Source organism: Saccopteryx bilineata, chromosome 8, assembly GCF_036850765.1.
Source record: "Saccopteryx bilineata isolate mSacBil1 chromosome 8, mSacBil1_pri_phased_curated, whole genome shotgun sequence".
Lineage (NCBI taxonomy): Eukaryota > Metazoa > Chordata > Mammalia > Chiroptera > Emballonuridae > Saccopteryx > Saccopteryx bilineata.
This window is the reverse complement of record NC_089497.1, coordinates 63,350,593-63,422,681: the sequence shown is the minus strand read 5'-3', so window position 1 is coordinate 63,422,681 and position 72,089 is coordinate 63,350,593. Positions and strand designations below refer to the sequence as shown.

At 36.2% G+C, this 72,089-nt stretch overlaps 1 protein-coding gene across 1 annotated transcript; it reads left to right on the top strand.

Moving 5' to 3' along the window:
• Positions 1 to 43,891: 43,891 nt before the first annotated feature.
• CLDN16 (claudin 16) lies at positions 43,892 to 67,792 on the top strand. Its single transcript, XM_066241661.1, is given in 7 exon segments — positions 43,892 to 44,165; positions 44,168 to 44,215; positions 44,217 to 44,351; positions 57,211 to 57,313; positions 60,872 to 61,036; positions 63,524 to 63,715; positions 64,632 to 67,792. Coding segments are annotated over 7 exon segments (924 nt in total). The 5' UTR covers positions 43,892 to 44,018; the 3' UTR covers positions 64,766 to 67,792.
• Positions 67,793 to 72,089: the final 4,297 nt, after the last annotated feature.

Here is a 72,089-nt window from a genome sequence, read left to right as displayed (position 1 = left end):
GTAGCCATACTAATGGGTAAGAGGTGGTATATTATAGTTTTGATTTGCATTTCCCTGATGATTAGTGACATTGATCATATTTTCATAAGCTTATTGGCTATTCTATTCAACATTTTGTCCATTTTTGAATTGTATTGTTTGTCCTGTTTTGTAGTTGTTGAGTTTTAGGAGTTATGTCTATATTATGGATATTTAAACCCTTATCAGCAATGTGACTTGCAAACATTTTCTCCTATTCTTTGGGTTGCCCTTTTGCTCTATTGATACTGGTTTTGATGCAGAAATTTTAAAGAATTTATGTGGTCCAATTTTTCTATTTTTTCTTTTGTTATCTGTGTTTTGATGTTATATCCAAGATATCATAGCCAAATCTAGTGTCATGAGATGTTTGTCTTATGTTTTTTTTCCAGAGGTTTATTGTTTTCAGCTTTACATTTAAGACTTCCATTTATTCTAACTTAACTTTTACCTCCGGTGTTAAGTAAGGGTCCAACTTCCTTCTTTTGCATGTGGATAATCAGTTTTCTTAGCACTATTTCTTGAAAAGACTGTCTTTTCCTCATTAACTGATCTTGGCACCCTTGTCGAAAATCAATGGACTGTATATATAAATTAAAATTTATTTCTGGCCTCTCTAATTTATTCCATTGATCCATATATTCCTGTCTTCAGGACCATACCACAGTTTGATCACTGCAGCTTAGTAATAAGTTTTGAAATCAGAAGTGTGAGTATTCCAGTTTTTATTTTTTAAAAATTATTTTGGCCACTTAAGTTTTCTTGAGATTCCATATGAATTTTAGAGTAGGTTTTTCAATTTTTGTAAAAAGTGTCATTGAGCTTTTAATAGGGATTGTATTGAATCTATAGATTGCTTTAGACCAGGGGTAGTCAACCTTTTTATACCTACCACCCACTTTTGTATCTCTGTTAGAAGTAAAATTTTCTAACCACCCACCGGTTCCACATTAATGGTGATTTATAAAGTAGGGAAGTAACTTTACTTTATAAAATTTATAAAGCAGAGTTACAGCAAGTTAAAGCATATAATAATAATTACTTACCAAGTACTTTATGTTGGAATTTTGCTAAGTTTGGCAGAATAAATCTTTATAAAACAACTTACTATAGTTAAATCTTTTTATTTATACATTGGTTGCTTCACTACTACCCACCATGAAAGCTGAAATGCCCACTAATGGGTGGTAGGGACCAGGTTGACTACCACTGCTTTAGAGAGTATTGATATTTTAATAATATTAATTATTCCTATCTTTCAACATGGAATGTGTTTTCATTTATTTATGTGATCTTAATTTCTTTTAGTAATGTTTTGTAGTTTTAATTATACAAGTCTCTCACCTCCTTAATTTAATTTCTAAGCATTTTATTATTTTTGATGACATTGTAAATGGAATTATTTTTGTTGTTTCTTTTCAGATTATTCATTGTTGTTATATAGAATTGAAGTTGTGTGTGTGTGTGTGTGTGTGTGTGTGTGTGTGTGTTGGCTTTGTGCTTAGCCACTTTCCTTTGATCATTCATTAGTTCTAACAGTTGTGTGTGAGTGTTTGTGTGTGTATGTATGTATGTGTAATTTTTAGATTTTCTTCTTTATTAGATCATATCATCTGCAAAAAGAGATGAGTTTTTTTTTCTTTCTTTCTAATTCAGTTGCCTTTTATTTCTTCTTCTTTCCTAATTTCTTTGGCTAGAATGTCCAGTACTATGCAAGTGGTTTTTACCTTTGCCTGAACTAAAACAAGCCCTATTTTTCATCTCATTCCAGTTATTCTTCCGCACTTTACTCTCTTCTGTTAGGATCTTCTTAAACTCTAACTGTGATCTTTAAGAGTCTGTGATTTCCTGAAGACTATATAAAGTCTAATTTTTTAGCACAACACTAAATAATTCTTTACAGATACAATCTGAATTCACTTTTTGTTACACTGCACTCTCTGTATGTGGACAACATTTACATTTTTTACTGTGACGCTTTACATATATTTTGCACCTTGCCATTCATAAATTTTTCCCTTTCTTTAAAATCTGAGTCTCCCTGTCACTTAACGTTTCCTTCTTCATGATTCTACAACACTTCATACTAGTCTCATGGCCCTTATTACACTTTTATTCATATTAGCAATAGTTTATCTCTCTACCACAGTTTTTAAATTCCTTCAGGAGAGGGATCATTTATTTCACTTTTACATTGGCATGTTCTCCTGGTCACAGGGAACACAGAATTCTCTAAGTGTAAATGTTCAATACATAGCTGTTTATTGATTGGGATTCTAGACATAGAACTTAAACATATTGAGGAATAAGAGGTATTTTAAAGTAGTATAATTCTGAGATTCTGGACTCGCTTTCTAAGATTCTCTCCCCTTTACATTTCTTTCACAAATGAGATTAAACATAATTTTCTTTGTAATATGAGAAAAATTACTTTTTTCTTGCCTGAAATTCCTGTTTTGCAAGTCCAGAGTGTGGCTCTGTGAATTTTGTATTACAATAAGGGTCACTGAGAAGTGCTATAAGATAAATCAGAAAAAAAGCGTACTTTCTTTTACAATCTAAGAAAAATATCTAACCATTAATCCACTTACTTCCGCAATTCAGCAAATTTCAAAGTAGAAATGCCACATAGGACCAAAAAGGTAAAATCAATAAAATTCCAGTGAGTCCCTCCTGAGTACAAACAAATGGGTCAGTCACACAGAAAAATTGTGTAAATTCTCCCCTCAAAGGGTGGGCTGGATAGTAAGAACATCTCAGGAACAGCAGTATTTGTAAGATAACTACAAATAGTATGGCGTTTTGAGATGAAAGCTAGCTTCTTATACTTGGGATGTTATAATTAGCCTCTATAGGGAGTTTTTTGCAGAAATGTCAAATATGAGTTCATTTCTTGAGATTTCAACAAGCCAAAATTGTACTACAAAACAGATGGTCTGCCCATTGTATCGATCTCCCTAAATTAAAATTCAATAGACACAGTCTTTTAATTAAATCCAATTCTGTTGATGATCAAGTTTCTTTCTGCCAGTTGCCATTCTTAGAAAGACTTCACTAGTTATTGAAATTTATATTTCAATTTAGTAGCTAAATTTTCTTAATTAAAGACCTTATGATCCTTCTTTTGGAAATTATTTATGATCTAAAACATACTGAAACCTAATTCATTATTATTTTTAAAAAATAATATAATTTATAAAACTGTAGATGGTCTCATTTTAGGCTCTCTTTCTAATATTTTGTTGTTTTGGTGAATATATTTACTCCAATTAACTAATAAACTTGTTGAACTTTTGGAACTTTTTTATAGCATAGTAAATATGACTTGTAATCAGGGTATTAATTTTTCTGTCTATAATTGAGTACTTAAAGTGCTAGAATTCAGTCACTTAAATGTTTTAAGCACTTTCTGCAATTTTGTTTGTTTAAAATTTGCCTTATATCTGCAAAAAAAATTGCTGAATAAAGATTATTATTGATTTTGTTCCTTAAATAAATAACCCTAACATATGAACTCAGACTTCACACACCTTGCATTAAGTCTTCTAAATATGACTTTCTTTCTATCCTCACAGTATTTTAATTAACCTTGAGTGCCTTCTATATACTCTTAAGCTCTAACTCTACGTAAATTCTTAGTAAATTCCACTTGAATTAAATGAGTGAATTCAATCCAACTTTATTGCAATTCTACAATTGTTCCTAACCACTAATGGGTATAGCTCTTCATTCTTTTTTTTTTTTTAATATATAGTTTTCTTGTTCTAGATTGTAGCAAACTATATATTCAGTGAACTATCACTCAGTGAAAATCTTTTTAAATCTCAGCATTAGTACTGAAAGCAAATAGGATACTATAACCAAATTGTATTCCTTACAGTTTAATGGCAGAAGCAAGTGAATGCTACTTCTAATTTAAAGTGCTCTATGTTGGTTTAAAGTAGCATTAGGGCATTGAGGAAGAGAAGGTTAACTAACTCTGCTGTGGAAATGTTTCTCACTGTGTATATAAGATTTGAGACAGGTCTTAGAGGATGAGTAAGAAATTCCAAAGCAGAGAAAAAAACACAGAGAAAGGTATGTCCAGGGAATTTTTGAAATTTTGGTATAGCTATAAACTGTGGCTTAAGAAAGAGATGTGTGGCCTGACCAGGCGGTGGCGCAGTGGATAGAGCGTTGGACTGGGATGTGGAAGGACCCAGGTTCAAGAACCCAAGGTCTCCAGCTTGAGCGTGGGCTCATCTGGCTTGAGCAAAAAGCTCACCAGCTTGGACCCAGGGTCGCTGGCTCCAGCAAGGGGTTACTCAGTCTGCTGAAGGCCCGCAGTCAAGGCACATATGAGAAAGCAATCAATGAACAACTAAGAAGTCGCAACGCGCAATGAAAAACTAATCATTGATGCTTCTCATCTGTCTCCATTCCTGTCTGTCTGTCCCTGTCTATCCCTCTGACTCCCTCTCTGTCTCTGTAAAAAATAAATAAAAAAAAGAAAAAAGAAAGAGATGTGTGTCCTGATGGGAAGGAAAGTTACCAATACTGTAATTTATAAGAAATATATATATTTGGTCACTCAGATGACCAAAATATATTTCTCATATATATTTGGTCTTCACCCATAGTTCCTGGATTACAGGTCTCCATATCCTTGGAGTTTTTTGAGCAATGGAACTATCTTGTTATAATATTTGGTCTTTTGTCCTCAGTTTCTGAAAACAGTTAGAGCCATAAAGGTAAAAGGGTGTCTTGTTCATAAAAAGGCCTTTTCCAAAATTACTAGTATTATATCAATGAAAGTGATGTTAAAGCACCTAAGGATGAAGGCTGGTTGCTAGGGGAACCAAGGATGAATGGAAGTTTAGAACTTGCAACTTCATCCACTGACTTCTTTTTTTTTTTTTTGTATTTTTTTTTTTTTTTTGTATTTTTCTGAAGCTGGAAACGGGGAGAGACAGACAGACTCCCGCATGCGCCCGACCGGGATCCACCCAGCACGCCCACCAGGGGCGATGCTCTGCCCACCAGGGGGCGATGTTCTGCCCCTCCAGGGCGTCACTCTGCCGTGACCAGAGCCACTCTAGCGCCTGAGGCAGAGGCCAAGGAGCCATCCCCAGCGCCCAGGCCATCTTTGCTCCAATGGAGCCTTGGCTCTGGGAGGGGAAGAGAGAGACAGAGAGGAAGGAGGGGGGGTGGAGAAGCAAATGGGCGCTTCTCCTATGTGCCTGGCTGGGAATCGAACCCGGGTCCCCCGCACGCCAGGCCGATGCTCTACCGCTGAGCCAACCGGTCAGGGCCCATCCACTGACTTCTGAGGAGGGGAGAGGGAATAAAGGCTGACTCAACCACAAATGGCCAATTGATTAATTAATTATGACTATATAACAAAACCTCCATAAAACAAAGTTCTCAAAAGGAGGGAGTTCAAAGATCTATGCCGGGTAACCAAAATGCTTTTTCATGCCACCGTGCTGGGCCCCAGGCTCCACAGGACAGGAGCCCCTTTGTTTGGCACTTTGCTTTATCTTTCTTTTTATCTGGCTATTGATTTATATTCTTTAATATCCCTTGTAATAAATCAGTAATCTAGGGAGCAAACTGGCCTCCTAAGTTCTGTGAGCCTTTCTAGCATATTAATCAAACCCAACAGGGATCCTGGAAAACCTATGACTTATAGCCAGTCAGTCAGTACAGATAACCATCTGGGCTCGCAGTCTGTGCCTGACGTGGAGGATGGTCTTGAGGGACTAAGCTTTTTTCCTGTGAGAACTGATGCTATCTCTGAGTAGATAGTGTTAGAGTTGAGTTGAATTCTTGGACACCTCACTGGTGTCCTAGAATTACGTGTTAGTGTGAGGAAGCCTTCAAACACACACTGGGGTTGAATCCAGGAACCAAAAGAAAACTCTATGCTTGAGATTTAACACTGTAAAGTATTTTAACAGTCCTGCTGGCCAAGCTGGTGATACTCTGACAAAAACTGATATTATTCACCGGACTGCACTGGCCTATATTGAGATGGGATGAGCTGTGATTGAGGTGTGGCTCGTCCTGGCCTGTACATTGTGAAACAAATAAGAAACTGATTACAATATTTAGGATAGAGTAGACACAAGTAGATTTACTAAGAAGTTCTCCTTGGAACACATTTGTAAGAGGGAGAGGGGCCAAGCCTGGACAGAGAGAGAAGTTGAAGTACAATACAATCGCAACAAGGAATTGTCCAATCCCAAAGGGAGCTCTTGATTTGGAATAACCCTTCAGAATTGTCCCAAATTAGGGAAAGGGGGCATGAATTTGTTCCCCCACATACTGAGATATGGGCTGCTTCTAAGGAGGGAGTATATGCTTGAATGAGAAGTTCCCTATAATTTAGAGCAATACCTGTAAGAGGTCTCAGCTATGATCCACGAGCATCCAACACTTCCAGAAAGCTTGGGAGACTGAGTACCTTATATCTTAAGGGGGTTTAGGCAATGTATCATAGTTTATGATGTGAGCTAAGGCCTCAAAAAATAAGAATGTCTGAGATTGCAACAGTCTTATAATTGCTCCAGGGCAGGATGTGGGATTGTTCAAAGAACAAGATCAACATAATTATTCAACATTGTTTGAACCCAAAATTTGAAACCATGGGTTATTTAAAAATTCTTGTTATTGTCAGTGGAGGCTATATTTCACATCTTGCTATGAACAAAGTCCAACCAAAGTCAGTGGAGTGAAAAAGGAGAGACTTTATTCAGAATAACAGTTTGTAAACCAGGAAGAAACAGTCTTAGTTGGAAACCAAAAGTAGCTCTGCTAAGACAAAGGGGATGCTGTTTTTTGAAGAACACTTTCCACCCATAGTTCCCATATCAGTTAGTTTCGTGTAAATGATATTGTTCAAATTGAAAAATTTTGATGGTTGGTATAAATGCTAATACCGGTACATTGTGGTCGGAGTGGATCACAAGCTATTGGTTAGGTGATTGCATGGCAATGAGGGAACCAGGTACTTCACTGCCTCAGCTGACTTAGACGATGGAAACAGGCAGGCCATAGTATGAGAACCCAAGGGTTCAGGCTGTGGTTCTCCCTAGCGTGCAGAGTATGTAAGAGGCCCTTGTCAGTGACCTGTTGCTAGACTCTGATTTGAATTTAGTCCCAGTGAATCATAAGGAGCCTGAGTCCATCTCAATAGGTAAATTGCTTCTCAGAGTTCACATTAGATAATTTTTTTAGCTGGTCTCCCAGGAAATTTATTTGTCATTCCGAAAGGAAGTGTTTCTTACTTCTTATTGTATGATAGGCCAATCCTGTCCTCAAAACTGCAAAGATTTGTATTTAACAATGGATATAAAATTGCTCAGGGAAACTGTAGTGTATGATATTATAGAAAGCAAGATAATATATATCATTAGCACTTTCAGGAAACAATCTTTCTTTTCTGTGACCTTTTGGGAAAATTCACAGTGCTTAACACTTGAAATTATTGGCATAACTTATCTTCCATCAGGAATTTATTTACTCACCAGAGGAAACCTATAAAATAGTAAAATTTACTTTATGGGTGAGAAATTCAAAACTATTGCTCTAATGTGAATTTCTTCAATAGGGACATTAAATGTGTGCTTATTGACTAAGCAAGGAATATGTAATATATTAATATTAGAAGAGGATCATGGTGAAAATTTTCTCCAAATGTTCAATTATTTGCCAAAGAGTATTTCATAGAAAAAAAGAGCTACAAAAGCTTTGTTTTGAAAAGGATTTACTTTCTAAAAATAAATGTTAGTTTTGTTTTGATGACTGAATTTTTCTGGCCATAGAGCCTAATTTATTGTGGAACTCTTTACAGTTTATGATATTTTTACTGTTCCATGAGAACACTGTGTGATTTAATTCATGTTGAATTCCCATGCGGTATTAGGCAAGCTGATTCTGCTCCTGGCTTCAGAGAGGTATACATGGCTGTGCTAATCAGCTTCTAAAATAGTCCCCCAAAATCTCTTCTTTCCTGACACTCATACCCTGTGTAGTGCCCGTCCACATTTTACTGGTGTTGGTCTTTGTGATTAATAGAATTTGGCAGAATTGATGGCATGTTACTTCTGAGATTGTCTCTCCATTACTACTCAGATGACAGGAAGCCAGCACCATGTCATGAGGACACTCAGCCAGTGGAGAGGCCCACATAATGAGGATTTAAAATCATCAGCCAATAACCAGTGAAGAATGGGGGCCTTCGAACAACAAAGGAACAGCAGCATATCTTCTCCGCATCGTGCCTTCAGATGAGACTGCAGCACAAGCCAACAGTTTGATCTCACTAGAGAGCCTGAATCAGAAGCAACCAAAGAAGTCTCAGCCTGTGTTCCTGACTCATAGAAACAAATGTGTATTATTGCAAGCTGCTAAGTATTGGATAATCTGTCCCACTGCAGTAGATCCTAATGCAATAATTTAAATTCAGCCAAACGGTGCAGTTTATTTCTCTTACCACAGTGATAGGAATGAAGTGGCCACCTGACCTAACCTTGTCCATTCAGAGTGACTGCAGGGATTTTTAGTATTCTAGTACATGGACAGTCTCTACCTTCCTCAATAGTAAAATGTGTATAGGATGGTGAATGTTGGAGACAGTTGGAGGAGACAGCTGCCATTCTAAAGAGGAGAGAATCTCGAGAATTGTGGAGACAGAGCCAGAACCCTGATTTTAAAAATGCTTAAAATTTTATCTTTCCTTTACAACTTCTCACTTTGCAAGACAACCAAGGCCTTTTATTGTTCAAACTAGTTTGAATTGGGTTTTCTGTCACTTGTGACCAAAAAATATCTTAGTGTACACACAAGTAGAAACCATGCTTTTAAAGCTTAAAAAGCTTCTTAACTTCTATTGTATTATCAGAGCACATAGGGTTGACTTGTAAAACATCCTGATTCCCTAGATCACTGATACCAGGCCATTTATATCAAATACTTGCCCAGGGAGCAAATAAAAGCCTAGAAAACAGCTGCTTTTGTTAGTTTGTGAGATTCTGACAGTTTACTGTATATAGAAGATAAAGAATGAATCAATATAAAAGGCACTTCAAAGTTAGAAACAATATTATTTGAATATATAAATTTATCTTTTTAAATAAAATATTAGGTGATACTAGTTAATAAAATTGTTTCAAGTATACAATTTTAAGATATATATTATCTGAATACTGCATTGAATGCCTATCACTCAAAGTCGAATCTTCTTCCATCACCATATATTTGACCCCTTTTATTTATTTATTTAAAAAAAAAAACAGAGACAGAGAGAGAATCAGAGAGAGGGATAGACAGGGACAGACAGGAATGGAGAGAGATGAGAAGCATCAATCATTAGTTTTTCATTGCAATACTTTTGTTCATTGATTGCTTTCTCATATGTGCCTTGACCATGGGGCTACAGCAAACCAAGTAACCCTTTGCTTGAGACAGCGACCTTGGGTCCAAGCTGGTGAGCTTCTGCTCAAACCAGATGAGCCCGCACTCAAGCTGGCGACCTTGGGGTCTCGAAACTGGGTCCTCCGCATCCCAGTCCGACGCTCTATCCACTGCACCACTGCCTGGTCAGGCCTCCCCCTTTTTTAAATTTTTTTATTTATTTATTCATTTTAGAGAGGAGAGGGAGAGACAGAGACAGAGAGAGAGGAGAGACAGAGAGAGAGAGAAGGGGGAGGAGCTAGAAGCACCAACTCCCATATGTGCCTTGACCAGGTAAGCACAGGGTTTCGAACTGGCGACCTCAGCATTTCCAGGTCGATGCTTTATTCACTGCGCCACCGCAGGTCAGGCAATTTTTGTTTTTTTGTTTTTTGCAGAGACAGAGAGAAAGAGTCAGAGAGAGGACAGACAGACAGGAACGGAGAGAGATGAGAAGCATCAATCATCAGTTTTTGTTGCGACACCTTAGTTCATTGATTACTTTCTCATATGTGCCTTGACTGGGGGCTACAGCAGACCAAGTAACCCCTTGCTCGAGCCAGCAACCTTGGGTCCAAGCTGGTGAACTTTTGCTCAAACCAGATGAGCCCGCACTCAAGCTGGCAACCTCGGAGTCTCGAACCTGGGTACTCCGCATCTCAGTCCGAGGCTCTATCCACTGCACCACTGCCTGGTCAGGTCCCCTTTTATTTTTAATGCCCTCCTATCCCCCTCCTCTCTGATAACCATAATACTGTTGTATGTGTCTATGATTTTTTGTTTGTTTTTCTTGTTTGTTCATTTGTTGCTTTCAGTTCAGTCTTATATTCCACATATGAGTCAAATCATATGATTCTTGACTTTTCCTGTTTAACTTATTTTGCTTAGCATGATATTCTCAAGATCATCCCTGTTGTCACAAGTGGCAGTATTTCATCTTTTTTATGGCTGAGTAGTATTTCATTGTGCATATGTACCACATCTTCTTTATCCAATCATTTATCAGAGGATACTTTGATTGTTTTCATGTCTTGGCCGCTATGAATACTGCAATAAACATTGGAGTGCATATATCTTTGTGAATAAATGTTTTCAAATTTTATGGGTAGATACTCAGAAGAAGGGTTATTGGATCATATGATAACTCTATTCTTAATTTTTTGAGGAAACTCCATACTGTTTTTCATAGTGGCTATACCACTATGAAACTTACCTCTTTAAAACTCATTATTATTTGTCTTGTTAATAATAGCCATTTTAAGAGATGTGAGATAGTATCTCATTGTAGTTTTGATTTGCATTTCCCTTACAGATAGCATCTTTGCATGTATCTGCTGGCCATTTTATGTCTTCTGGGAGAAGTTTCTGTTCAGGTCCTATGCTCAATTCTTAATTAGATTGTTTGTCTGGGTTGAGTTGTATAAATACTTTATATATTTGGGATATAAATCCTTGTCAAAGCTTTTGTTTGCAGATATATTCTCTCATTTGGTTATTTTTCTTTATATTTTGTTGGGGGTTTCTTTTGCTGTGCAGAAGCTTTTTGGTTTGATATAGTTCCATTTATTTATTTATTTTTATTTTTTATTTTATTTATTCATTTTAGAGAGGAGAGAGAGAGGGGGAAGGAGAGAGAGAGAGAGAGAGAGAGAGACAGGAGAGACAGACAGGAGAGAGAGAGACAGGGGGAAGAGCTGGAAGCATCAACTCCCATATGTGCCTTGACCATGCAAGTCCAGGGTTTCGAACCAGCGACCTCAGCATTTCCAGGTCGATGCTTTATCCACTGCGCCACCACAGGTCAGGCCTCCATTCATTTATTTCTGTCTTTTCTTCCCTTGCCTTTGGGGTCAAGTTCATAAAATCATTTCTAAGACCAAGGTTCATGGTTTAGAACCATGTTTTCTTTTATGTAATTTATTTTTTCAGATTTTCTATTTAGCTCTTTGATCCATTTTGAATTAAATTTGTACATGGGAACAAACAGAAGTTTAGTTTCATACTTTTGCATTTGACTTTTAGGATTTTTCCGGAATCATTTATAAAAAAGGTTTTCTTTCTTCTATTGTACGTTTTTGACTCTTTTGTCAAAAATTATTCACACATATACATGTGGGTTTATTTCAGGGCTTTCAATTCTGTTCCAATGGTCTGTGTGTCTGGTTTCCTGCTAATACAATGACATATTGCTTATCATCACTTTGTAGTACAACTCCAAGTCAGAGAGTAGGATACAGCTTTGGTCATTTTTCTCAAGATTGCTTTGGCTATTTGGGATATTTGTGGTTCCATACAAATCTGATAACATTTTTGTTCTATTTCTTTTTTAAAATGCCATTGAAATTATGATGGGAATTTTATTAAATTTGTACATTGCTTTGGGTAATATGAAAATTTTAACTATGGTGATTCTTTCTATTCATGACATAGAATATTTTTCTACTTCTTTGTGTCTTTTTCAATATCTTTTAATAATGCTTTGTAATTTTCAGTGTATAAGTCCTACACATTCTTTAAGTTTATTCCAAGACATTTAATTCTTTTTGTTGCAATTTTAAAATAATTTTTTTCCAAAAGAAATTTTATTGTTAGTATATAGAAATACAATGGATTTTTGTACATTGATTTTGTATCCTGCAATTTTACCATTTTTTAAAATTGTTTCTAGTAATTTTTTTGGTAAAGTCTTTAGGATTTTCTATATAAAGAACATATTGACCCTATATAGCCACAACAATATTGAGAAAGAAGAACAAAGTTGGAGTAATTATGCTACTTACTATCAGACTATATGACAAGGTTATTGTAATTAAAACAACATGGTACTGGCATAAAAACAGACATATAAATCACTGGAACAGAATAGAAAGTCCAGAAATAAACCAAAACTTTTATGGTCAATTAATATTTGACAAAGGAGGCAAGAACATACAATAAGATAAAAAGACAGTCTATTTAATAATTGATGTTGAAAACATTAGTGCAAAATAAAGATGAAACCAGACCACCTTCTTCAGCATACACAAGAGTAGACTTAAAATGGATTAAATATTCAATATTAGACTCAAAACCATAAAAAGTCCTAGAAGAAATATGCAGTAAAATCTCAGACATTTCTTGCAGCAATATTTTTTCTGATATAGCTCCTTAGGCAACAGAAACAAAAAATAAATAAACAAATGGGACTACATCAAACTAAAATGTTTTTGCACAGCAAAGGAAACTATCAAGTTAATGTAAAAACAACCCATTGAATTTGAGAACATATTCACTAATGATACATCTGATAAAGAAGTTAATATACAAAATTTGTAAAGAACTTATAAAACTCAACAACAAAATCAACAACAATCCAATTAAAAAACAGTCAAAGGGCCCTGGCCGGTTGGCTCAGAGGTAGAGCGTCGGCCTAGCGTGTGGAGGACCCGGGTTCGATTCCCGGCCAGGGCACACAGGAGAAGCGCCCATTTGCTTCTCCACCCCTCCGCCGCGCTTTCCTCTCTGTCTCTCTCTTCCCCTCCCACAGCCAAGGCTCCATTGGAGCAAAGATGGCCCGGGCGCTGGGGATGGCTCTGTGGCCTCTGCCCCAGGCGCTAGAGTGGCTCTGGTCGCAACATGGCGACGCCCAGGATGGGCAGAGCATCGCCCCCCTGGTGGGCAGAGCGTCGCCCCTGGTGGGCATGCCGGGTGGATCCCGGTCGGGCGCATGCGGGAGTCTGTCTGACTGTCTCTCCCTGTTTCCAGCTTCAGAAAAATGAAAAAAACAAAACAACAAAAAAAAACTCTTGAGAAAAAAAAAAAATAGTCAAAGGACCTGAATAGACATTCTCCAAAGAGAACATACAGATGGTCGAGAGACATAAAAAGATGCTCAAAGTTACTAATCACCAGAGAAATGTAAATTAAAACTTTAATGAGATACTACCTCACATCTGTAAGAATGGCTTTTTTAGTTACAACAAACAACTAGTGTTAGCACGTATATTGAAAAAAGGGAATCACATAAACCTTGGGTGACAAGGCAAATTGGTGCAGCCACTGTGGAAAACAGTATGGAGTTTCTTCAGAAAATTAAAAATAAAATTGTCTCATGACTCAGTGATTTCACTTCTAAGAATTTATCTGAAGAAACTCAAAACGCTAATTTAAAAGAGTATATACGGCCTGACCTGTGGTAGCGCAGTGGATAAAGAGTCGACCTGGGACACTGAGGTTACCAGTTCAAAACCCTGTACTTGTCTGGAGGAGGCACATATGGAAGTTAATGCTTCCTGCTCCTCCCCCCTTCTCTCTCTCTCTTTCACTCTCTGTCCTCTCTAAAGTGAATAAATTTTAAAAAAAAGTTTAAAATTGCTAAAAAAAAAAGAATATATGCACCCCTCTGTTCATTGCCATGCTATTTACAATAACCAAGATTTGGAAGCAATCCAAGTGCCCATCAGTAGATGAATGGATAAAAAAGCAGGGTTACATTTACACAATGTAATACCGTTCAGCCATAACAAGAAAGGAAATCTTACCTTTGGAGAGTGGATTTGGAGAGTGTTTTGCTAGATGAAATAAGCCAGTCAGAGAAAGACAAATACTATATGATATCACATATAGTTTAAATCTAATGAACAAAATAAACAAACAAAGTTCAGAGGGAAGGAGGGCTTGTAAACTTGTTAGAAAAAGGGAAGGGTTGGCCTGACCTGTGGTGGCGCAGTGGGATAAAGCGTCAACCTGGAACACTGAGGTCGCCGGTTCGAAACCCTGGGCTTGCCTGGTCAAGGCACATATGGGAGTTGATGCTTCCTGCTCCTCCCCCTTCTCTCTCTCTCTGTCTCTCTCACTCACTCCTCTCTCTCTAAAAAAAATCAATAAATAAAATATTAAAAAAAAAAATCTCCAGCCCTAGCCATTTGGCTCAGTGGTAGAGCGTCGGCCTGGCGTGCAGAAGTCCTGGGTTCGATTCCCAGCCAGGGCACACAGGAGAAGCGCCCATCTGCTTCTCCACCCCTCCCCCTCTCCTTCCTCTCTGTCTCTCTCTTCCCCTCCTGCAGCCGAGGCTCCATTGGAGCAAAGATGGCCCAGGCGCTGGGGATGGCTCCTTGGCCTCTGCCCCAGGCGCTAGAGTGGTTCTGGTCGCAACAGAGCAACGCCCGGGAGAGGCAGAGCATCGCCCCCTGGTGGGCGTGCCGGGTGGATCCCGGTCGGGTGCATGCGGGAGTCTGACTGTCTCTCCCCGTTTCCAGCTTCAGAAAAATACAAAAAAAGAAAAAAAAAGGGAAGGGTTCAAGCAAAACAAAACAAAATAAATCCTCATAGGCACAGTATGGTAATTACCAAAGGGGAAGGAGAATAAAAGAGAGTAAAGGTGGAATAAATGATGCTGAAAAAATACTTGACTTTTGGAGATGAACACAAAATATAATATACAGATGACATATGATAGAATTGTACACATCATTTGAAACCCATATAAATTTTATTAACCAATGTCACCCCAACAAATCCAATAAATTCTTTTAAAAGAATTATACCATCTAGTGCCAGTTTTACTTCTTTATTCCCAACTTATATGTCTTTTATTTCTTTTTCTTGTCCTATTACTCTTGCTAGGACTTCCAGAACCATGTTGAATAAGAGTGGTGAGGATGGACTTCCTTATTTTATTTTTGATCTTAGATAAAAAACTTTCAGTTTTTCACCATTGAGTATGATATTAACTTAGGGTTTGTCATGTATGAACCTTTATTATATTGAGGTACTTTCCTTTTAAACACATTTTATTGAGTGTTTTAATCATAAATAAATATTATACCTTGTTAAATGCCTTTTTTGCATCTATTGATACGTGCATATAATTTTATCCTTTATTCTGTTAATGTGGTATATTACATTGATAGATTTAGGTATGTTGAACCATCCTTGTGCCACTGTAATAAAGCCCACTTGATTGTGCTGTATTTTTTTTTTAATGTATTGTTGTATTTGACTTGCTAGTATTTTGTTTAGGATTTTGCATCTATGTTTATCAGAGATTTTGTCTATATATTTTTTGTGCTTGTTATTCTTACCTGGTTTTGGTATCAGTGTTATGTTGGCCTCATGAAATGTGTTTAGAAGTATTGCCTCTCTACAATTTTTTGGAAGAGTTTGAAAGAATAAGTATTAAATCTTCTTTGAGTGTTTGGTAGAATTCACTAGTGAAGCCATGTGGCCCTGGAGTTTTACTTTTTGGGAGGTTTTTGATGGCTGTTTCAATTTTCTTTCTGTTGATTGGTCTGTTTAGATTTTTCAGTTCTTTGAAATTCAATCTAGGAAAGTTATATATTTGTAGAATCTTATCTATTTCTCCTAGGTTATTGAATTTGGTGGCATATAGTCTTTTATAGAATTCTTATAGTGACCCTTTGTATTTTGTGATGTCTGTGGTAGCTTGTCTTTCATTTCTAATTTTGTTTGAGTATTTTCTATTTTTCTTTAGTGAATATAGCCAGGGTTTGTCAATGGTATAATTTTTTCAAGGAACCAGCTCTTTGTTGCATAAATTTTTATAGTCTTTTTGTTCTCTACTTCATTTTATTCTGTTCTAATTTTTATTACATCTTTTCATCTGTTAATTTTAAACTGCTTTTGTTTATTTTTTCCTAGTTCTTTAAGGTATAATTTTAGATTGTTTAGGAAAGGGTTTTTTGTTTGTTTGTTTATTTCTAAAGATAGGCCTGTAATGAAATGAACTTCCCTCCTATTACTGCTTTCACTGCATTCTAAATGTTTTAATAAATCATATTTTCATTCTCATATGTCTTTATATAACATTTAAAAATTTTTAAATTTATTGATTGATTTTAGAGAAAGAGAAGAATGGAGAGAGGAAATGAGAGAGAGATAAAAATAAACAACAACATTGATTTGTTGTTCCATCCTTTTATGCATTCATTGCTTGATTCTTATTTATGCCCAGACCAGGAACTAAACTTGTAACTTTGGTGTAGCAAGACAACGCTCTAACTAACTAAGCTACCCAGCCAGGAGTGTGTCTATATGGCTTTGATCTCATCTTTTATTTTTATGTCTTCTTTAACTCACTTGTTTTTTGGTAGTATGTTGTTTAATCTCTGTGTGTGTGTGTGTGTGTGTGTGTGTGTGTTTGTGCTTCTTTTTGCTGTTTATCTCTAATCTCAAAGCACTGTGGTCAGAAAATATGCTTGGTATGATCTCAATCTTCTTAAATTTGTTAAAGCTAGTTTTTTGTCCTAACATATGGTCTATCCTTGGGTATGTTTAATGTTCCTTAGAGAATAATGTATAATCTGGTATTTTCATATAAAAGACTGTGTGTTGGGCAAACCAATGTGTTTCAAGTGTGAAACAAGTGAATTAGGTTAGATCGCTTGTATTTTTCATTGGTGCGGGTCAGCACCATGTGTGTATGTAGTCTGTGGAAGGCTGAGGTGCTTGCCTTTGGGGCGGGAGGGGGGCAGATTGCAAATTGCATATTGCCTTCTTGCTTAGGAGGAGCCATTGTTTGCTATTGTTTGCTGGAGAAGGGGTTTATTCCCCCAGCCAGTTTTGCTTGGGAGTCCAGAGAGAGAGTGCACTGAGGGGCTTGGGAGCTCTGAGATTTTGGCCTGGCCTGTTTGGCTGGGGAGTGCTGTCTTGTTTGTGGGGGCCTGTGAGTTTGAGTGAGTCTAGAGAGAGAAGGGGTAGTGGTCTTCCCTGCTTGTTTGCTCATCCCCCATTATGAGGCTTTAATAAACAGAATGGCCCACCATTTTCTGGCTCCACTGTTCTTTTAGCTTCTGCCCAAATCCAATGAGAACCTGCATGGCCACAGGAGTGGTCCCTGGCCTTACACAGTGAAAATGTCAATTATTTCCATTTGGTCTAATGTGTCATTTAAGGCCTTTAATTTTTATTGATTTTCTCTTTAAGTGGTCCATCCATAGTTGTCAATGGAGTATTCAGATATCCTACTATGATCGTGTTTTTGTCAGTTTCTGCCTTAGTTCTGTTAGTAGTTGCTTTATATATATTGGTGCATCTTGATTGGGTACATATATGTTGAAAGTGTTTTATCTTTTTAATGTAGTGTTCCTTCTATCATTATTAAATGTCCATCTTTGTCTCTTGTTATCTTGAAATCTTTTTTGCCAGATATATGTATGGTTACACCTGCTTTTCTGTGGATGCCATATTCTTGGAGAATCATTTTCCACCTTTTTCCTTTGAGTCTATATGTGTCTTTGCAACTGTATGTGTCTCCTGAAGTCAGCATATGGTTGGATTTTGTTTTTTTGATCCAATATGCTATGCTGTGTCTTCTTATTGGCAAATCCAGTCCATTTACATTTAGGGTAATTATTAATGTATGAGGATTTCCTATATTCATTTTATCTTTTGTTTTCTGGTGGCTCTATGCCTCCATTGGTTCTTTTCCTTTGTGTTTCTGTTTGTTGTTTTTGTTTGGTGGTATCTTTAATTTTTTCCTGTGCCATCTTTTTTTAAATTATGTGTCAGAGTTTTGCTTTTCTCTGTGTGTGTGGTTACATTTAACTTTATGCAAATTAAATTTTCATATATACAGTAGTCTTTTTTTCTTAATGCATCTAATTTCAACCCCCTTTGTAAACTCAGACCTTTACCTCTACTCCTTTTATGTTTTTCTTGTCACAAATTATCCCTATTTATGCTATGAGTTTATTTCTGAATTGCAGTAGCTATTGTCTTCTTTCTTTTTTTAATGTTATTTTCTTTAACCTTTATGTGATATTTACTTGTATAGTACCCTGTTCTTAAAAAAAAAAAAAAAGGTATCCTGCTTCTTTCTGCTTTTGGTGATCTCACTTATCTTTTGTAACCATTTGTTCTTTGTTTCAAGTAGAATAGTCCTCTTGAGTATTTCCAGCAATACAGATTTTCTGAAGGTAAATTCCTTCAGTTTCTGTATGTCTTAAAAAGTCTTTATTTCTCACTCATATCTAGAAGATAACTTTGCTGGATATATTATTCTTGGCTGGCATTTTTTTCTCTTTCAGTAGTTTGAATTTTGGATTCCACTCTCTTCTGGCTTGTAAGGTTTCTGCTGAGAAATCCAATTATAACCCACTGGGATTTCCTTTATAGGTTACTGCCTTTTCCCCCCTTGCTGCCTAAATAATTCTTTCATTTTTGTTAATTTTTTGACAGTTTTAATACAATGTGCCTTGAGATAAGTAGGTAGTTTGTTTGCTCTTTGACCTTGAGGATCTACTTCTTTTCATAGGTTTGGGAAATTCTCTTCAACTATTTGTTTGGATAGGCTCTGTTCCCTTCTCCTTCTCTTCTTCTCATTTACCTATTGTTTTTAAGTTGCTCTTTCTGATGGAGTCAGATAGTTCTCATATTGCTCTATCATTTTTTTAACTCTTAAGTCTCTTTCTTGTTTCCTCGCATCATTTGTAGATTTCTATCTTTGATATTAGTAATTCATTTCTCCATTTGGCCATCTCTATTTCCTAAGCTTGGTAGTTCATTCTTTATCTCTTTCACTGAGTTCTTTTTCTCCATAATTTCTATTTGGTTCTTTTTTAAGTTTTAATCTTTTTGATAAATGTTGGGCAGATTAAATGTATTATGCTCACATTGTTAAAGATGGCACTGCCCACGTGGAAGCCCGTCGCCCAGGTGATAATATTAATTGCCCTTCTTGCTTGGGATGGGCGTGATTATACTAACGTGTGTTGGAGGAGGGCTTTCACGCCAAAAGGTTTTAAAAGGAAGAGAGACCACGTTGTTCCAGGAGAAGGGTGATTACATTCTAGGAGGAGCCCATGCTGTAGGAGAGCAGAAGGAAGCCATGTGGAGGAGAGGAGAAGCAGCCAAGATGGCGGAGTGCTGAAGGTGAAGCCAGTTTGTACAGAGTTTATACAGAGAGAAGGAGATGGAGAACAGAGGTGAATAAGTCTGGTGAGCTAGAAACCTTAGATTCTAGGAAACTCGGATAAGTCAGTAGCTTTGTGAGTGCTGAATGAGCGGGTTTTGGAGCCCAGTGTGTATTTTTACTTGCCCGCCGGGTGCAAGATAGGATTAAAGATATTGGCCCACCAGTTCTTGGCTCCGTTGTTTCATTACCATCTGTCCGAATCAAATGCAAACCTTCATGGACCAGGCGGCTGCGATGGTGGCCATGGGTACTGGCTTTATAATAAAGTACTCATTTGTTTATTTATTTTAATTCTGAGTTCCTAAAACTGCCTATCATTGTTTTCTTCAATTCAAGATTGACTCAGAACTGCAATCTTGAATTCTCTGGATTGTAAATCACATAATTTCACGTTTTTAAGTTTATTTTCTGGGGATTGTAAATTTTCTTTCTTTCTTAGCTACCTCATTATCTTGGTTATGTTACATAAGAAATTTCCAAACCTGTATTTTTTATTGGTTTATTTGAGCCAAACTGTCAACAATTTCTGGGAAGCAAAGTCTCAATGGATTGTAAAAATGTTCTGGAAAATGGTGATTTTACCTCTTATTTTATACATTAGAAACAAAGATAAAGATGTAAGTGGGTTACATGAAATTAGTTGGTAATAGATTAAGAAGGCGGGACAAGGCAAAGTAGGGAAATCTCTGGGATTGGATAAAAAGTAAAATTATACATACTGAAACTTGTTTTACATAGGCAGGAATAAGATAATTAACAGTTAACAATTAATATGATAACAATAACAAGGAAGGGGTTTGTTAGTCCCCCCCCCTCTAGTGGGATGCATGCCCTGAGGGTGCAAGAAAAGAAGATAATCCTTACATTTCAAAGACATGTTATCAGCTATGTTATTGTAGATGCAAATGACAACAGACAGGCTGCTTAGTAAACAAAGGTAAGCATTGACCTTTGTTTAGAGAAAAATACCACCCTAGTGCATGACTATCCACCATGAAGGCTTTCCCCGAGCTTGTCAGATTCAGCAAGTGGCTCCTTTTTCCTCCACAGTTATTCATAGTATTTGATTGATTCCTTCTCTTTCTAGGCATCTATGTATAAGTGTCACTTCTCTAGTAAATTGACAAGCAGTTTTTCTATTGTTTTCTGGTAGGTGGTACTGAAGCACAAGTTATTTTATTTCTCTTGCACTGCTCTGGCTTTTCAGGTCTCCATGGGGAGGTGGAAGATGTCTTGTGTTTCTCAGGAAGGTGAGCATCTTCTTTTTATTAAGGTCATCTTGATCTTAGGGAATTAACCCTTCAGGGAAATGTGGTGGGTGATGCAGTTCCAAACCGGTAAATCCCAGTGCTTTTCTCTGAAACCAGATGCTGTTGGCAGTACAGTCATTATGGATGGGGGTGGGGTGAGCTGGGCAGGCTGGCTGCTGCCTTTGTTGCTTTGCTCTTTCAGTAATGATAACTGGCAGACCTCAGTAGCTTCCACTTCTATATCTTCACCCAACCCTGACATTAGTTGCAGAGTGTTCCTGTCACCCAGGGAAAAAATGTTTCTCTAGAACCAGTTCTCAAATTTGCAGATAATGTGCCCTGTGATTCAATACTCACTGTTTCTTCTGGGGCCTTCTGTTAGCTCTGGGAGGGTCAAGGGAGGTGGCCAGGCTCTGTGGCTTTAATTTTCTGTCTGAAATTGCCAGACAGCCATGACCCATCTCTATGTTTTGTCTCCGCTCAGGTCACTGGGTTTAGCCACAGTGTGTACTGATCAACTGCTACATAAATGCTCACTAATCTCTCTGCTCTTCTTGGCTAAGGGGAGAGGGTGCCAGTGGCAACCTGATTCTTCCTCTCTCCAGGTTGAGGCCCACAATGAGTTCCAGGTTGCAAGTTCTAGGAAGTGTTTCTAGCATCATCTCAGCTCTTCTCCCTTCTCACCTCCCTTGTTTGCTCCCACTTATCCACCTTTGGATGTTTCAGTATATGTGTGTGTGCGTGTGTGTGTGTGTGTGTGTGTGTGTTGAGTAGAGAATCCTTTATTGAATTATAACTATTTAATTGAAACTTGAAAGGGAGAGACCAAGGGAACCTATTATGCAACCATTCCTTTTATGTCCTGTAAAGCCAGTGGCCAGGGCCACCATCACAGCAGCCTGGCCCATGCAGGTTCGCATTGGATTTGGACAGTCGGTAAAGAAACAACGGAGCCAAAAACTGATGGGCCATGGTCTTTAATCCTAGCTTGCACCTGGCGGGCAAGTAAAAACACACACTGGGCTCCAAAACCCACTCACATTCAGTGCTCACAATGCTACTGACTTATCCGAGTTTCCTAGAATCACAGGTTTCTAGCTCACCAGATTTATTCACCTCTGTTCCCCATCTCCTTCCTTCTCCCTGCACAAACTCTGCACAAACTGCACAAACTGGCTTCTCACTCAACACTCTGCCATCTTGGCTGCTTCTCCTGGCCTCTTCCACATGGCCTTTCTCTGCTCTCTTCTCTCTAATGGTAATCTCAGGAACCAAGAAAGCAAGCTCCCGTTCTGCCCCTATTTTATAGTGGAGAAATCCAAACCTTTAATCCAATATACAAAATAGGGAAGTCTCTAATACAAAGTCACTTATCTGGGACATGATGGGATTGCACCACCCCACATCAAAAAGGGTGGGAAAGGCTTAATCCCAAAACCAAGCCACCTGGGCAACGGCCTCCACGTGGGCAGCGCCATCTTTAACAAAGTGAGCATAATACATTTTATCTGCCCAACATGTCCCTAGCCGTTTTTATAACAAAAGCTATTTACCTACTTTATAAAAATGATCTCACTATTAATTAGATTTTAATTTTTATTTATTTATTTAATTTATTTATTTTTGCAGAGACAGAGAGTCAGAGAGAGGGATAGATAGGAACAGACAGACAGGAATGGAGAGAGATGAGAAGCATCAATCATTAGTTTTTTGTTGCGACACTTTAGTTGTTCATTGATTGCTTTCTCATATGTGCCTTGACCGCGGGCCTTCAGCAGACCAAATAACCCCTTGCTCAAGCCAGTGGCCTTGGGTCCAAGCTTGTGAGCTTTGCTCAAACCAGATAAGCCCGCACTCAAGCTGGTGACCTTGGGGGTCTCAAATTTGGGTCCTCCGCATCCCAGTCCAATGCTCTATCCACTGTGCCACCACCTGATCAGGCAGATTTTTATTTTTAAAGTGTATTATGAACATGTTTCTGTGTTGACAGATATAAATATGTTAATTTGTTTATTGAACTTGACATCAGAATAATTATTTTACTATTTATTTTTCCCTATCTTAAGGAAAAACCATGTCTCAGGCTCATTATGATAAACACAACTTTACAAAAGAATGGCTGGAAACATGACTAAGGCGGCTTTGGCTTTGTTGAGACTTGTTTGAGGAAACAACTAAATGTTATTTTCTCTTGCTCAGATAACAAGTAGTTGTGGCTAGATGAAACTTGGGATGATTCTGAGAGCTGAGTCAGAATTAGCACAAAGTTTTAAGGCAAATTTTATATCTTGAGAAAAGTGTGAGGCATACAGAGAACATTTTGTTTCAACCTAAAAACCTGACCTTCTTCTTTATGATGGGCATGACAGTGTGGTAGCAGTGGGAAACTCTAAATAGGCCCTCAAGACACCTGAGTTCTGAATCTAGGACTGTCACTGCTTGTAAATATTTTAACAAAGAGGGTCTCTTTCCCTTAGAAATTTATTAGAAGTATTTTAACTTTGCTATCTTATTAGTCCTGAAGATTAGATTGAAAGATGTACATTTTTTTTTTTTTTTACCGAGACAGAGTCAAAGAGAGGGATAGACAGACAGGAAGGGAGTGAAATGAGAAGCATCAATTCTTTATTGCAGCTCTTTAGTTGTTCAATGATTGCTTTTTCATATGTGCCTTGACTCAGGTGGGTGGGTCTACAGCAGATTGAGTGACCCCTTACTCAAGCCAGCAACCTTTGGGCTCAAGCCAGCGACCATGGGGTCATGTCTATGATCCCATGCTCAAGCCAGCGAGTGACCCTTCGCTCAAGCTGGTGAACCTGTGCTCAAGCCAGATGAGCCCATGCTCAAGCCAGCAACCTCAGGATTTCAAACCTGGGTCCTCTGCATCCCAGTCTGACACTATCCACTGCGCCACTGCCTGGTCAGGCCAAGAAGTACTTTTTAAAAACACATGGCTAGTCATATCTTCCTTCTCAGATATTTTTATTTAATTTGAAATTTCCCCTTTTAACTAAAAACAAAACAAACAAAAAACCCTGGAGAAATATGAAATTTTCTTATTATTGTTCTATCTATAGCTGTCTACTTTGGAATATATTAGTTCATTTAAATGGTTTTATTTAACAGTATTTTGCAAACTAATTTTAGTGAATGATTTAAGTGTCAAACATCTTGATTAACATCTTTCAAGTTAATATCAATCATTACAGCTCTTGGTAAAAAGTTTAGAGCTGTTGTTTCCATGAATATTAAATGATTGCTAAACTTCTCTTACAAGCAATTTGGTAGATAAGAGTAAGTTATATATGTGAGGGTTATATTTATCCATCATAATTTCCATTCGATATATCCTCTAATATCAATAGTAATTTGTCCTACCGTCCAAAGTGGACACATTATAGGTTCAGTGCCACTCTAGGCTTTGAGACTAAGAATGTCCTTATTAAGAAGAAACTTTATAAACTATAGCCTAATAGTTTAGGCAGAGAGAATTTAGTCAAATTCTCTGATGTTGTCAATTTGCCATTAATATCTGCTTTTGAAATTCTGTTCTTGCCTTATTTCTTGGTGCCTGAAATACGTGTTGATTTCTTTCTTCTACAGAAAGTAAATTCTGTGGAGGTAGACACTTTTGTCTGCCTGTTCACAGATATGACCCCAGGCTAGAACAAAACCTTGAATTCAGTATATGCAAAATAAATCATTGTTGATTTGTTAATTAATAGCATCATGCTGTTCTGTCCCATGCAGCTAGGGTTTTTCCTACTCCTGAATGCTAGTTCCAAGTCAGGCACCCAGACATCTGCCTTAAAATCTCTCTCATTATTCTTGGTTCCATATGCTACCAGCTCCTGGACTATTTGACACTAGAACCCAAATACCTGCTGCTCCAGGTGGTTGAACATCTGCCTGTTTGGGCTGCTGCCTGTGCCTGGTCACCATAGTCTTTTATTTCTTTGTTCTATTGCCTGAGCTGTTTACCCTCATATCTCAGAGGGCTTAATCTGGCTCTACTCACCTGTTCCTCTGCAAAATGAATCTAATCTCTAGGTCCCAATCCTTACTTGTCTGCCTTCCTCAGTTCCCACTTGGCTCACATCCTTACAGGACTTACTGTACTTGAAACCTAGTTAATGACAGATCTTTCATTTGAACAGCATCCAACGAATTTTTTCATCCTCTCCAAATTGAAAAGCTTTGCAAAAAGAGTCAGGGCTCACTGTCATCCAAAGGGCTCATCACCAGATGCTTTCAATCCCTTTATGTCCCCTGTACCTTGGGCAAGTTACTAACATTCTCTGAACCTCTGTTTCTTCAAAAGCACAGTGGAATTAAAGAGCTAGCATTTTTGGAAGTACATAGCATGGCCCTTGGCATCTAACAGTTATATGTAAATTAGGTTTCCTTTATTCTTTTCCTTAAAGGGAAATAAAGGCTCGGATTTGGCCAACACCTGCCTTAGATATCGAGGTCTTCCTAGTGCAGGTGTCTTGCGTCTGATCTGCTTGCCCGGCCCTGTCTGTTCAGCTTCATCCTGCCAGCTCCTCCTTCCTGATTATTGGCATGACTCTGATGGCTCACTTCTGGCGTTTCTGCCTGCACCTCAGTTCTGCTGTACATGCTGATATCTGCCTGAATCTCAGAATACAGCCCCTTTGTTTGTTCTGCCTTTAAATCCCTGACATAATCAGCCTAACTCTTGTTGTCTTTCAGTGTCTTTTGTTTGATGCATGTAGGATTTAGGAACTCCAATTTAAGATAAGGCTGTTAAGAAGCTGAGAACTCTGTTCCCTTTTCCCCAATGCTTTGAAAATAAGTCTCAATGCAGTGGAATATTTTTCCTAAAGTAATGAGTATATGTCTGAGTTGGGCTGAAACTCAGGTCTTTCAGAGGTTTTGTCCATTGATTCATTCATCCTGCCCTTTGTCTCTCATCCATAATCTACTCCCATCAGTGGGAGGTCACTGAAACTATTAGCTAGCAAATTCTTACTTCACTCCTATGGCAATAGAAATATCTTATGCATCATTTCATGAAGGATACAGGCTAAGAACATGTTATATTTTTAGGAATGACTCACTTCTGAGAAAAAAATATGTTCCCTGGTTCCTAATCTACTTGACATTAAGCTTAAGTAGAGAAATTTTTACTTAGTTCTGTTTTTTTATTTCTTTAACATGAAAGTTCTAAGAATGACACTCCTTTTCTGAACTTCTGTAGTGTAAGGAGTGGATATACTTAAAATATAATTGCAATACATAATATTTAACTAATTTGCCTTGTCCTAAATAATGCTATTATGCTCACAAAAGATTGTGAGCTCCTAGAGAAAAGGCTTAGTCATCTTTGATGATTTGGTATTTAGTACAATGCTCAGGCAACATTTTTCTTTATGAATACATTCTTCAGAACTAGCTTATGGCATGGAAAATATACGGCTGTTTCTTTAGAACCACTCGATGACAAAGAGAATATAGGACAGTTTAAAACCCACCCATACTTTGAAAACCATGAGACAGGCTTAGTATTGCTTTGGTTATCTGATAAGGGATCTGAGACATCCTTATACGTTTCCCCTGCAATTAAGAAAAACTCTCTATACTCATGAGGAAACTTCTCACTCTAACCTTTTCTGTATTTTGTAAGAACAAATTCCTCGGAGCCTGTCTCAGCTTCTTCCCTTCGGGGCGAGGAAGGCAGAGGACGGGTTTTCAGCAGCAGAATTTGAGCTTGTTAAGTTATATCTCGTACAATCATGGAATTCAGACATACAAATTTTCCAGAGAGATGAAAAAGCAGGTAAAACACTTCAGATACAAAGATTCCAGACTGTTCTACCTTGTAAACAGGTGGGGGGTTTTCTCTTTTTCCTCCTAAACAGAAATTAGCTTTTTTTTTCTTCCCCCCAGTGGTTTCCTGTGAAGCAGAGTCAGAGATTCTCATGCACAGGGCTAAAATGTAAGTAACCAACCAGTTCAGTGAATGCTTTAAACCCAGAAAAATTTCCTGGCTTATGAAGAATGCCAGCTAAAGGAGTGGCAGGCCCACGGTTTACTTCCTTCTGCTCCTGCCCTTCCTACCACCCTGAAATGCTCACTCCCTTCTTTACCACTTTGCAGGACTGAACTTGCTAGTGGACATCTGGTTGGAAAGCAATCCTCTTGTGGCTGAACCCAGTACATACAGCATGTGCAGTTCAGCATGTAAGATACATGAGTTCTTGCCCACAACCAAATACCAACTTACCTAGCTAGATCCAGGCACATCATTTATTAGACTTAATTTTTTAGTTGAGGCTCATATATTTAAGAAACAGCAATAGCAGTTATTAAGATAAATAGCAAAGAGTCTTTTTTTGTTGTTGTTAACTGAAGATTACAATTTCTAAAAACTTTTTAAATTTTATATATTCTGTAAGCTGAGTTTTAAGCAGAGTAATTGACATCTTCCAATTCAAGGTAGCAGACTAGGGAACAGTGAAATAAGTTTAAATAGCATTAGATTTACAGATCTTTGGATTTTATCTATATTATATTTCTCTGTAAAAAGGGGTATATTCTTACAAAAATTTTAAAGATATCTACATGTTATTGTGAAGTACTGTCATTCTATTTCTCTCCTTTCTACACCCTTTGTTGTTTTATTTATTCAGAAGGAGGTTTGAACTCAGAGAGGTGAGATGCACTTAAGGATAAATGATAAGCAGCCCTAACTTTTCTTTCCTATATAATTTATGAAGGTCAAATAAATAGTGTTTGCTTAATAGCTTTCTGACAGGATTTTTGCAAATATTAACTGACCAAGGGGATTTAGGCTTTTTTATTTTGTTTTGCAGACCTGGCATTTCATTTTGCTTCACCCCCTGGGCTCTTTGGAATGTGTGGGTTATGAGTGAGCCTCATTATAGAGTTGAGCTGGGTTTCACCAGAGGAAACCACTGGCCATTGCAGGAAATCAGGTAAAAGGAGACCGACGTGATGAAAGTAAGAGGAAATGCTTCAAACATGAACATGGCTCATGAAGGAGAAAACCAGTTTATTTGGTGGTAGAGCCAGTTACAGTGGAGGGATTTAGACATTTTGCCCAAAGAGAATAGCAAAGAGTTTAAAGAACAGAGTATGATAGTAGTACTTTTAATTATAGATATAAATTGCAACAGATATTCTTTCATTTTATTCGATTTAATTCTTTTATTATTTATCTATTAATTCAGCATTTAGACTTGATTCCAGTTTATTCCCTTCAAGAGTCTTCTGTCTACCCAACAAAGTATTTATGTGTGAATCTAAAAGGGATGCTCTATAGGATTTTCTTTTTCAGAAGATTCAGTTTCTCCAATTGAATTGTTAACCTTTCTCTGATCACCTTCTTTCTTCCATCCTTGTCTATTACATTACTTATTTTTTTTTGTATTTTTCTGAAATGAGAAGTGGGGAGGCAGGGACAGATTCCCGCATGCACCTGACCAGGATCCACCCGACAAGCCCACTAGGGGGCAAAGCTCTGCCCACCTGGGGCATTGCTTCATTCCAATCTGAGCCATTCTAGTGCCTGAGGCTGACATGGAGCCATCCTCAGTGCCTGGGTCAACTTTGCTCCAATGGAGCCTTGGCTGCGGGAGGGGAAGAGAGAGATAGAGAGGAAGGAGAGGGGGAGGGGTGGAGAAGCAGATGGGTGCTTCTCCTGTGTGCCCTGACCAGGAATCGAATCTGGGACTTCACAAGCCGGGCCGATGCTCTACCACTGAGCCAACCAGCCAGAGCATACCCTTGTTTTGCAATTTTTTTTTGTTTTTAATATTTTCTTAAATCCCTGATTAGTCACTGAGCTACAAATTTATGTGTTTGTTGTCCCAGTATTTGGATTTCATATCTTCACATTGAGAACAATAATTCCAGTAACCAACACCTTCATTTTGCCAAGTGTCACATCATGTTCTGCTTTTATTGATAAATGTAATGGAGATAGCTTTAAACTGAAGAAATGATATGGTTGGATGGTCAAGGCACAATTTGCAAACTAATCCACGTCACTGCTTTTCAAATATTTTGCTAGAACCATCGATTAAAGTTTTATTTTGAAATCTCATCTCTCATCCTGTTAGAGAATTTTTTGCTTGGGAATCAAAAGTCTTTACATATGAGACAAACTCAAGATTATTGGATGTGTTATTGGATGTATTCTGTGCTGGGGTGTCATAAGGATGTCATTCCAGGAACCTCAGTGATAAAATATTAGAAAATTACTGAAATACAAAATTTGTCCTTAATTCAACAAGTATGAAAGGGTATGTTGCTGATTTTTAAAAGAATCACAAAATTGAAAAAAAAAAAACACCTCAGTCTCTGAATTCAGAAACTTAGAACTCAGTGTAAGAAGATGAACAAATACATCAATATGAGTCAGGCTATAAAGTGTTACAAGAGAAAAATAAACAAAAGTATATGCCCTAGTAATGTACAACTAGGAGGGATTAACTTTCACCGAGATGATCTGTAAAGGTTATCAGAAAATAAAGAAGTATATATATATGCTCATGCTAGAGGCAGAGGAAATAAATTGAGCAAAGAAGCTGATAATTTGCCAACTTCATTTATTCATTTATGCATCCAACTTTCATTACTAATCTGATGCTGGCTGGCATTAGAGAAATGGAAGGTGCCTATCTCTGCCAATCAGGACCATCCAACCCGGTAGGTAGGAGAAGCACAGACAATTACAAGTTGGTAACTGAAGTAACAGGGAAGGTTAAGCATATGGATGTATCTAAGCCAGTGAGTTCCCAGAATCTCCCAGAGACATTTTAAGAAATCGTGATGCCTGGACATCACAACCTCTGGAGGTATCTGCCTTTCATAGCAACTCCCCAGGTGATTCTAATGATCAAAGTGTTTGATTTTAGAAGCAATCAGCTGTGAGATAATGAAACTGGAGTTTCGAATGCAGCAAAGGAGTTACTGAAGAGGCGAGAGGGGACAGGCAGAGGGAAGAGTTTTTTTCAGATGCTGGAGAGAGTATTTATTGGTATAAAGAAACTATGAGCATGGTAGGAGTCATAACACATGAATCTAGAAATTCAGAGGAAGGTCAAATTGTGAAAGATCTGTATGCCATGCTAAATACTTTGTATTTTATCCTGATAATGGCAGGAATAATTAAAAGGGTAACAGAAAGCAAAGTGGCCAAGGAGGTACCAAGGAATTGCTGCTAATGCATTTGATTCTCAAGGAATTTTTTCTCATTGATGTTTATGTTTTGTGATTTGAACATTTCACTAAAATGGAGGGGGGGTCATATGATTACTTGTAGAAAACGGTTGTGTTAGGCTTGCTCGTGTGAGTGTGTAGCTTATATAAGGCTACAGGTACTTCCCTGGACGTGGATTGCTTGCTTGCCTCCAGGAAGGGTGGTTTTGGTAGATCACTTGCCTGCCTCTGCGAGGGGTGGTTTTTCTGTTTGCCACCACTAGAAGCGGTTTTCCCCTGCCTGTTCGCTCGCCTGCCATTGCAAGAATCTAGTAAACAGAATCGATCAACGCTTTCTGGCTCTGCAGTTCCTTTGCCATCTGCCCAAATTCAATGTGAACCTGCCTGGCCTCGACCACTGGCATTATATTGCTCTTCTGTCATAAACATTTTCACTCTTAGACTTCATTTTGGACTTGATCGCTTTGGACTATAGTTTAGTCTCTGTATATCAGTTTAACTTAGTGGACTTTAGTTGGTTCCTGGTTAAAAAAAAAACCACAAAAATAATCTTTTAATCATCTTTTTAAAGTGTCCTTAGACAGGCAATTAAATTATAGTTAGAACTTTGTATTCTATGTATGTCATTAAGAATCATGATAGTCTTTGATATCTGTGTTCTAATTAGCACTCTCTAATCACAAAATAAAATCCAATAACATTTATTCCTTAAGCACTTGCTATAAACAAGATGTGTGTGCAATGCTATGGGTGGTAAGAGGATGAGAATGTGCCCTCCATACCCTTAGGAGTCTTACAGGCATCATGGAAAGTGGCAGGTGAGGGAGGCTTGGAGCATAAAATCTGGGCTGGTATTCTATATACTTGGTTTCACTTCAAGATACACTTCAGGTTTTCTTATCACGTATTATTTGATAATAGAACAGCTTTAAGAATTGCGCAGTACATTTGATCTTGGTAGATAGCATCCAAAAGAAGTTATGAAAGCCAGTGTAGATGAGTCAGGGAAATGAGGTTCTCCTGAGAAGAGGAGCCCCTCAAACCTGGCAAGTGCTCAGGGTCAGGTCTCTGCTCACCTGTTATCTCTTCAAAACCCTGACTTCTGAGAATCCTAACACAGGATTCAGTAAGAGTGTAACCTTGGGTAAGGTATTTTCCCAAAGCTTCAGTTTCTTCATCTCTAAAATGAGACAGCAGAACAAGATTATCTCCAAGACACCTTCCAGTGCTAGCCATGGGTTTCTAGAAAAAGGTGTGATGCTAAAGCCAGGAGAGGTCTGTATCACCTAGTAGTATTAGGACCACATTTTTGAAGCCTGTCAGACCTGGGATCCTGGCTGCATTTTGATTAGTTATGAAATCTAGGAAAAATTAAAACATCACCCTAACCATTTGTTTCCTAATCCAGAAAAATGTGCGCTTATAATAGTAATTACCTTTTGTCCTTTTTTTTTTCCAGAGCCAGAGAGAGATAGATAGGGACAAAACGACAGGAACGAAGAGAGATGAGAAGCATCAATCGTCAGTTTTTCATTGGGACACCTTAGTTGTTCATTGATTGCTTTCTCATATGTGCCTTGACTGTGGGGCTGTAGCAGACCGAGTAACCCTTTGCTCAAGCCAGCAACCTTGGGTCCAAGCTGGTGAGCTTTGCTTAAACCAGATGAGCCTGCGCTCAAGCTGGCGACCTCGGGGTCTCAAACCTGAGTCCTCAACATCCCAGTCCCATGCTCTATCCACTGCACCACTGCCTGGTCAGACAGTAATTACCTTTTGTGATTGTGGGGAGAATGAAAAGAGATAATATTTGGAAAATAATTAGTTCAGTCAGTAGCATGTAACAAGCCCTCAAAAATGTTCATAGTAATAATAGCAGAGAGTTAATATTCATTCAAAGGGAGGATTAGATACCAATGGGGGCTTCACTCTGCACTCATGAGAAGATAGCATCTAAAAACTTCCTTAAAGATGGAAGAGGATCTCAGCAGTATCTTGGAACACAAGAGAAAGAAGACACAAGAATGGGACCAAAGTCCATCTGAAGAAGGGTAGAACTGCACAATGTTTCCTCACATGTATAAAATAGGATATAGAGTACAATACAGTCTTCCACCTTTCATAAGAGATGTCACTCAGTTTCACTGCCTCCCTGAGGGCAGATTGGTTGAAACTATCTCACTGATAAATTCAGACAAGTGCAGTGACTGGCTTCATAGTTTCAACAGAGAGTTTTCCTAGTATCGGGTTGATAATCCAAGTATCTTTAGTGCCAGGCCCTGAGTCCATTCTTTTCAATGGTGGTAAGGATCTTACCTCTGAATCCTGTGTTAGGATTCTCAGAAGTCAGGGTTTTGAAGAGATAACAGGTGAGCAGAGGCCTGACCCTGAGCACTTGCCAGGTTTGAGAGACTCCTCTCTTCAGGAGAACCCTCATTTTCCTGACTCATCTACACTGGCTTTCATAACTTCCTTTGGATGCTATCTACAAAGTTCAAATTTATTGGGCAATTCTTAAAGCTGTATTGTTATCAAGTAATACATGATAAGAAAATATGAAGTGTACCTTGTAGTGAAACCAAGTATACAGAATGCCAGCCCAGTATTATCTACTATTAAAATGCCTACCTCTTGAATATTAAATATATTCCAAATAAACTATAGTATTACAGGGCCAACTTAAAAGAATCTTTTTTGAGCCCTGGCCGGTTGGCTCAGTGGTAGAGCGTCGGCCTGGCGTGCAGAAGTCCTGGGTTCGATTCCCGGCCAGGGCACACAGGAGAAGCACCCATCTGCTTCTCCACCCCTCCCCCTCTCCTTCCTCTCTGTCTCTCTCTTCCCCTCCCACAGTGAGGCTCCATTGGAGCAAAGATGGCCCTGGCGATGGGGATGGCTCCTTGGCCTCTGCCCCAGGCGCTAGAGTGGCTCTGGTCGCAACGCCCCCTGGTGAGCAGAGCATCGCCCCCTGGTGGGCATGCCAGGTGGATCCCGGTTGGGCGCATGCGGGAGTCTGTCTAACTGTCCGTCCCCATTTCCAGCTTCAGAAAAATACAAAAAAAAAAAAAAAGAATCTTTTTTGGAGGGTTATAGTATATATATCTTTATCTGACAGAGACAACAAATATCTTTTAAGAGCCTAAAATTATTGAATATTCTTCCCCCACTAGGATATTTAATTTGTAATGAATTTCTATTGCTTAGCACAATGGCTGGCACATAGAATTTATTCATTTATTTATTAATTAACATACATTATGGAGACTCAGCAGTCAATAAAGCTAGCTACATAGTCCCTAGTTCTATGGAGCTTAAGGTTTTTTTGGTTGTTGTTGTTTTGTTTTGTTTTTTAGTGAGAGAGAGAGAGAGAGACTGAGAGTGACAGAGGGACAGACAGACCAAAAGGGAGGGAAATGAAAAGTATCAATTCATAGTTGTATCACTTTAGTTGTTCATTGATTGTCTTGACTAGGAAGCTCCAGCCAAGCCAGTGACCTCTTGCTCAAGTCAATGACCTTGGCCTCAAACCAGCAACCTCTGGGCTCAAGCCAGCAACCATGGGGTCATATCTATGATCCCGCACTCAAGCCGGCGACCTTACGGTTTCTTACTTGGGTCCTCAGCATCCCAGGCCAACACTCTATCCACTGCGCCATTGCCTGGTCAGGCTGGGCTTCAGTTTTTAAACAAATCTACAAACAACCACAGCATGTGAGCTTCTACAATGATACAGTCACTGTGCTTCATGTTGTTGATCATTTAAAGCACACGCAGAAAAAAAAAAGATTTCTGATCCCAAGTTTTTTCTAGAATGCTTATCACAAACTTATTCCCCAATAATGTGATGTACATTCACCCCTCTTCACTTTGGCACCAGATGTTTCCCTTGTCAAGAATATTCTGTTCCATTCTTTTGTGATTACCAAATTCTTATCATTTAAGATCTAAATCAGCCATCATTTTTTCCAGTAAGCTTTTTGTAATAATTTTCTAGAGATATTAATTACTCTATCATTTATGCTTTTAAAACATTGTTTAGAAATGTATATTGTTCAAAAACATATATTCAATATAAGTTATTTCTTTTTATCTATCATCTATCTATCTATCTATTATCTATTCATCTATCCATCCTCTCTTTTGACTGAAAACTTTTTGTTTTTTGAATGGTGTTTTATTTATATGCAGATATTAATTGCATAACCCTGTGCTTGACACATACTTTCTACCTGGTAAATTCTTTTTATTATTTTGTTTTATTAAACATCATCTGGAGACATCAAACTAACGTATAGAAAACCTGAAATGTGACATGCTAAAACTATTTGATTACAAGTCCAACAGACAGGAGAGTAAGCTAAAGATATCAAGTCAGGCTTTATGAAGTTAATATTCTTCCCTTGGTTGATTAAGATTATAATAAAATGGCAATAAAAATAATAAGCACTAAATCCAGAAAGAACAGAGTGAACATATGTTCATAAAGAGAAATAACCAGAGGTTAAGAAAGTAATTAGCCTGACTAAGCAGTGGCGCAGTGGATAGAGCATCGGACTGGGATGCGGAGGACCCAGGTTCGAGACCCTGAGGTCGCCAGCTTGAGCGAGGGCTCATCTAGTTGAGTCCAACATCGCTGGCTCAAGCAAGGGGTTACTTGGTCTGCTGAAGGCCCGCGGTCAAGGCACATAAAAAAAAGAAAAAAAAAGAAAGTAATTGAATAATGACTAGAGTTAGCACTCCATTGAGGATTGAAGGGCAAAGAGAGGGTGTTATATAAATATATAATAGAGGTGGGCAGGTAAAGGCCCAAGATTTGTAGAGTGAGTGTGCAAGCTGGAGACTCGGGAGAACGAGGTCCAAAATGCAAAGGTCTGAGATCCACAAAAGTCAATACTATAGTTTCCATCTAAAGACTGGCAGTCTCTAGACCAAGAAAGAAGAGCAAATGTATCAGTTCAAATCTGGAAGGAAGGAAAAAGCTAATGTCCCATTTTGAAGACAGTGGGAAGAATTCTTTCTTACTTAGGGAGGTTCAGACTTGTTGTTCTATCAAACTTTCAATGGATTGAATCAGACCCACTCACATTAGGGAGGGCAATCTGCTTTACTTAGTCTACCAATTTAAATATTAATCTTACTCAAAAATATCCTTACAGAAACACCCAGAGTAATGTTTGACCAAATATCTTGGCATCCTGTGGTCCACTCAAGTTGATACATAAAGTTAATTACCCATTATCAGATATACAGAGAAAATATTAGGGAAGAAAAATTTCATCCAGTCATATTAATAAGAGGCTTTCTGAAAAAAGGCATCCTGAAGGATATATAGATTTGGGATAAGTAGAGATGCAGTTCTAGTGGGGGTCATTCCTGAGGACAAAGCAGCATGAGCAAAGGTATAAATTGGAAAACCATGAAATATTTGTGGTTCCAACACTGGTCACCCACAGGGAGCACATCATGGGGTATTGAGGAAATGTGGGAAAATGTCCCTACCATAACTCCTTTCTCAACAATCAAGTCCTCTGAATGTCTACTCTTTTCTCACATCCTCCTGATTTTCCAGCTCAAAGTTGACTATGAAAATACTGCTGGATATATAAGGTGTGCATAAATTATGAATATTAAAAAAAAATCAAGCTGCTGGATTTGTTTCTATGTTAGAATTTTAGGTCACATGCCAAAGAAGCAGAGAGACAATCAAGGCATGGAGTTGTTTCTTCTTGCTGTTCAGAAGGAAACAAATCTTGCAAATTAACTGATACAAGGTAGAGCCCCAGGAACCAGTGCTAAGTACATTGGTAAGTGGTTGCTCAGACTTCAGGATGCTGAGTACAAGCTGTGCCCTAGGGAGCCCCCAAGGTAAAATGTAGAAAACCCAGTCAGGTTTCAAGTCCAAGGGGTCAGTACTGGGGTTTAAATGACAGATAAACTCCCACAACTCTAAATCCAGGAAGCCATTAAAAGACAGTGGAATGAGGCAATATGGGTCAAAGAGCAAGGGAAGAGAGTGAAGGGATAGAACTCAGGGCCATTTCCTAAAATATAATTGACTAGGTATTGTTTATATTTGACCTCCTGCACCTGTGTGGTAGGAGATCATTCTGATTTAAAGGATAAGGATTGGGACAGATAGGTATTAGATTTATAAGTAGCAGTAAAAAGTGATTCCACTCTTGCTCAATTGTCTAAAACCTCAACAAATAGCAAGTTAACCCATGCTTCTCAATCTGGAATGGAAGATCTTTCATAATATGACCATAAATTTTCAATCCAGCTTTATTTTGTTATTGTTCTAAACATCCCAAACCATGGATATAGCAGAGCACCCACTACTTCATCTTTTACTTTGTCCTCCTTCCCCGAGGCTTTTGATACTATTACTTTATCACTGATGTCATTAAACACTGGCATATTGAATGAAACAGAAAGCTAGCTAGTTATAATCCTTTTTCCTGTTTCTCTTTCTTTTTCAATCTCTTTCCCATCTTTTTCATTCTCTCTTGCATTAAAATGATTTTTTTATTATAATCACTGAAATTTGGATTTTACTATAAATAAATCTATTTGATGATAATAAAATAAGGGACTTTTTTGGGACACTTGCCATTCTAAATGTGCTGAGTTAAGAATAAATCAATTGCCTGACCAGGTGGTGGCGCAGTGGATATAGCGTCGGACTGGGATGTAGAGGACTCAGGTTTAAGACCCCAAGGTTGCCAGCTTGAGCGTGGGCTTATCTGGTTTGAGCAAAGCTCACCAGCTTGTGCCCAAGATTGCTGGTTCGAGCAAGGGGTTACTCTATCTTCTGTAGACCCACGGTCAAGGCACATATGAGAAAGCAATCAATGAACAACTAAGGTGTTCATTCATCCCAACGAAAAACTGATGATTGATGCTTCTCATCTCTCTCCATTTCTGTCTGTCTGTCCCTGTCTATCTCTCTCTCTGACTCTCTCTCTCTGAAAAAAAAAAAGAATAAATCAATTAAGCTAACTGAATTGGTGGACACAAGAGCATTGCTAAGGACACAATGTGACAGCTTATAAAAGCATCTCCTACAACTTTCTGACAGTTCAGTGTTTCATTGCCCAACATGACTTAAGTAAGTATACACTGAAGATTCCCCATTCACATAGCCTTCATGATTTAAAAAGAAGAGCTGAAACTAACTTCATAGTGAATACTTTGATGCTGGGAGAGAAAACAAGAAGGAAATGCAAAATGAAAAGAAATTAGTAATGGTTAATTGAATGTGCTTGAGTAAACTGGAAAAAAAAACATTTAACTTGTAAGAAAAAGGCTGATTCTTATGGACTATTACATTGTGGTAATGAGGATAAAAATACATGTGAATGTTTGCAGGCCATTCAGGAGAAACTTTTATATTAGGATGGCCTCATAGGTTATGTGTTAACTCAAAGGGAGTAAAATGCTTTTGAAGGCAGGCTTATTCCATCATGGTTCACACAAAGCACATTTGATGGTTTGAATACATTTTATCATGATGAACATCTTGTTTTTCACAGTGAAATAAATTACAGAAAGAATAATGATATATTCATTGCTCCTAAATCTGAAGTATCATTTTTGATGATTCACCAAGTCATCTCTGAAGTTTGAGTTAAGTAATACTCAAATTCTATGCAAGGGATAAGATAAAGTAAGACATAATGGAGAGACATAATGAACTGCTGTATGTCTCAGCCAAAAAAGTCTAAAGGGCAGAGAGAATGGTAGGTACATTGCTCTGAGGCCTGCACGACCTCATACAATGGTCTTGGCCTACATACAGAGTACAGATTTTATACTACTGGAATAAGGCTGCTTTTTTTGTAACTTGAAATGACTGGAAGAATTTTTATTATCTCATAATGACAGAAATGTCATGAGACTGACCCTAGATTTTATTCAAGAGGGAAGGGAAGAATTGGCTCAAACCAAGTGGATTTGAAAAGACCATAAGAGACAAAAATAAAATTGCTTCATAATTATACCTTTTGTTTATTCTGTGTTCAGTTTACTAAATTATTTTATATCATACACATCCACATATATACATATATGTGTTTGTATATACTGTATATACATACATATATACTTATACACACATATCCATACATATATGCTACATATGTTAAAGAGCAAGGTAGTAACATAAAACTCTTCATAACTACAATCTATTGATTACACTGAGGAACAATTTTTTTTATTTCCTGTTGCATGAGGTTTTAGAACGTTTCTATATATTATATTTCTACATCGCTGATTCCAAATCTGAAATCTGTTTTTCGGTGCATGCTCTAGTTTTTATGCAATTTTAATTTCTTTTTGTTACAGTTAATAGCATGCATTGGTTTTTAAATTGGAGTTAAACAGCAATGACTCTTGGATTGAAAATAACCACAAGGCAATTAATGTTTCACAAACATCACTTTTACATAATATAGTTGTTTTTAAATGTAAAAAAAAAAAATTATCTGATAAAAACACCCTCTTATTTTGTTTTAAGATTGAATCATGGCTTCTTTGAGTAGATATAAATGTAAGAACAGTCCTGACATCTTCTGTTATATATGTTGCTGTTACACACTTCAATGTCAAAGGCGCAATATTTCATCATTTGTGACATGTTCATATATTGCCAATTTTCAAGTTCTCCTTGGAGATCAAGATAAGAATTGGGCTTCTCATACTGTTTGTAATGATTGTGAGGCAATGCTTCATGACTGGACATAAGGAAAATGCAAAGGAATGCCTTTTGGAATTCCCATAGTTTGGCTTGAACCTAAGGACCACAGCAGTGACTGTTTTTTCTGTCTGATCCCTACAAAGGGCATTGGCAAAAAAAAAATGGCATATGATCACATATCCTAATATTTTTCAGCAATACGACCTATCCCACACTCTGAGACACTCCAGGTTCAAGTTTTCAATGGTTTTATTTCTTCTAAGGACAAAGAAAGTGAACATGGTGATCAAGTGTATTTTGATAAGATGCATGAGGAAATGGTTGGAGAATCTGAAGGGTCTTCTGATTCCAAGCAGTCATTAACCTCTCAGTAGTTTAGCCAACCCAAAGTGAATGAATTAGTAAGAGATTTGGGTCTATCAAAGAAAGCAGTTTAGTTGTTAGCCTCCAGGCTTCAAGAAAAGAATGTACTTCACCGGTCAGCTCAAGTATCCCATTTCAGGAAGTGTGAACAAATTTTTGTGGACTTTTTTCCCAAAGACAAACACTTTGTTTACTGTCATGATATCAGTAGTCTTCTCAGCCAGCTAGGTGTTACCACTTATAGTCCAACAGAATGGTGGCTCTTTCTTGACAGCTCTAAATGGAGTCTGAAATGTGTTCTACTACACAACAGTAATATTTATGCAGTGGTTCCAATTGGTTATTCAACTCATCTGCGAGAAGATTATAAAGACATAAAAAATGTCTTTGACTTTCTGAAGTATGAGGAGCATAACTGATCATTTGTGTGAATCTTAAAATGGTAAATTTCCTGCTAGGACAACAGAGAGGTTTCACGAAGTATCCTTGCTTTCTGTGTTTATGGGACAGCCGAGCTCGGGAGAAACACTGGACACAGAAGGAGTGGCCAAAACGTGAAGCTCTGGAGTAGGGATGCAAAATATTGTGAATGAACCCGTAGTTAATTGAGACAGGATCATTTTTCCCCCACTTCACATCAAACTTGGCTTAATGAAGCAGTTTGTTCAGGCTTTGACTAGAGAAAGTGAATGCTTTCAACATATTTTCTCTGCTTTTCTGCCTTGTTTTTCCAGAAGATAAAAGCAGGTGTATTCCATAGACCTCAAATTTGAACCCTCATATGTAACAAAGAATTTTCCAGGAAGATGATAAGGAGGAAAAAGCAGCATGGCAGTCTTTTGTGGCAGTTACAAAGAACTTCCTTGGCAACAAAAAAGCAGAAAACTATGAACTTCTGATTCAAAGGATGCTGTTGTTTTTCCGTGACATTGGATGTAACATGAGCGTGAAGATTCACTTCCTGAACAGTCACCTTGATAAGTTTCCTGAAAATCTTGGAGCTGTTAGTGATGAGCAGACTACTGCTGGAGCATCAAACGAGATTGTCCTCAACAAGTACACAATTGCAAGAGCTACAAACACAAATTTTTGCCTGAATAGAATTTAAATAAGTTTTGTGCAAATCTTATAATTAAAATAAGTGTTTTAACATGTTCTGTTTCAAAATTGTAGACAAATTCTGATGCAATCATATCTTTTAGTGTATTTACTGCATTATATAAATTATTTTCACAAAGATGATGCCCAAGAAGACATTCTACTTTATTATATTAAACTAAATGTTGAAAATTTTACAATAAGATGAAAATCTTAAATTGCAAAAAAAAACTGTAGCTTACAGAAAAAAAAACTAATGTCAGATTTGAGATCAGCACACTAAAGTTAGGTAAGAACAAGTGTTTTTGTGGATGCAACAAAAATTTTGTTCCCCAGTGTTATTTATTGTTTTTCAGGCACTGTACTTAGACCTATACAGACATTATTGATTTTTCACAGCTATCTTAGACAGAAATTATAATTTTCATTTAATGGAGCAAGCTATCAAGTAGCTTGCTCAAGATCTCACAAATATTAATACCGCAGCCTGAACTCAGTTCTGCCTGACTCTGAGGTCCAACTGTTTACCACTGATTTATTTTCCCATTAGTTATCAGTATGGCCTTTGACAATAGCAACTGATTATATTGTTTAGGTTTTTCTAATGGGTCCTGAGCAGTTAAAAAGGATTGAGAAGATTGCTTATAAGATGTGGTATATATGAGCATATATCTTCGAAGGACTCGTATTATTATAATGAATAGAGAAGGAACAGTTTAAGACACTAACAGAAAGCACAGAGTTAATACAAAACAACTTGCTATTTTTCTCAATTGTAAATGCAGAGTTGCTTCCACCTGCAGGACAGAGGGACAATTGCAGTGTTTCTAATAGGACAATCAACCTACTTTTGTAAACCAATATCTAGGGTGCCAGGCTGAGGGTATTACTAACCTCATCACCAGGTGGCTCTGAAGTTCCAGCCAGGAGCAGTGCAATACTGGGTGAGTGGGACACACTTTATATGAATCAACCAAAATGTCCTAGGGATTGTGCAGAACCAAGAGCTCTGGCACTGCAGAGATGATGGAGCCACGTCTGCCAGCTTAGTGTTTATCCCAGGGAACCCTGGATAGTTCTGAAAGAGCAATCCCAATATTACTTCCTCTATCTGTAAAAAGTGAGAGGACTAAATTAAAGTCAACATATAATTGTTGAGACCTGACTGGGCCTGGCAGAACTTTAAGCACTTGAGAGATACTGGTGAAAAAAAACAAATCTGTCTGTCTTCATGGAGCTTAGATGAGATGATGTATTTGGAAATACTTTGTAAGCACTCCTGAGCCATCAGCAGAGTGATTGTTGTCCTTTGCATTTATTCTACATTTGGAAACCGTGTATATTTCTCTCTGAGGTATCTGTGTACTATTATTGGGAGTGGTATTCTAATTTAAGGCTGTAATCAGTTACCTGAACGAGGCTCTTCACTTCAGACTGTGATCCTGGCTCTGGTCCTCTCACTGCTGCTAAATGTTGGAAGCTCAAACATGGGCAGAGAGTGAACAAGACTTGTCTGTATAGATTTGTGAATGATTTATTTTGCAACTGCATCCTCCATCCTCACAGATCCCTGCACATTTCTCTCTTCTTACATGGGCCCTCACTTCCCACCCATGAAATCCTCCTACGCTGTCAGTCTGTGTGGCTCTCCTTTCTTCTATCTCCTTTCATATTATGGCCTCAATCACAGAAATTAACATTTAAACATGATTGTTTAATGCTAGTCTCTAAAAGTAGTAAACTTTGATTTAGAACAGTTTTATAGTTCCATTTATAGTCCCCCCCCCTCCAATTTCAACCACAAACAAGGAAATGAAATATGGTAGATCAGTTACAGTCTACATCTTTATTGTGAAAAGACTCTGATTTTCAGAGCTCAGTGTGTACATGTGTGTGTTTGTGTGTAGAATGCATGCATGTGCTCAATGACTTCTCCTTTCCTTAATCCTCTCCATTAAGTTCTGTATTTGGATTTGGGAAGTGCTGTTGATACTAGACAGGGAAATCTATTCACCAGGGACAGAGTTCTGATAATCCCCTTTGCACAAATTTGTCTGTGATCTGTAGTGTATGACTGAAAAGTAGTATGCTGGTTTCAATGTTGATTTTTCTTCTTAGTTTCTCAAAGGATGGTCATCTGATTTCAGAATCAGAATTTTCTTCTAGATGTATATAAATTCCTGGCCTCCACCCACAATTTCCCAAGTCCATATCTTTGAGAGTTGAGCTCCCAGGTACATTTATAGCAAATGGCTTTGGAGATTCCACTGTGCACTCAAGTTTAAGATCCATTGCCCTGGGGTGCACTGTTAGCAGGAAAAGTACAACGTGAAAGGTCCCTGGGTGGAAAACTAGTAGCTAAGTCCAGGACTTTTCCTGTAATAGGCATAAGGCTTTTGGAATTAGTTTCCTCTCTCAGATCAATAGAGCATGAGCATTTTAGATTTTAGGGCACAGGAAAAGATCCCCTGTGAGTCACCAAAGCAGTATGTGTGCATTGCAGCTGACTCACACCACATGTGTGCATTATTCGAATGAACACATTTAAAAATAAGTATTATTTTTCCCAATTATTAGGTAAAATAAATTAAATAAAATAAGCAAACTTAAAAGCATCTGTAATGAACCTCACAAACTAATAATAACTACTGCTAATGTGTACATCCTTATCTATGGCAATAATTGAGTTTACATTCCAAATATGATTTTAATCCAGCTTTTAGATTTAATTTTACATTTATATTTGCCTTTTGCATATTTTAATACCAATGAATTAAAATAAAAAAATTTAGTCACAAAACATTATTTTAATATATCCCTGAAGGATGTTGCATCAATACTGATTTTAGCCTTTTACCCTAAACACTAAGAACAAATCATTAAATAGAAAAAGTTATTCTTTTCAAGCACTGTTGTTACTAAAATAACTTAGTAGCTGATTCTTTTCAGAATAATGACCTATTTATAATCCTTTCTCCTGTTTCTCTTCCTTTTTCAATCTCTCTTTCCCACATTTTTCATCTCTTTTGCATTAAAATGTTTTTTATTACTTTTTGCATTAAAATGTTATTTTATTTCCTGAGAATTGCTGAAATTTGGATTTTACTATAGATAAATCTATCTGATGATAATAAAATAAGGGTATGTTTGCTCTTTTAAGTATTTTTAAAAGGCTACTGATTATGCAATATTTATTCAGGAAGCTACCCATTTAAGTTAAGTATAACTATAATTGTCCTGCTGTATTAAAAATCATATGTGTGTATACATATATATATACATACATAATTTCCTAACATAAACAATTGTTCTTTTTTTCAGATATATTTTCAAATACTGGGAGAAAAGTAACATATAGAGAATTCTTGGTCATGTTAATATTTATCACTTACCTACTATTGTCAGCCCCTATTCTAAATGGTTTAGAGGCACAATGTTATTTAATTTTCACAAACATCCTATGAAGAAAGTATTAACACTCCCATTTTACAGAAACTGCAGTCCAAGTGCCTTGAGCCTATAAGCTTCAGAGCAAGGATTTCCACCCAGAGCTGTCAGGATAAAAGTATGCTCTTTCCTGCTCTGTGATGCCGAAAAGTTAGGAGCCGTGGTTCTACCTGGGGCCCAGGTGCTGGAATCCTTCATGAGGCTGTTCTGCCCAACACTTTGGAATGCAAACTCCCTTGAGCAAGCACTTGTTTGGCATAGTTTCACCAATGGCCTGTCTGTCTAAGGTAGTCAGCGAATATTAAAATAGTCCTAATAATAAAATAGCACTCAGTCAACCGTGTAGCCTCCTTAGGGAGGGGGAGGAGAATAGCTCACTTTCCCTGGAGGGCCTGAGAAAGATCGGTTTACAAGCGTCAGCGTTTGACCCTTCTTTCTTCTCCCCATCTTGATCCTGGCATGTGCCTTGGTGACCATCATCACACATTATTAGCCCACAGTCCAGGCAGCATAACCAGGGCTCCCTTTCTCCTCACACAAAACATACCCAGTCCTTTCGCCGACCTGGCTCCTGATTGGAGGCTGGTTGTTTCAGATAATGACCTCCAGGACCCCTCTGTGGGTTATAGCCTGTTTGTATAACTCTTTCCACAACTCAAGACACCTGCAGTGGGGTGTGAGAGGACAGGAAAAGACCAGTAATTTTTTACATCCCAAGGTACCAGAAGCACAGGAGATTGACAACATTCCAGCCACCTGAGTGGACTAAGGGCTGGCAGCTTCCCATGCATCCCTTCCAGACAGGCTGCTCGCTACAATGAGAGATCTTCTTCAGTACGTTGCCTGCTTCTTTGCCTTTTTCTCCACTGGATTCTTGGTTGTAGCCACCTGGACAGACTGTTGGATGGTGAATGCTGATGACTCTCTGGAGGTAAGAAGTCAGCAACTTCTTTTCCTCACCCAAGACCTTCTAAATTTTCTCTAATCTCCACTGCCTCACTGTGTTCACTGGGACTATTGATACTAACAGCCAACATGGACTGATTAGCTATTTATTCACAATTTACTGAATTTTCACATTATTAGCTTGTTTAATCCCACAGCTAATCTATGTTGTAGGTGTGGTTGTTATTACATTTTACAGATGAAGTATCTGAATAATCCCTCTTTATTCATAAGGATAAATTCATACAAGGGTAATGGTATATCCCCTGTCACTGAGCCCTGTAAAACTTCAACTCCTTCATTGTTGCATATACCAATTTAGATGTTCTAGTTACATCTTTTATTAAAACATAAATTTGTTAATCTTGATGATAGCACTAAAAGTAGTGTGATAGACTTTCTTAAAGAATGGGACTCTAAAAAATTGAACAACCAATAGACTTTCCTGAGAATGGAAATCTAAGAAATTGAGTAATCAAACTCAAGGCATAGAAAACCAACTCAATAAGTATGCAATAGGAAAAAGTTATTTTAAGTTGTTTCCAAGTAGGAGGAAATATTCCGGGGGAAAGCATGTCTTCCAATGTGACCCAGGTGCAAGGAACAGATATGGATTTAAGAAACCCTCTCTTAAAAATGAGTTGCTCTTGGGAACCAACTGTTGTACAAGAATGAGTGAGTGGTTGACATGTGAAGATTTTATTTTTCTCACTGGAGTTCAGAAAGTTAATTTTGGATTTTAAAAGCATTACCTGTGCTTATTGGAATCTGAGAGAGCTAGAACTGAGTGAATATCAAAATCAGCTACTATTCATTAGTAAGGTTTCAGAAAACGTAGGTGAGGAAAAGAAACAATATATTAGGAACTCCAATAAAGAATATACAGCAGTGCAATATGCACTATTATATGCAACTTACTTTAGCAAATGCTATAATGTGACCTTTATGAAGTTTCAGAAAGATATCTGAGAGCTAGTGTGTATATATTTTTTCTCCTAATTCTATTTATTCAACTCTCAAGTTGGAGTTAAAAATAGACAGTAATAATCTTTCTATTTTGCTGTGTATTATTTCTGTCATTTATTTCTTTTCTTTGGGCTTTTAATGTCTTCTGACTCCTACATGGCACTTCAAAATGGAGTTCTAAATACTTCTTTTGTGCTAAAAAAATTATATGTCTGAAAATTTTGATAATATTAATCATGTAAAGTCTGTCTGCTGCACAAGAGTCCAGTGATGTGTTTTATCTGGTCCTGCAGATAGGCAGTGGATGGAAACACTGCCCTGTGAACAATGGTCAGGGAGAAGCACAGATAACTACCTCTGTTGCCACTCACTGGCGAGTCCGGACTGTCAGTAGTAGATGAATAATACAGAAATATATTGGACTTGAGCAGACTTAAAGTTATGTTTTTAAAAATATACAAAATTTTATCTAAAAATATTGTTAAAATATTTTCCAAAACAATCTGAAAATCTTTCTGCTTAAGCTAATGGACCTGCTCACTTCACTGGATAAGAAATGGAGGTTTAGAAAGGGTCAAGCCTTGCTGAGAGAGGTTGGGAGTCCTGGCATTTAAAGTGCCTTCTTGCTTTAATTTTACTACATCCAACCATTTGCCATCTGCTCTGGGCAAGAACACTTCTAGTAACAACGAATGCAATGAGCAGTGCAGGTTATTCCCCTCGAGTAAATCCTTGCTAACCTTTAGAAAGCGTGAGTGAGTATTTCTTAGGTTCTTCCTTATTTTTCATACTTGAAATATATTGCTATAAAAATTCCTCAAGATGCCTCTACATTAAAAGAAGAAATCTGTAACAAATGAGGTCCCTTCTCTTCCAACAATCTCTTTATTGGACAATATTTTTTAAGGGACATGAATCTGCCTAGTAACTGCTCCTTCAGTGGGCTAGCATATGAAATCATACTGTTACCCACAAATTTGGAGGTTATGACACTCACTGACTCAATTATACTGCTTCTTCTTGCTTCCTTCCTTGTACATATTACCTTTGGTCCATATTAACAGCTCACTTTAAACAATTACTGAACAAAAATTGGCATAACAAAAGTGCTTAAAAAAAAAAGCATACCCATGGAAAATTTCTTTTAAAAGTAGTGTTATAAATTTCTAGCTTTGTTAATCTTTCAGGATAATATAGGTTTCAGAGTTGGAAAATGAATTCTATAACTCAATTCAACATAAAGAATCATGAGCTGTATGTCATAAAGAAGGTACTATGCTAATTTCTACTAGTAGAGATATGGATAGAACAAGCATGAGTCCAGCCTGACAGGAGAGCACCACATTTAGCGGGTGAAAATATGCACCTAAACTATACTGCTCACAAAAATTAGGGGATATTTAAAAATGAATATGAAGCGATAAAATATCCTTTAATTTTTTTGTGAGCAATATACAATAAAAGGCATAATCCAATTCCTATTTGAGAAAGAAACAAACAAAGTACCATTGGAACAGGGAAGATAGAGTGATTATTTCCTGTCAGAGAGTGAAGCAGGCCTTGGGGAGAAAAAGGCATTTGAACAATGCTTCAAAAGGATATAAAGGATTTCAAAAGGTGAAAATGGCAGCAGGGGCCTTCCAGTCAGGAACACACATGACAAAGTGAAGCATTAGGGAAAACGGGGCTTTTTAGAGGATTAAGGTAAGTAACAGGGAGCACGAGGCAGAAAGAGACTCAAAATACCACAAAATGTTATTTTGCCTTACTTATACCTGTGCAGAAGAGTGGAGTTCTCTGCATGAAGTGAAACATTAGGAAAAAGAACTAGGGGCCCAGCACCCAAAGCTACCACACTGTTCCGTCATTATTGATTCATTTGTGTCTCTGAGAAGACAAGTGTGGTGAAGAGAACTTGGGTTTTGAGATTATTCCAGCCTGTGCTTGTATCTTATTTGTCCTCTACTGAGCAAGTCACATCTCCTATCTTCGGCTCAATTATAAGATGAAGTTGAACCGAGATATTTTAAGGTCTTTTTTAGTTTTTACATTCTTTAACATCAGAACTTCCTGACTATGTCTGCAATCCCAGAGAGATGGCCATTCACCCAAGGACTGATGGTATCTAGAGCCTCCCAGAAACTTCCACTAAAAATCTAGAGTGAATATTCTACATTTTTCTGTAACTTCATAAGCTCTTCCTTCCTTTCTTTCACCCACTCTCCCTCCTTTCTTTCTCCTTCCTTTTTGTTTTCCCTCTTTCCATTCCTTTTTCTTCCTACCCCTTTCATCCCCTTCTTTCCTTCCTCCTTTTTTCTTTTATCCATTATGCTTCCTCCCCTTTCTTTTTCTTTATCCCTCCCCTTTCTCTTTCATTGCTTTATTTCTCTCTTTTTGCTCTCCCTTTTCTTTCTATCTTTTTTTATTTCACAAATAATATTCTTTGACACCTGCTCTCTACCTCATACTGCGGTGGGTATAAGATTAGGAAGGAGGAAGAGACCTGGGTCTTCCTTACATTATTTACAGCATAATTTGAAGGTAACAGTGAACTGATACTTACAGTGTGGTATCACAAATAACGCTGAGTAGTCAGATCACCCAATCCTGGGTAAGTGGTGAAGTCTACCTAGAAGAAGAAATGTCTGAAATAAAAACCTGAAGAACAGGTGAGTGAAGAAGGAGAAGCTGAGAGTGTCCCAAGCACAGGAAATGGTATGGGCAGAGATCCAGGTATGAGAACATTGTATTTTTGTGGCTTTCTATATATTTCAGCATGATAAGAGTTTGTAAAGTAGAAAAAAGAGTATAAGAACAGGGTCTCAAGAGCTTTGTGTACCATGTAAAATATAGATAGTACACCATAGAAAAGCATGTTTTACTGTAAGAAAGCATACAAGTATTTTAGAAAGATCAATTATTCTTATGGAGAATGTTGGGAAGGGATGAAATGAAGTATCAGGATACTAACTAGAAGACCTTTTGTCATAGAACAGGAGAGAAACAGTGATGGTCTAAGGAAGGATGGCAGTAAGCATAAGGAGACTTAAAAAGATATGGGAACTAAGGAATTTGAATGGATAGCATTGGTAATTCATTGCATGTAGAGAATGAAGGCTGATAAAGAGGGGTCAGAGTTAAAATTATTTACTATTTTGGGGCAATTGGAGAACTGGTGGACTCACTCACTAAGAGCTTAAATGGATGACTTCTATACAGAAGTCATCAGACAGAAATGTCCCTGAACCATCTCACTATTTTATCTTGCTTAGATTTTCACACAGCACTACAAGGGACAGTAATATAATGCTATATAGTCAGGAAACTTACAGGTGGAACTTGATGTTAGAAGAACCTGAGATTAATTCCCACCTTGCCAGATAGTGGCTGTGTAAATTTCAACAGGTATCTAAGCTGCTATAAACCACATTTCCTCTTCTGTACAGGGAGAATAAAATATGAACATTATATTGATATGTGTCTTGTAAGAATTAAATGAGTCTGGGTGCTTACAGCATGTAGTGCAGTACCAGGCAAATACAAATCAGTCAATAAATGTTAGATATATTACTATCTATTTGCAGTTTATTGTTTTGTTTTTGTTCTGGAAGAAGAGATGACATTTTGTATAATATTCACTTAAAGGTGAGATATGAGATTTAAGTTCTATTCCTATTTTCACTATTGAATCTCTTGGAAAAATTCTGTTTACTTCTCTAGTCTGTGCTTTACCCATTTTTATACTTATAACTGTTTTTTTTTCTTTTTGTTTTCTATTTTTTGTCTAACCAGGGGACTAGATAGACAATAATGATAAAATAGCATACGTTAGGTATTAAATACATTTTTAAAAGAAAATACATTATGAATAAATAAAATTATTCATGTGTTACCTATATTATAAGACATAATTATTCATTTTCCCCACTAAAATACAGATGTAGTTTCTTCACAAGATGACTAGTCTCTCAATAATCAAAAAGGGAAAAAATGTTTTCATAAGATTATTTCTTTTCAGTTACTCTTTTGTTAATTATTAATTGAGAAACTGCTATATACCAAGCACTGTTTTGATTAAAATTTTATTACCTCAAATGAAAGTTTCCCACATTTGAATTTATTTTACCCCATCACCAGGCTTTCCTCTGGGATTTCTGTTGGCACTAATGATGCTACATTTTTTTCAGACATAAAATAAATATTAAAATAATTCTTTCTAGCATGTACTATGATTATTTATATACTAGTTTTACTTTCCAACTGATTTCAAACTCATTCAGTGGACATCTGAGACTACAGAAAATTTCTCATTTATTATTTCATGATCTTCTATAGCACCTAACATGAACTTCCAAATAATGGAAACTCATGATGTATTTGTTAATATGACTTGTTAATATAATTATTAAAAAGATGAATAAATGAATGTGAATGAAATACAATGTAAAATGATCTTTAGAAACTCATTTTGAGCCCTAAATGAGAAGTGTCTGTAGAGAGACCACCATTACTTTTTAGGCAAGATCTTTTTTTATCTTGCTATAATTTCAATTTTCCCAAGATATGTATTTCTTTTCTCTTTTTAATAAAATAAGAATAAAATTCTAATTCCCTCCATTGTATAGTAAAGTTGAAGAGTGTATTCTGGTCTAAAGAACACAGCTTTTCTGCCTAGTGTTTCAAAGGGAGAAAGAAATGAAAAAGAAAGAAAAAAGAAAATTAGTATTTTATTATCATTCATTCAACATAAGTTATGATGTTACTGGGCAGTAAAGTAATCATTCTAAAATTTCAATATGATACTTTCATAAGCATTCTAAAATTATTAAATGTGTGACTTATATTAAACAATGAATGTTAAACTTGAAATATTTAAATAGTTCAGATACATAAATTAAGTAATATAACTGTGAAGACCACAAAAATTATATTTTACCTAATAAGGTTGTATTATCCTGTTTTTGCTATTTGTACTTTTAACCAGTGTTCCACAAATAAGCAAGCAGAGCTGAACCAAATATATTTTAGCAAATAAACTCATGGTACATAATGAAGTCGAAAGGAAAGGTGGTGTCAGTCATGCTTATTTTAATCTTGATCCTTTGTCTTTATAAATGATTGTCTTGAGTTCTTTTAGACCCTGGGAAAGTAAGAAAAATAAAATAAAATGTTAAAATAAAAAGTTTAAAATCCTAGCATAAAAATTTAAATGTATTTCATGTTAAAGTTAGAAATGTTTCAAGTTTTAGTAGTAGAACATGTTATTTAGTATTATTAAAACGTAGGTAGTTAACACCAAATACAACTGGTGTATAGTAGATTTGTGTACTGGAAACCTATCTAATTTTATTAACTAATGTTACCCCAATAAATTTAATTTAAACATTAAAATTAAAAACTTTTACATGTTGACATATATGTTTAAGTAAATACTGAAAAAAGGTGGGTTGAATCTTTAATGTAAAGTATGTTAACACAAGGATAATAAATTTTTGTTCAAACTATTATTGTCTACAATATGCGTATGCCCAGTGGTTTTTAAAATATACCTACATAACATTAAATTTTATTTTAGGTTATGCATTCTTCTTCCTATGTATATTATATTTACACAGAAATCAAAGAACATATGAATTGAGAACCTAATGTATATTGACAAAAAAATTGTTTGATAATGATCAACCAAAAATGAACATTTATTAAGCTTACTGTGTATAATTTTTTATGTAACTGAATGAGAAATAAATGCCAATTAATTAAAGTATTTTTAAAGTTTTCTAATTTGATATATATGTGGAGGTAAAACAAACACACCCAAAACTGCAGTAAAAAAGACCAGGCAAGCAAAATTGTGTCTTGTTGCTTATATTTTGAAAGTAATAAGAAAGAGAAATTGCAAAGACTAAGATAGAGAAACTTTCTGGGAAACTAGTAAAGAGATCAGAATGAGGAACCCCAGAATTAAGGAACTAATTCATGCTACTATAAACTCAACTGGGAAAGTCAACCACAATATGGTTTCCTAAAGCTTTTTCAAGTGGTATTCTGCTCATGCTGAGTACTGTGATAAAAATACTTTCCAGAGCAATATGAGTAGATAGAATCCAGGCTGACACCAAATCAGTATAAACTCTCTGGTCTAAGTAATAGTTCTTTGACTCTTCGATTTAGCTATCCTAGTCTATTTAGTTAAGTTGAAAGCATATAAGTATCAGTACATACAGTGTATGCACTCTATGGATAACCATTATCTATACTGAAGTTCAAATAAGAGTTAGCATGAGTGTAGTAGATAGATTTACAGATTTTTTTCCCTCTCAATAAACATGTATTGAGCATCTATTATTTACCAAGAAGGAGGGTCTGTCAGCCCCTTTAAGCAAGGTATTATACCAGTCTCGGTCATTGCTGTATCCATAGCATTTAGTTAACCTGATGACTGAAAAATAACAGACATTCAGTCAATATAATTTGAAAGATGACAACAGTCAGTCTTGGGAGACAGATGCACATAAATGCACATACAAAAAGATAATTTAATATTTTTTTCAAAAATTTTTTAGTGAGAGAGAGAGTGAGAAGGACAGTCAGGGACAGACAGACAGGAAGGGAGAGAGATGAAAAGCATCAACTCACAGTTGTGGCACCTTAGTTGTTCATTGATTGTTTCTCATATGTGCCTTTACCCAGGGGCTCCACCTGAGCCAATGATCTATTGCTCAAGCCAGCGACCCTGTGCTGAAGCCAGTGACCTTCGGGTTTCAAACCTGGGTCCTCAAGTATCCCAGGCCAATTCTCTATCCACTCTACCACAACCTGGTCAGGCAATAATTTAATACTTTAAATGTTAGAGAAATATGGACAATTACTGTGGGATCTGGGAAGAGATTACGTCTAGTTGAAAGCCTGGGAAAACCTCATGGAAGAAGATATATCTTGTAAGTGGAATTTGTATAATAGTAGAAATTTGACAATAAGAACCACTACTCAGCTCATGGTAATTGTTATTACATTGGACCAGGGAGTGCAGGTGGCCAGACTGACCAAGGTTCCATGGGAAGTCAGAAATCTGAACTGTTTTATAAAAGTTCTATATATTACTATTGGCAACTAATAAATATTAAGAGATTTTTGCTGGTCTTGTGTTTGTGAGTTGTACTTTTATCGTTGTACCTAGGATAAACTTCTCCCTGTTTCAGAGATATTATCTTCTTTATTTCATCATCAATAGGTATTCACTGAAATAATATGCAAATTTCCTAGTATGGCATTATATGTTATTTATTAATATATAAATCACACATGAAAAGAAAGAAAGCTTAAATTTGTAGTCCTCTATTTTTGACAACCCCGTAAAATAAAAATCACTAGTTAACATTTTGCATTTTTGCCCTTTAAGAAAAGTTAACCATATATTCTAAGCATTGGTCAGTTTTTTAAGAACCTTGTCTTAAAAATTTTAAGAACTTAAATCTGCCTTTTAGAAATTGTATAATGCTCTTAATAAGCCATTGTAAAATAGAGAGATAAATGAAGACTATATATTATAAACCAAGAAGGCTTTCTTAAGTATGACAAATAGCATAAAATCTTTTAACCTTGTTTTTTTGTGCACAAAGGCACCTTTAAGGGTGTCTCCAGTAAGTGCTATATTAACACAGAAGTTTAGTTAATTACAGCCACTATTCTCACATACCTTAACTGAGTGTGAATACCAAGCAATTTAATAGTGTGCCCCTGAGCATTAATAACTAATGAAATTGGATTCCTTGTTTCCTCTAATGAGCTCATTGCTTTTCTAAATATGGTCATTGCAGGTAAATGATCAATAGCCTTGAAAATGACACTACTACTGCATTATTTTGGCAAGAAAGAAATATTTTTTATGTAAAATAACTAAACACATTTATATATCTCAGGTAACTTTCTAAATAACCTGATATATAACATGCATAGCCATAGTAGATTTGTTGGTTTTAGTGAGTTAGAAGGAAATGGGAGACAGTCATGCAGATTATAGAGAAGTGACTTCAAATCCACATAACCTAGTTCAAGTTGGAATAAACTGGATCCAGTGTGTTTCTGTTAACTGAGAAACTGACAGGCAGGAGGCTATGAGAAAGTCTGTTTTCCGTTATGATAAGTGTAATAGTTACAGCACATTTCTGTTATAGTAATAGTTCAGTACAAATAATCTCTACTGTACTTGTTTCTAGAGCTGTCATAATGAATTACCACAAATTTGGTAGCTCAGTATCAACATAAGAATGTCCAAACCTTCAGAGTATTTTTTTCTTTTTTAGTTTATTTGAGCCAAACTGACAACAGTTGCCAGGAAGTAAGATCTTAAATGCTCCAGAGAATGACAGTTTGCAGTTTCTCTTGTATATCTGGAATTAAGGAGGGAACATAAAGAAGATTATGTGGAGGTAGAAGAAGGCAAGTTGAGGATTGAATTGTAATATAGTTAACAAGGGTATATGTTCTCTTGAGTGGTTATATTTCCAAAGGGTCTGAAAGAGAGGCATTTCAAAGTTGTGTTAAGATAAATGCATGAAAACAATGGACAGGGCTTGCTTAAGGCAGATAAACCTTTTCCTAAAGAAGTTCTATGCCTGGGGTGTGACCACGTGCCAGGAACTAGCCAGTTAGGAATTTGTGATCAGATTACCTTGTGAGGTTACTTTCATCACTGGACTTGTTAGATTTATTATAGAGTTCCCTTTGTCCCAATTTCTTTTTTCCACATTTACATAGAGAAATTTATTATCTCACAGTTCTGGAGGCCAGCAGTTTGAAACCTAGGTGTTGGCAGGACAGCACTGTCTCTAGATAGAGCCTCTAGGGAAGGAACTGTTTCTTACCTTTTCTGGTTTCTGGCGGCAGTCTTTGACTTGTGGCCACATCACTTCAATCTCATGTCTATGGTCACATTGCTTCCTTCCCTTCTGTCTGTGTCCTCTGTCACTTATAAGGACACATTATTAGATTTAAGACCCACCTGGTAATCTACGATCTTTTTATTTCAAGGTCCTTAACTTAATTACATGTGCAAATATTTTTTTCCAAATATGGTCACATTTAAAGGTTCCAGGGGTTAAGGCATGGACATATCTTTTGGGGGACCACCATTCAGCCCATTACATCTACCTTTCTCCACTGTCATTATGGTTAGTTAGTAAACTGAACACAGTCCTGACTTAGGATATGACATCTAGGAAATTCATTAATATTATCATTGACTGAGCAAATCATTTATATTGTGTATGTGTTTGTACTTTTTAATCCATAGAACCATTCTGGCATTATCTCCTTTTTACAGATAAGAAGATAAAGGTTAAAAAAGGTAAGATCTTGCCCAAAATACAACACAACTAATAAGTGTCAATTTATATTTAAAGTCATCAACTATAAAAGGGTTCCACAAGTTAGGACATAGCTTTGTTCCTATGACAGTGATGAAACCCAAATTTTGGTGTAAGGTAAAACACACCCTAGCCTGTCACTTATTTATCCTAACACAATTGAAAATCATAATGTAGAACATAAAAACACAACTAAGCCACCAAAAAAGGAAAAGGACATGAATATATTGTACTATACACTGTATTGTATAGTAACAAGAAAAATGACCAAAAAAATGAGCATAAAAAAATTTTGTTACCTTTATTCCTGTGGTTGGCTTGCACACTGAAAGGGGCTTTGCAAGGTGGGAAAGAGTGACTTATTGGGAGGAGGAAGCTGGAGAGGCAGGAGAACCTGCAGAAGGTGCTGGGTCAGGTGAGTCAGGATTGCCTAAGGAACATGCAGGAGATGCTGGAGATGATTCTACCTGCACTACAGGTGTTTCATCTAGAGAAGCAGCTGATGTAGAGGTTACAGGACCTGTTCCAGACATCTCTACCTTCTTAAAGACTTGTTCCAGGCTAGCCTGCATGGTTGGTGACTTCTTCTTTTCTAAATCTTCCAATAACATTGCCCAAACACTCACATCTCAATTTTTTTAAAGTTTTTATGGAGTGTCATATATTCAAAACATTGTATATCAAGATTGCGGTAAACGAAGGGCCCTCTTTAACTTACATTTTATTCATATATAACTTCATATTTTCACAGACTTCTTTAGAAATTAATATCTTAAATTTTACAACACAGATTTTCTTTGTTAAATTTTTTGGTTTCTGTGATTTCTCAGCTTCCTGAGGTAAAAATCCATAGATTTGAGAACATTACTTCTAGATTTAACCTTTGAAAGAGCAAGTTAAAGTGAGATATTGTAGAATAATGACCATAGGATGAGAATAAATTTAGAGTTTCCTACTTTACCTAAAGCTATCTTTTAATTTACATTCTAGAGTAGTTTAGCCTAAAATGATTTTGGAATTTAAAAAAATGTATGTTAAGTATCCCACAATGCTTAAGGCCATGTGCCAGACTGCTGTGTTTGAGTGCTAGCTTCTCCATTTATTAACAATGCCTTCTTGGAGTTAATCACGTAACTTTCCTGTGCCTCATTTTTTTTCTTTGTAAAATAAACAGTCATAATATCTCACAGGGTCCTTTAAAAATAAATAAAATAATAATATGTTTAAACAATAACTGCTTTATGGTATAGAATCAATATCAAAGTGGTATAGAATCAATTATTACCAGTTAGATGTGTTTTACATAGATAGTGATAACAGAAGTACCACATTCAAAATTGTGATGAAGTAGCCAGCAGTAGAATTCAGTAGAGTTTTATTTGACACACCATAGCTTCTAAACAAAACAGGGAGCAGTGAGTGTTATAACGCAAATACTATCGGATAGGATTTTCTTTTGCAAATCAAAGGTTTATGTTTCTTCTTTTTCACACCAATTATAACCCCTGTCTTTGCCTTTTTCTTCCCACTCTGCTGTTACGTATTCTCTCTATAAGGAAAAGTTGTTTTCGTTTTCCAAGATACTCCTTATTAAATCTTATTTCCAGATTTCCAAGGTAATGTGAATCCGTAATTGAGCCAGAAGAAGCAATCATATTAGCTCTGTTTCATATGCATGAACTCTGTCAAGGATACTGGAAACTATTTTCTGTTGGCATGTTTACAATCCTAAGAAAGCTATTGTGACTTACAATTTAGAGATAAAGTATGAGAAGGCTCAGGACACTGGTAGCTTTTAGCTCTAAGTGGGAAAAGAATAATTTGCACAGCATTTCTAAGTAAAAGTGGTTTGCAGTTGTCAGGTTATACAAAATTAATGCTCAGTTTGTTTACATTCAGATCATAGTGTAAAGCATTTGTTGTCTGTCAGTGGAACAAGGAGGAAAAAGTTGTGAAGTCTTTATATTTCACTTATTTGTGTTTTTATATATAGCTTTCTGTGGTAATTTTTATAAATTTATGAACCTCAAATGTAATAACACCTTTATTTATAGAACAGAGTATTTATGATAAAGACAAATTAATGTACATTCCTAATAAACTCAAGATGTCAACAATTATTATCTATTGTTATATTGATTTGGGAGGGGGTGAGTAAATGTCAACACAGGAAAGTGAAATGAATTGTCTCCATGTTCAACTATAACTGCATGATGGAACCAGCCATAGGCATTTGCATATAGTTACTTTTTATTTTTATTTTTATCCATCTTAGACATGACTTATCCTTCCCACCCCTCTTCAGGAAGTGAATTCATTTCCTGGTAGGGAATGCCTTTAATTGGTAGTACTTAAGGGAAAATATCCTAAAATGCATTATGTTTGTTATAAATGAAATTCTGATCCATGCTTGTAACCACTGTACAAATTCACAACAGCCGAGTTCTTTTGATCGAGGGGAACTGAAGTGTGTCTGCATGAATTGTTTCACATGGTGTCTTCTCCAATATCTAGGTGAGCACAAAATGCCGAGGCCTCTGGTGGGAGTGTGTCACAAACGCTTTCGATGGAATTCGCACCTGTGATGAGTATGACTCTATACTTGCTGAACACCCCTGTACGTATGCCTCAGATATTCCCTTTGCAGAAGGAAATACCAAGGAAAGCTGAACTCAGGTTTCCATTGTGTTGTTTTGTTTTCTACGATACTGTATTAAGGTTCTGTCTAGTTTTAAATATTTTGATTAGAAATTTAGTTTATTTCTGAAATGTGAGTTGAAACATTTAAGCATATTTCATCTTTTCCATGTATTTGTAAGTTCTTCAGGGTAAAACTATTATCTTATTCATTTTTTCTTTTTCCCAAAAGATGTGGCCTAGTGCCTTATACATACTAGTTTGAGAGTAAACACTTTTAAAATGGAAATGAAGGATGTTCTGATTTTATGATTTGAATTGACAAGTTAGATAAAAAGCATTTCAGAGATGTCTTTCAACTGTGACTTATTCAAATAGGAACGTTACAGTATTTCAATGGAAGATTTGCCAAAAAAGAGAGAGCTGGAGATAGAGTGACAGAGATAGAAAGAGACAGATAGAAAGCAAATTGGTTTTAGTTTATTTCAAAGTAATTGACAGGTAATGGTACCATGTGGCAACTTCTTTTCTCAAGATAAATGGAAAGTAAGTCTTGGAATGTTACTTTTCCCTAGAAAGCTATTTCACCCAGAGAAAAGAACATAAAAGGAGTAATCTCTAAAGTATCTTCCCTGGCCTTTTAGAATTTAAGTGCCTGAAATATTTTTAATATAACTTATAAAGCTTTTATTTTACTTTTTAAAAAAGACCTCTTAATTCTTTCTTGTTTTCTCCTCCCTGTGCTAACCTAGTTTTAGCTACAAAGAAGCATAATATGGTCATTGGGAATAGAAATTCATATCAACACTAGGCTCTTCCAGAAATACAGTGGTATGGTTACAGCTGAGAAGAAAATAAGATGAAAAATAAGATGAAATCTTTCAACTTTAAACATCTATGTAAGAAAAAAAAATAAAATGACTCATAAGTACACTGCACAGAGAACATCTTTGTTTATATTTTAATTTTGTTTTACTTACACTAGCTCACATTTTTTTCTTTTGATATAGTTTTACCTGTTAGTTGCAAATAATAGCTAAAAGATACATTAATTTTCTTTCCTTTCTTTCTTGTTTTTAGTACATGCATGCTTGCACATGAGAGAGAAAAAGGGAGAGAGAGAGGGACAGACAAGAACAGACAGTAAAGGAAAGAGATGAGAAACACTTGTGGCACTTTAGTTGTTCATTGATTGCATCTCATATGTGCCTTGACTGGGGGGCTCCAGCTGAACCAGTGACTCCTTCCTCAAGCCAGCAACCTTGGGCTTCAAGCCAGCGACCCCGTGTTCAAGCCAAATGAGCGCATACTCTAGCCTGCTACCTCAGGGTTTCGAACCTGGGTCTTCAGCATCCCAAGCCAACACTCTATTCTCTGCACCACCTCCTAGTCAGACATATATTAATTTTCTTTGAAAAGTTTATTATGTGCTTAAGGAAAACAGAGATAAAAATGTATTCTAAGAAAATATAAGTATACCCTCCAAGTTAGTGTGTTACTTAAAGAGAGTAGGATTTTATTTTTAGTCTTGGATATCTTTTACACAACCATAATTAACCTTAGATAACCTTCTCCATTGCCTTGTATACCTAGAGTATGCAGTCCCAGATAAACACTATTTTTTTTCAGGGTTTCTGTTGATATAGATAATTTGAATCCTCCTTCTGCCCCCAACTTAGAATATATTTGTTACTATCCTGGCAGCTAAATCTCACACAATCCTTAAAACTAAAATCCAGGCTCCCCACATTATTAACTTGCTTGAGTGCTTTTTTAGAATTGTCCTGGCCCTGGAGTTTCCAATGACCCCTAAGCATGAGTCCTGAAGTTCCAAAGAGCATCTGAATAAAGCTCTGTGTGGGACTGAGGGTCTCAAAAGGGCCAACCAGGATCAGATGGTACTTCTGTTACTGGGTAGTCCCAGGTTGTAAAAAGAGACATAGAAAATTTCAAGGGAGATACTCCAAAGTGTGGGACACCTGGGCTTGAGGTGCTGAGTAGCAGTCCCACTTGTATATATTATTTGATGGGCAAGAGGATCTGTTGGGCTAGAAAAACTTGGCCTCAGCCTGGTAGTTCAGATGGTTGGAGCATTGTCCTGATATATCAAAGTTGTAGGTCTGATCCCTGGTCAGGACACATATAAGGGTCAACTAATAAATGCATAAATAAGTAGAACAACAAGTCAGTGTTCTCTCTCTCTCTCCCTTTCTTTCTCTGTAAAATCAATGCAAAATATAAAAACTGATATTATTTAAAGAGTTACATATTTTTTCCCTCAATTTTGAGAAAAGTAAGCCTTAGATTTGGCCTAAATTTGAACCTATTTTTTTAAATAATGCTAAATTTTGAGATCTTAAAAATTCCATTCTAGAAATGAATACTCATATTTTAATGACATTAATTACATATAGCATATTCATCTATTAATAAGGTAAAAGCAGATTTTATGTATTTTTTTCTTATGTGGATCATAAAAATATTTTATATTTTAACTAAGAAAAATTGGCTACATTTTCACAAGCAACCTATTACTTAATAGGACCCAAACTAACCTCATCATTAGGGAAAAATTATTTGCAATGTAAGGCAACCTTAAATCACTATGAATATAAAAAAACAATTACTGTACTATTAAAGGAGTATATTTTATTATTCCTTTTCATTAGGCAGCTAAAAGAATAGTAGTTCTGACCTTGGGTAATTAATTCTTTATTTGTAACAAAATTTCCCTATTGTTCACTTAGCATAACTGTGCCTCAGTTCAGGAGGCTTTCCCAGTTGAGGAAGCTTCCATTACAGAGGGCTGACCACTACTATTCCACTCCAATTATCTTATCTTTTCTTCCCTGGACCATCTACCATAGAGACTCACTGGCTGTAGCTTTAAAATATACTCAATTGACAAATCAATATAAAAGGGTCAATACAAAGTCTTAACCAAGAATGTCCATGACTTGCAAAATGAAAAAGAATATGATGACTTCCAGCAAGTCTTCTATTTAATGACAATTTTCCCACCAGCTCAAATTAACAGGAGACATTTTCATGTATTGTATCTTGCTCCCCATATCAAAATTTTCAAATTATTTTTAATTTTTTACAATAAAACTCTAAATAAATATACTGATCATTTACTTATTGAATATTTGAGTAACTTCTGCAGAATAGATACTTTACTTTCAATTCTACATTTATTTATCATATTTGTGAACAGATCTCATTCCAGAACAGGAAGCAAAAGAGAAACATTTATTTAGTCCTCACCATATGCCAGGCATTTTGCTAGTAGGCCAACAAGGCTAAGTAAATACTAATCAGTGCTTAAACAAATAATACCAATAGTCTCATATTATTTATGCACTTTATGACAAATTTAAGGGTAATCATTTCCAAGTTTATACAAATTTAAATGCACAACTCTTTCAGTGGTCTGTATTAATGCTTGGCGATGTCTTTTTTTAAATGTAGCTTTGTGAGTTAACATTTTTTCCTTCCTCTGACTGTGCTGTAACCACATGCCTTGTTGGTCTTCCAGTGAAGTTGGTGGTAACTCGGGCGTTGATGATTACTGCAGATATTCTAGCTGGGTTTGGATTTATCACCCTACTACTTGGTCTTGACTGCGTGAAATTCCTCCCTGATGAGCCATATATCAAAGTCCGCATCTGCTTTGTTGCTGGAACCACATTACTAATAGCAGGTACTGGTCTGGACTAGTGATAGAGGTAGAGATATCCATCTAAGGGCTTGAGGTGAAGGAGAAGAGTGATGGTCTGAAGCAGTTCATCTTAAGATCATATGTGACTTGCTTTTCTAGATGGAAGGAATAAAGAGCACATTCACCAGCTGTATTTTCTTTAGCTTCAGAATCAGATAATTAATCTTTAATTATTAATATGTCAGATCAAGATTTACCAAAGTCTTCAAATTATTTTTAACTATCCATAAAAGCTCTATAGTGCTTTAATAGAAAAAATAATTTCCTCTTTGATTATTCCTGAAGTTAAATTCTCAATGAAGCCCCAAGCTTAATTAAGCCTTCTTACTATATATTTAGCAATGCACTGTATTGTGCCAAGTCCTATATTAGACTTATCTCATGTGCCAACCCATTGGATCTCAAATGAAACAATAAATAGAAAATATTATTATTTTATTTAAGAAGTAGATGTAAAGATGGAATTTTGAAGACTAAGAAATCAAACATGACTAATAAACCATAAGACAAAAAACACTTTACATGATTTTATTAGTAAAACAACAAAATTGATATTTTACTCAGGTTTCTTATCAACTTCAAAGCTTAGTTTTCTTCTATCGCAGCATGATACCTTCTTTGGATCTCAGAGCAAGTTGGGAGAAATTATTATGTTGAGGAAACCAACAAGAACACTCCAAGAGAGAAAACCATCTTCTTTTATGGTAGAAGCAAAAAAATTAGCAAGCAAATGTAAGTGGGAACCTGACCAGGCATGCTAGGTAGTGAATGGATAGAGATTGCGGAAATAAAAATACTTGAAGATACATGTGGATGTGAGACAGACAAGTTGCTTTAACCTGTCTCCATTTTCTGATCTGCAAAATAGCCTGAGTTCCCAGTAATAATAACTACTCTGGATTGCTTTTGTGAAGATCCAGTGAGCAGAGCAAGCTCATAGCAGAAAGCCTACTCCTCCACAGTCTCAAAATCAGGCTCTTCCTGATTTTTTACACACAAACATTGAGTCAAGGCCCTAATGATCCCTAAGTTATGTTAAAAAGTCACAAGAATTTAGTAATATTTTTTCTTTTTGAGATATACATTTCATATTCACTGAGTAATAACATGAAGCTTTTGTATATAACAATGTGCTATACTGTATTTAACAAATATTTATTTATTTATTTATTTATTTATTTATTGTATTTAACAAATTTAAACATTAGTTAATGCTATACAATTCTGCTCCAGATTACTTTTGAGACATCATTAGTTTCTGTATTTTTTAAAAATAAAACAACAAAATAAGCTAAATTTAAAGAAAATCAAGTCAATAAAGAAAATCTCTTTGAATGGCTGAAAAAAAATGACTAAGTTAAATTGCCTGACATAGTCAAAGCCTTAGAACCATCATTTTTAGAACAATCATTTAATATTGATATAATCCATTATATACTATATAGTTTCTAAGTTTCAAAAGAAGAATTTCTACTCTAAACTCTGGGTTACAATATTCTAGAAAAGGCTGATAATTTATATCCTGTTTTCTGAAGTTTATATGTTCATGATCTGTTTCTCCTTAAAACCTCCTGCATTAAAAATCTGGGAGAAGAATGCAATGAATAGTGCCTTAAAGAGATATCACAAACTCTCTAGCTTGAAAGTTTTTCTATACACTACCAATTTCAGAAAAGTCCTATTCACATAGCTTTTCATCCCCCATCTCCCCATCTTTATTTCTTGCATCTAGGTCCTGACATGCAATTTATTCCTTTAAAATAAGAAGACCTTTGGGGCATCACTTCAAGTCAGTCAAGTATCAGTTAGACTAATCTATGGGTATTAGATTTTATTTAAAATAAATATATTTTTTCATATGTGGGGATGATAGATAAGGAATTATTTTACAATAAAGACAAATTTTACTTCAGTTACTAGTTTTTAAATCCAACACACTAAAATGAATGGCTTTTTAAGAACATAATTTCTATATAAATGTTGTTTATGTAGCTTACATTTTCAATTGTGGGTTCTGGGTGGTGGGACAGGAGGCAATTAAATGCTCTTAGAGACATCTACTTTGATTAAAATATTAATATAGAAAGAACATATGCTCCTTGTTACTTGTCTTGGACTTTGACTTCTTTCTCTTCTTTGGATTTTCTTTTGTTTATAATATTGTTTTTTCTTTGATATTAAAATAACATTGGAAAGGCAGAAAAATTAAAGAAAACCATAGTGACCATTTTAGGTTTTCAAAAACAGGTGAGTACTGCACTATTTTATTTTTGTATTTCTGAACTATAATTTGTAAGAAATGCAAGATTAAAAAAAAACAAAAGAACCCATAGAAGAGGTGACTAAAATTCAAGATATGAAGCCATAGTGTCATTATTATTCCTCTTAATGATGCCAACTGTGTTGAGTAACAAAATTTAAATTTGGAAAAGACCTGCATTATTTTTTTACATCTTTCCTTTCTTTCAGGCACTCCAGGAATTATTGGCTCTGTGTGGTATGCTGTTGATGTTTATGTGGAACGTACTTCTCTGGTTTTACACAATATATTTCTTGGCATCCAGTATAAATTTGGTTGGTCCTGTTGGCTTGGAATGGCTGGGTCTCTGGGTTGCTTTTTGGCTGGGGCTGTCCTCACATGCTGCTTATACCTCTTCAAAGGTAAGAACAAAATGAAATATGAACTTGCCTCCAGCATCATTTTCCCCAATCCAATGGAAATACATCTCACCAGCCCAAAATAATGCTATTTACTTGATCTCTACCTTTTGCCAATAAATATTTTGGTGATTCAAGGACAACAGATTTCTAATACTCAAACCTTATTACCCAGATAGTGGTATATTTATTAAAAATAAAAACCTGGCTCGGGCCAGTTGGCTCAGTGGTAGAGGGTCGGCCAGGCATGTGAATGTTCCAGGTTCAACTCCCAGCCAGGGCACAAAGGAGAAGTGTCCATCTGCTTCTCCACCCTTCCCCTTCTACTTTCTCTCTATCTCTTTCTTCCCCTCCCGCAGCCAAGGCTCCATTGGAGCAAAGTTGGCTGGGTGCTAATGATGGCTCTATGGCCTCTGCCTCAGGCGCTAGAATGGCTCCTGTTGCAATGGAGCAACAGCCCAGATGGGTAGAGAATTGCCTCCTAGTGAGCATGCCAGGTGGATCCCAGTCAGGCACATGCGGGGAGTCTGTCTTTCTGCCTCCCAGCTTCTGACTTCAGAAACATACAAAAAACAAAAAGTAAAAAATAAAAACCCATAGGTACAACTGTGTCTAATATATAAATAGTGATTAGTTTGATGTGTCATAATCTTACAAGACTTACTTCACTCAATCTATTAAATTTATACCTAGAGTTGAACAGAAAAATAGACTGAGAGGCAAGCCAAAAAATCTAAAAATATCTTTCAGGATAAAAATCTAGATTGTCATCTAGTGGTCTTCTTGGATGATTCCTTCTTGGAATATGTATATCCTTGACTTTTTGTGGGAAGATTATATAAAATGACATTATTTTATTTTCCAAAGTATACTCAGCCACAGTTATTTTTATATCTCTACAATTACCTCTCCCAAACAGATGTGGGACCTGAAAGGACGTATCCTTATTCCATGAGGAAAGCCTATTCAAACGCAGCTGTATCTATGACCAAGTCATACGTGGCCCCTCGGACAGAGACTGCCAAAATGTATGCTGTTGACACAAGGGTGTAAAGTGCTCCATATCAGTTTGTTTTGGTATGTTAGTTAACCAAACAGTTAATAAGTAGAAGTGAATAAAAAAGTGGGTAAACCCAAGAACAATTACTTGAACTTTATCTTCAACTAAATTAATTGTGCAGTTTAATCAAAATGTCTGTCACTGCTTCTTTTCTATTATTCGCATGTTTTTTCTCATTTTTTATACACTCTCTCTCTGTCTCTCTTACACAAACACACACGTTTTCTCTATATAGCAAGATGAGGTTGCTAAGATATAAAAATATTTATGATTTCTATATTGCCATTAGAGATTGAAACATGGTAATATTAAAATAAAATAATACAGCCTGACCTGGCAGTGGCACAGTGGATAGAGCATCAGACTGGGATGTGGAGGACCCAGGTTTGAGACCCCAAGGTCACCAACTTGAGCGCACACTCATCTGGTTTGAACGAAGCTCACCAGCTTGAGCCCAAGGTCGCTGGCTTGAGCAAGGGGTCACTCAATCAGCTGTAGCCACCCTGTCAAGGCACATATAAGAAATCAATCAATGAACAACTAAGGTGCAGCACGAAGAACTGATGCTTCTCATCTCTATCCCTTCCTGTCTGTCCCTATCTGTCCCTCTCTCTGTCTCTGTTACATAAATAAATAAATAAATAAATAAATAAATTAATTAATTAATTAATAAAATAGCACATTAAGAATAGAAAGCAACCTTCAAAAGAGTCCAGAGATTCTGATCTTTGAAAGGACTGACAAGCTCTTAACTCTTCTCTGGCTTTTGGTTAATTTTTTATATTCTCAACTGAATTAATTGTTTGATAACTTCTAAATTCAAGCTAGTTTATCAATGCCTACTATTGCTCCAATTTTGTTATAATAGAGAAAGAAAATAACTTTATGTGCCAGTCACCAGTGTGAGTTAAGGATAAGAGGTTTTCCTTCCATACTCCAAATGTAGAAAGCAAATGTTAAATTAATACTGGAGTCAGTGGTGACTATCTTCCTCATTAACAATATAAGAAATCTGTATATTGTTATCATACTTCCTCTTTGCCTATATTTCTACAACAGTAATTGCTAAGAAAGATATTTACTCACTTATTGCTTAGACATCCAAATATATTTTATAAATACAACATATTAGAATTAACTAATTCAGGTGTACTCTCACAACTAGATCCTTGACTCCTAGCAAATTAGCTGATATGTGATAAAATTTAACAAATATTTGTTGATTGGAAGAAATAAAGCCTCAAATCCTTTAATTAACTAATCAATTTTCCTCAATAAATTTTTTTCCCAGAAAAACTGAATTCTGTAGACAATTAATGATTGCTAATGCAAATCATTCATATTCATAATATAATCATCTTGAGTTTTTTAATGAGAAAGTTTTTAGAAGATTATAAAATTTAATCTCAGGCTTTCTCATTCCTTGTAATTCACATAAACAGCATTAACTCCTTTGCAGTACCTTAATGAACTATTGACTAAACTGGAAATTAGTTCTTTAGAAAATGGAAACTTAGTTGTTGATTTCATAAGATCTCAAAAGAAGTGTTTTGAATTTAAAAAACTAAAAATAATGTGAAAATGAGATGATAAAAGCCTAGTACATATATTATTGTTGTTGAGAACAGTGTTCATGGTTTCAAAAGGTATTTTTTACTAGTATTCTCAAAATAAATTTTAATCTAATCTTAGCATTAAGACAATTGATTCACTTTTATTTCATAGGTATTATTAACTGTATAATGCCATTGAAAAAATTATTTGTGATCCATATTTCCTAGTTGTAAGGATATAATTCTACGCATTTTAAAACTTATTTTGTCTTGTTCTTTTGTCAACCTTAGTTTTTATTTTTATTTTTATTTTTACTTTTATTTTATTATATATGGTTGTTATCTTTTATATATTCAAATACATCTCTTGAATCTTTCTGGGGAAAGGCAGGATAAAAAGTAATTAAGTAGGCCATTAGATTTTAGAGATACAAATTTTTTCCTCCTTAAAAAGTTTATTTGTATAAGGACATATTTCAAAGGATTATGGCAATAATTGGCATCTATGACAGTTTTAAATTTTTCTCAATAAAAACATTTTGTATATTTTGGGAGGAATATTAGCATTTCTTTTCTTTAGTTACCTTGGGAATATTTTTTATTTTATTATAATTTACTAAAGCATTCCCAAACAAAGCATAACAAAAAATATATTTTGTATAACTACTAGTAAACAACAAAACAAATATTTAGCAGTGAAGAAAAAAATCATTGACTTGATGGTAACTTGACATGCTTAGAAAGAAAAAAATAATACCAATCCAAAGTGTATACACATAAGATTACTAGGTTGAAACTTTAAAATAGCCCGCTATATTCTGGATATTATAATTTAGTCATGTCCAGTTAATTGCAGTAAAAATCTTATTTATAAAATTAGACAAATTTATTCACTTGTCCCTTTATTAATTATTACTTTCTAATGTCAAATTTTAAATTAAAATTAGACTTCTGTTTTATAAAAGTTGTATGTGTACATTGTGGACAGTGAGAAAACTCAAACAACCAAAAACATATCTTATTTAACTGGCATGGCACCATATTTTCTCCACCTAGAACATCACTACTCTTTACCTTTTTTGAATATCTGCATAGCTTTCCAGATATGCATTTATATCATATATGCAATGACACTCACACATACACATATATTTCTTTTTTAGAGATTATTCTCTATGTGTTGTCTATAATCAGTTTTTCCCTTTAACTATCTCTGCCTTTTCCTAACAATAAATTTTCATCTTATCTAATAACTGATCCATATTTAAATTTCCCCAAGTTACTTAAAATGCATTAATACAATTGGTTTGTCTAAACAAGAATCTGCATTTCCTTTGGTTGTTATGCCTCTTAAGTCTCTTTTAATCAAGGTACATTTTTGCCATAGACTCTGACTTGTTAAAAAATATATATTAAAAAAACTGAACCAATTTTCCTATAGTTTATTCCACCTTCTGGATTTGTCTGGTGTTGTCATTTAGTTCCTCTTTATAACTGTATTTCTGGTAAATTGAAGTTTTAATTGAAAGGCTCGATGAAATCATATTAAATAATTTTTTTGAATATACCATATGTGATGTGATAGCATACCCATAAACCTAGTATCTGGTTGATTTGGCCTTAATTATGCTAAAATTATTCACTGGATTAAGGTGATGACAATCCAATCTCTTCATTTTTCAGACATATATGTTTTCCTATAGTGACAAAAATAAGTGATGTAATTTTTGAAACTATAGGAATATCCCATTCTCCAATTACCATAATAATAGTTTTAAACTAATAGTTTAACAATTGATGATTCTTTTCTAAGAGAGTACATTAGTTAGGACTTGGAGAAAGACCATTTTCTAATTCTATTTTTTATTTTAATTTAATTTAATTTTAATTTATTGGGTGTACATGATTCTATTGTCCCCCCATCCCCCATGTTTCCCACCAAATCCCCCTTACCCTCCTCCCCACAACACCCCCCCAAGTTTTGATTTTCTGCTCTCATCCCATCCTATCATCCCCTTTCCCTCTGTCTGCTTTCCCTCTGGACCCTTTGATCCCGCCTCTGTCTTTATTCCATTCCTCAGTTCATATTGTTCATTGGATTCCTCAAATAAGTGAAGTCATATGATGTTTTTCTTTCTCTGCCTGCCTTATTTCACTTAACATAATAGTTTCCAGGACCATCCATGTTGTCGCAAAAAGTAAGATTTCCTTCTTTTTCATGGCCTCATAGTATTTCATTGTGTATATGTACCACAACTTTTTAATCCACTCATCCACTGACGGACACTTGGGCTGTTTCCAGATCTTAGCTATTGTAAACAATGCTGCCATAAACATGGGGGTGCATTTCTCCTTTTGAATCATTGATGTTGTGTTCTTGGGATATATTCCTAAAAGTGAGATGGCAGTTAAGGGATTAATAACCAAAATTTATAAAGAACTTGTAAAACTCAACACCAGGAAGATAAACAATCCAATCAAAAATTGGCAAAAGAAATGAATAGACACTTCTCCAAAGAGGACATACAGATGGGCAATAGGCAGATGAAAAAATGTTCAGCATCATTAATCATTAGAGAAATGCACATTAAAACCGCAATGAGATAATCACCTCACACCAGTCAGAATGGCACTCATTAACAAAACAACACATAATAAGTGCCAATGAGGATGTGGAGAAAAGGGAACCCTCCTGCTGGTGGGAATGCAGACTGGTGCAGCCACTGTGGAAAACAGTATGGCATTTCCTCAAAAAATTAAAAATGGAACTGCCTTTTGACCCAACCATCCCACTTCTAATTCTATTTTATCTACATCTGTAGTAAGAATTTTTCAGAAAAATAAGCCTTAGACTTTTCATCGAAGTCTGTTTGGTAAACCTAAAAAGGCAGGATAAATGCTGAATTATTTCCCTTTATTTGCCAATTCACTATTACAAAGTAAGGACCTGATTTATTAGTGAGATAATATATTATTTATCATTGAAATGAACAATTTGAGGATAAAAGTGAGTACCATTAATAATTAAGTTAGGACATTCCTGGGAAATCAAGGGTCTGTGGTCACTCTTTTAGCTCAAAGGGTGAGAGTACAATTTTTGAATATTTTTTTATTTTTGAGTACCATATTGATTTGTGGATTTTCATTGATGTACTGTGTTTTAATTCATTGTAGTGATTATTGTCTGTATACTTAAATTGTTAAACTTTGGTCAGACAGGGCTTTTTCAAGATGGCTTCTGTGGTTTCCAGATACAGTACTTCAAAAAAATTTTTTTTCAGTAATTGTAATGTTGAAGTACCTACAGAAAAGTATAAGGTTATAGCAATATGAATTTTTCACAAACTAAATATACTTGTATAATCAGTATCCTTGTCAAGAAATAGGACACTATTGTCCCCCAGAAGTTTCCCCAACTCTGCCTCGCAGTTATCCTCACTATCCTATTGATAACTATTATCTTGACTTTTAACACCACAGGTTGGTTTTTCCTGTGATTGAGCTACTGTATATTTAAATTTTTTGTGTCTAGCTGCTTTTACTCACTATTATGCTATTAGTTCAAGATTCAGCTATATTGCTGCATGTAGTTTAGTTTGCTTATCTTCATTACTATATAGTATTCTGTTGCATGAATACACCATCAATGTTTAATCCATTTTACTGGTGATGGATATTTGGTTTGTTTTCAAATTTTAGCTATTATAAATAGTGCTACTGTGAACATTCCTCTACATGATTTTGGAATACATGTGCACTCCCTTCTCTGACACTTAAGACTGGAAATGCTTCATCATAGGTGTGTATATGTTTAGATATAGTGGATATTATCAAATAGTTTTCCAAAGTACTTGTAGCAGTTTATACTTCCACAGCAGTATGATGCCCACATTTTGGTCAATGCCCAGTATTATATTTTTTCATTCTAGTTATTCTGATATGCATGAATGGTATTAAAGAACAAAAATCTTACTCATGATAAATAATACTTTGTCTAAATTGATGAGTCTGTTGTTAATTAATTCAAAAATATATTGTTCTGTGGACTCGATGCCAGGTATTTCATGTTTAAAAGTAAAATAAAAAAATTGTCTGACTCTCTCATCACCTTCACTTCCACAGCCAATTAAACATTAAATGCTTAAGATTGTATCTCCATAAAAGCCCTCAAATCCTTGTCTTAGTTCAGGTCATCTTCCTCCCAGCCCCAACTGTTCTCTTGTCTCCTGGTCAGTTGCTGCAACTTCCTCTTTTTCTTCCTCCAGTCTGTGCTTCACACCACAGCTAGATAGAGTTTTTAAAAATACATATCCAATCACGCTATTACTCCTTTGCTTATATATCTTCCTGTTGTTTCTTAGAAACACGATTTTTAAACTTGGCCACGACTTGGTTCCTGGGTCCCTTACCTACCACTCTTCTTTTTCCACTCTCTCCCTTGTTTATCATTTTCCAAGAAGACTGCCTTTCTTCCCCAGCCTCAAAAGCCTCCATGCTTCTCTTGCTTTTAAGCTTAAAACACGTTTTCCTTTCCCCAATTCTTACTGCTAACATCATTCCTCTCTCTAATAACATGACACTTCTTCAGGGAGCCCTCCCAGACTTCCACTACACTAGGTTAGATAATGGCACCTCTCTAATAGCCAAGGGCTCTGCTTTCGTTGTTCCCATTGCACTTCACATATATGTGGTATCTTGTTTCATACTTCACTTTCCTATGAAGATTAAAACTAAGAGGGCGATACATTTCCTTCTTTGTGTACTGTTCTATTCCCAGTACCTGGCACAGTGCCTAATGCATAGTAGGCCCTCAGTACATAATTGTGAATAAAGGAGTGAATGAATGGCAGTAATATCCTGCCCAAGAAAAGTAATAAATCCATTGCATGAAATTTATTTGTTCATTATATTATTTCTTTCTTCTTTTATGCATACATTTGGGCAGTTCAACTGAGAAGCCATTTCTGTGTTTTCAAGCAGCCTAAGGTATAGGGGGGCGGGGGTGGGCAGAGACATTAAAAAAAGTTTGAAATGCAATAAAGCAATTGTTATAATATGGGTATATAGAAAATGCCATAGGAAAAGTAAACTCTACTTGTGGAGTCTGGGAAGGCTTTCCAGAGGAGGCAATTTTTGGTTGAGTAAAGAATGATGGTAGAAAATAAGTTGGGAGAAAAAATTTTATGCAAAGGAACCATGCACAAAAATATAATCAAGAGAGGGCAACCAGTGTGCTAAACATTACAATCAGCTTCATGTCCCCAGAGCATAACTGGGGGAAAGGAGGTTTTGATATTCACAAATTACTTTAAAATGAAAACCATGAGAAGACAGCACTTTTCCTCCATCCAAGGTTGCAAAACTGAGATGAGGATGCTTGCCCTCAATACCATTAACTACAATGCTCCCATGACAAATACAATCCAAGTTCATGTAGTGGTAGTTTTATTCTGCCGGTACCATCCTGGTATCCCTCCTGCAGTCAGCCTCTTTCAGGCATCATCATGTAGCAAAGTCCTATCAAGCCCTTCTTCACCATCACCAAGATCATTATGACTCCCAAACTAATCTTCTTACCATATTATCTCCCTTACACTATAATCGTCTTTCAAATCAATTCTTTGCTTTTTTGATTTTCTTTCTTTATGTCAACATTGTCATGCAGGAGTGAACACTTCCTATCTCAATTTAAGGGAATACACACAATTAGGAAAAAAATCATTCCTGGAGCAGGTTTTTGAGTTCAAAAATAATTGTTCTCAAG